The sequence below is a fragment of the Lycium ferocissimum genome, chromosome 11 (assembly GCF_029784015.1).
Source record: "Lycium ferocissimum isolate CSIRO_LF1 chromosome 11, AGI_CSIRO_Lferr_CH_V1, whole genome shotgun sequence".
NCBI lineage: Eukaryota > Viridiplantae > Streptophyta > Magnoliopsida > Solanales > Solanaceae > Lycium > Lycium ferocissimum.
Window position 1 is genome coordinate 36,423,765 of NC_081352.1, and position 70,682 is coordinate 36,494,446.

Consider the following 70,682-nt stretch of genomic DNA (forward strand, 5'->3'; position numbering starts at 1 on the left):
AAGAGATTTCTAGTTTTTTGTTGATCAGGCCACACTCGGATTTAGATTAAATCGGATATTGCATAGATTAAGAAAACTATATATAAAAAGAGATAATAAGGTGCATACATGTATAAGCATATTGTTTGTACATACGCAGTATATTCTCTCTTTCCCGGTACTTTCTTTTCATTAATTTGCTGAAAGCAAAAAAGAAAAGATAACATTTTGTTGGAATTGAATTTGAATAAAAAATTGTAGTAGATGGAATAACTGAAATCTGGTTTGTCTTTGCTGCATGGATTATCTGAACAAGAACTCTTAATCATAGTAATTAGTTAGCAATCAATTCACGATGAAAAAGAACTGGATCTCCCTCAAATAGGCCCATGGAAGCAGGGGCGTATGTAGCACATTGGGTGGGGGTTGATGAAATATAAATTTATGTGATCAAAATTGCAATAATAATGAACCCCATAACTTTTCAGAATGTTAAAAGGTTGGCCACTTTAAAAAGTTTAAATCACATGGAAGATGACTATTGTATGATCAAGCATACCATGAGAATAAAAGGCACATATGTTAGTCTAGAGACTCATCGATTGCATATTCGTATGGCTCATTTTTTTAAAATCAAGTGTTCCAACAAAAAACGGAGAAGCATATATCTTGTGGCAAATGGTCTCGTTAAATTAAAATTAGTCTGCGTTTAATTCTGTTCTTATACAGTGAGTCTAGTAAATACCTGCAGGGTGGAAATCTCTTGGTAATTCGTATACACACAGTTACATTTAGTACATGTAGTAGTTTATTACTACTATGAAGTCAAATCGAATATAGATAAACAAGCGCCGCAACCCCATGTTGCCCTTCAGCTTTCGTCATTACCTTCCAATTTGTTGCAGCTAGAACTAATCCTCCATGAACTGTCTTCAACCTCGTTCTGATATCACTCGTTGAGATCGAAAATAACGAAATGACATGTGAAAGCTAACAAATCAAAACTTAAACGACTATAAATCAGACAACAAATAAAATATGCTAAAAGATGCATAATCTTTAATATGGTGTGGTCAATTCAGCTACATATGAAAAAAGGTAATATTAAAGGAAGTGTAAAGACTGATATTGTTGTATGAAGGAAAGATGCTTGAAATAATGAAAAGGAACTATCAACTATAGATTCTTACCACAGATTCATGAACATTAGTTTCAAAACTTGCAATCACCTTAAATTTTAAAAAAAATAAAGCATATGCATGCACCTGCTAGACTGAGAGCTAAGAAAAGGCAAACGATTACTACTATGTTATTAATTCCCTCACTTCTTCCTCTTGATCACTTCATACTCCCTCAACCCAAATTGACGTAAGGACTGGATGGCTTCAGAAGGAATGAACCGACATGAAAAGGTTTATGAAGAAAAGTTTCTCGTGTATTGTATATGCCTTAAAACACTACTTTGAAATCTTGGACATATGTTCGAGATTTCATACATATAGCAGTGCTTGAAACACATATGTCAATTTCCTAACATGTAAGATCAATTTCAATAGTCCACTCGGGTAAGATCATATTTGAATTATAGCTAAAGAAATCCAAATAAATTTAGAACGAAAAGAAGATGAAGATCAGAAGTACGAAAAATAGAAAAAGGAACATGTCCATTCTTCATATATTACATTGCAAATATCATAGACCATTTGGGACGGAAAGCAAAGGTTCACTGGGCTCCTTACAAGAGTTCCCTCCAAATAAACCCATTGTTATAAGCAGAGTAATAATGCTACTCAAGGACAATTAAAAAGAGACTACCAAAGTGACAGAGCAGATAGATACATCTGATGCCACTTTCGGAAGGGAATGCAGAAAGAAAATAAGAGGAAAAAAGCAACCTTTGCGCGGTATTAAGCTTTTTTTTTTTGGTTGAATCTCTTATAAGCCTATGTATTTCTACTATCTACTGACTGACTGTTAGTGACAACAGTCACATAATTTTTACATCTGTACATCAAGAATTAATCAATATTTAGCACTCAGAATAGCAGAAGGCATAGGATGATGCAGCAGAAAAAAAAGATGGATAATCTGTTAAGAGACTTTTCCACCTGCCTCATTCTTGAACTGCCACTGCCTGGAACGGCGTAAGTGCTTGGATGAGGATAGGGAAATAAACTCGTGTCTGAGTTCCCGAACATCCTTGCCAAAAACATTTCTCCAAATACACCAACTGTCGGGCTGGATAAACTGATTGCTGGAGTACCCCCGAAGCTGGATGGAGCCAAAGCAGCATAGGTACCAAAGGCAGAGGGGAAAGATCGCCTGTGATGAAGTTGCTGACTCACGTGAGAAGTTGGAGACGATGAATTAACCAGAGTTGTTATCCCAATGGCTTGAGGCCTGCGCGGTACAACAACATCCAGTTGAGACTTCTTGGATTCAGATTCTGTTGATGATGTTCCACGGCCATAGAGAGGTACCAGCGATGAGTTTGAGATGTGAGCCTTACAGACTGGACATTTACAGTTCTCTTCTGATCCCGGAGTAGAGCTCTCAACCTGGAGCCACTTGTAAATGCAAGGCCAGCAGTAGAGGTGACCGCAGAGGGTGACTACAGGCTCATGTGCTGAGTCAAGACATATATTACAATCATAACCTCCTGTTATACTGTCAGAACTTGATGTTGGAACTGGAACTGCACTTTTCTTCTTAAGGGAAACATCTTCTTCAGATACAAAACTGAATATATCTTCACCAACAAAATTTTGTTCCAAAGCCATGAGATCTGTTAAAGGACATTAGCAAATAAATCAGTCACCTCATAAAGTTTATTCAGACACTACGAAAAAAACCATAGGAAGTAAATGGCTGTCGATAGAAACTTAACCTGAAAATCTACAAGGACGGGATCTATGATAATAGTTTAAAACGAGAAATAGAAATGAACCGTACAAATGAAAACATACATGATGAACCGTACAAATGAAAACATACATGTTTATCAACACTGCAACATGATAGGATGAAATCCAGATTTTCAAAAGACGATTCTACATAATTAGTCCGTTTTTGATGAATTGACCATTTGGAAAGCAAAATGAAGACGACAACTTAACAAAGCAATCTTCATATTTCCTTTCTTTTAGAACATAAAATAGAAGCTTGGCCTATAGGGAGTATGCATGTGAGGAGCAAGAGTCAGAAACAAATCCATAGTCCCAAGTAAACACGCTATATTCAAGCACTAAATACTAAACCATATAATTGCATCTATTAGCTTGAACCCGTTTTCTTCTAAACAAAGGTAGTGAACAAATTACCCATCAGCTAGAATCTATTTATACACAAGTGTTAGCTCCTGAAAAATTGAAATAGATCATAAAGCTAGAATGTGGCTAAAACTGGATTCCAATTCTTTTAGATTGAAAATACATTTGTTTGTCAAACTGCAAACTACATCTCCCAGTCACTTTCAATATCCAAAGGCCAAAAAACACATTAAAACACCGTCATAAAGGCAAACGTTATATACCAATAGGAGTTATCAAATTCTATCCTTTGTAGTCCCACAAAAGTAACGAACGATGAAGAATGCAATCACTAATGGCACAGGATGACATATAACCAAACTTAACCAGACCGGTTTCCATTCTTGTCACTTGTCTATTTCACAAATGCAAAAAAATGGAAGTTTCCCTATTTAACTTTTGGGATGAAACAGGCAGGAACTTGCTAAACTTTTCTGAAACCGAAATCATTAAGAATTTTTCTTTTATAAGTCTGAATCCATCAAAATAATATAGAAGTAGCAGTTCAACGAATGTAAAGACATCTTTTTTCACGAAAATAATTAACACCATTCTATCAACCATAACCAGAAACAATTGAAATAAATGAGATTTTCCAATAAAAGTATGTGGACCCAATTTATTTACAATGTCAAAAGATCAAAATTTTAAGAGTTTTTAATCTGAAGCTCCAATTGAAGATTTAACCTGAAATTCAAGGAGCAAATTGCAAATTTGCAATTCCAAAGAAGGTACAAACATGATCACAAAACTTGGTCTCAGATAATTAACAAAGAAAACAAACAAACATAGGTTACAATGAACAGAAATATTATGTACACATACGTGAAAATAAAGATCTCAAAAACATTAAGGTAAAAACAAGCAGAAAGATGAAGAATCAAGAACGTACCAATAGATGAAAACGTAAGGAAGATGTTGAATTGTGAATTGTAAAAATGAAAGGGTAATAAGAGGTAATGAGAAAAAGATGGTTGTGAATGAAATTGAATGGAGGAGGATAACGGGTAGGTTTCGATATTTAAGGGGGTTGTTTTTGTATTTATAGCAACTTCAGTTCTCTATTTTCAATTCTTTATTTATATGGGCTACGGAGAAAAACCACTCGTTTAATTCTCAACCGCGTAATTTGAGAAAAGATAGGGAAGGTGCGTGTGACCAACCTTTTTCTTTTTTTGTTTAGATAACTTTTTTTTTTAATTCGATGTTAAGTACTCCCTCTGTCCCAATTTGTTTCAAGGTTGATCAATTTGGAGTCAAATAATTTTTAATTTGACTTAATTTTAAATATATATTCTTCAAATATTTTATAATAAAATTTACATAATTGAAAACTACATAAAAATTATAAGTGTGCATAATCAATAATTCAAAATATATAAAAATAGTTGGAGAAAATCGTAGTAAAAAAAAAAAAAAAAGCTATTTGACTCCCAAACTGGTCAGCCTTCAAACAAATTGGGACGGAGGAAGTACCTATTTTGGGGTCGGATAAATTCAAGTTCTCGTCGAAAAGTTTCAGTTTGAGAGTTAAATGCTTCTCATTAGAGGCGACTTCATATCTAGACTCAACAAATCCAAATTTCTCATTATAGATGAAAAAATAGTTATTACATCACCATAACCTCTGATGGTTTCCTTTTCTACTAGTGCTTAGATCAATTTTTTCCTCTATTCACATTTTACTTTTGATATCATATATTTATTAATACGATTGATTTAGATTAGTGTCATCATAAGAATCATTAAAGAGAAAACCTTCCTACTAGATGCTTGCCTATTCCTCATGCTCAAACTTGAAATTTCTGGATAAAATGAAGGAATCTTGTTCATTTCGCTGCATGATTACTAATCGCATTTGATGCGTACTTGTTCATGTGATTAATTATTTTATATTATATTTTAATTATCATTTAATCATAATTAATTAATATAGAATTTGAGTCTGAGTAAGATTCTTTTCATTACTTTTTGCAAGTTCTATGAACTAATTTATCAATAACAATAACAACATATCCAGTATAGTCTCAAAAGGTGGGGTCTGCGGAGAGTAGAGTGCGGACCTTATCCCTATGTGGGAGGGAGGTAGGAAGGCTATTTCCGATAAACCTTGGCTCAAAAAACAAACAAAAAAAATGCTTCGAACGACATTATGTTGGGAGGAAAAGGAACAAAGTAATCCGTTATGGACTATTTCTTATGTTTGTCTCTAAGAACTTTTAAAAGTCATGCTTCTGCAGTAAGCAGGGTGGATAAAGCACTCATCTTTCTTCATTCGTCATTCTTCAATTCAACTACCCAAAAAAAAGGGAAATAGTGTTGGTGCAATTTCGACATCACTATACTATTAAAAGATAATCATATTTATCCAAAATTGAGGTGTGATTGGCACGTAGTCACATAATTTTCCGCCTGATTATAATGCTTAATTAGTTTGATTAGTTATACCATCTTTGAAAGGAGGGATGATAACTTTTTCAAATTAAATTAGTGCCTGCTTAAAATTGATGAGTAGTACTTAACGTATTAGTAAGTTCTTATGACAATGACTACAAACAATATATGTTTATTAAATATTTCATTTGATATATATAATTAATCTTAGTCGAAAGTAATTTATGCTTCCAAATAGGGTGTCAAAAAATGCAATTGTATAAAATATCGAAAATCTGGCATGTTTGGACAAACACATAACTAAAAGGAAAAAGGGAAGTTGTTAAAGCATCTAGAAGTCAAGAATGATCAACTAGTTCAAGGCAAGAGCAAGAAGATATTTCGAAAAGAGAGAAGCATGAAAAGCAATATATTCTAGAAAACACAATGTTTTATAACAGCTTGAGCAAACCCATGTAAGACAGAAAAATTCCTTTCTTTTTTGGTTAACGATTTGAAATTCAAAATTTATTGATCCGATGAAGAAAATTTATTATTAGTGATGACAAAAAAAATTCTTCAAATCTGTCGCAAAATAATTTTGAAGTTGACTTGAGGATGTTGATTTATGTATCACATTCTATAAGACTTATATAGAGCCTCTTTGGAACTTATTTTAGGTTCATTTAAGTATTTTTGTAGTGTTTTTAAAAATATTTTTAAGCATTTGTTTTGAAGTCAAAATAACAAAAATAAGCTAAAAACCATAAGTTAAAATAAACAAGCCAATAGTCACATTTATTAAAGTTATTACAAAAATCTTATTTTTTTTTAAACCCAAATGGGTATTAATGTTAAATTTAAATTCGCATAGTCTTCTTTGTGCCATAAATTGACAAATCCTTGTGGGAAAACGCATTTATTTACCAACAACTTTTCCATTTTTAAATATAACTAAAAAATATGAGCTTGCGATTTCTAAGAAAGTATGCCTCGGATCGAGCTTGCATTTTAATCTTCTTAATATTGTTCTCTTAATCTCGGTTTCAAATTATTACTAGTATAGTGATGACAAAAATTCTAGATTTTTTGAATCAGCTATTAAATTTCAAATCCATGACGGTGGTTTGTGGTAATTAAGTTATATCCCAAAGAAATTAACAAATCAAATAATTTTGAAGTATATATACTTCAAAACCTAAGATATCGGAATTAAGCGAATAGTAGTTAGTATCTCACGTTAATGACAATGGGTTCGTGCCTCTGTGGTGAAATTAGTTGGAATGACAAATACATATATATTTATGTAGTTTGATAATTCGTTAACAAATTTTGGATGGGGCACTTTAATAGACAAACTTGTCTTTAATAACTGAACATTCTATAAGACTTATATAGAGCCTCTTTGGATTGGCTTATTTTAGGTTCATTTAAGTATTTTTGTAGTGTTTGATAAAATAAAAATATGTTCTTAAGCATTTGTTTTTAAGTCAAAATAACAAAAATAAGTTACGTGTGGATCTTAGTATATAAAAACCTAACAATAAATTGTTAGAATAAAACAAGCCAATAGTCACATTAACCGCAAAACTCCTCTGTTCTTTCTTGAGAATAAGATTATTGTGCAAAGTCAATAGTCACATTAACTACAAAACTCCTCTGTTCTTTCCTGAGAATAAGATTATTGTGCAAAGTCAAAGTTGGTCTATCTAATTTTCTTTTCCAATCCATGGATTTTCACTTACGTGGTCCATAGATCCAATCGCTGCAAATTTGTAGGTCGTTTAATTAGTGGATTAGTCATTCAGAAACTAAAGTAACTTTACAGCTAAGAGTAAATTCAAATTAAAACTCCTTTAACCTACTCCTCTGTTCTTTCTTGAGACTAGCAAAGTCAAAACGTTTTTGTTTCCTGAGAATAAGATTATTTGAAGTCAAAGTTGGTCTATCTAATTTTCTTTTCCAAAGATTTTCACTTACGTGGTCCATAGATCCATCTTCTAGTAGTTTTAATTAGTGGATTTTTAACCATCTTATACTTATGTTCATTAAACTTTAAAATTACTCCTTCGTTCTTTTTATGTTTTAACCATCTTATACTTATGTTCATTAAACTTTAAAATTACTCCTTCGTTCTTTTTATGTTTTAGTGTAACTGAACACGAAATCTTGCGGCCCCAAATTATATATGTGTCTAACATAGCGAAAATATCATTTGAATTTTTTGGTGTTAAATTTGTCATGTATTCTGCTAAGGCAGTAGGTAAAATGACAATTTAAGATTAAGAACTCACCAAATAAATAATAAAATAAATGACTTATATCTTTTGAACCTAATCTTACTCAATACCATAAGAAGGAAAAAAGTAAGCTGTTGGAGATGCTTGAAAATTCACTTCTGTGTTGCAATTAGATTACATCTAGAAGCGGATATATAGACTATGGAAAGAAAAGTAAGAATTTCTGGTTAAAAAGTTGGCCTTTACTTGCACCAGATATTTACATCAATTCAATAAATACATAGCACATGTCTTGATAAACATGGTTATCACTAAATCATAGCTAACTATAATACACATTCACACCTTAATTTATCATTTAATTATACGTGTAAATCGTTTTGCGTGCATTTTATTGAACGATTAACAAAAAAACACATGCAACAACCTTCCAATTTTCAGTAGGTATCAAAGAGAGGCCAGGTCTTTGTGCAAATTGTCAAATACTACGTGGGCTTTGGGTAGAACTTATCCATCCGACTCTATCAACAATATGCTCGACCAGAATCTTACAGCCTGTGTAGGTCCATTATACAGAGACATAAGTGGTGCACTTTTGCCCTTTTTCTTGTAGATCGTTTAACATATTGTCAATGCTACGACAGCTGAGAATTTAGCATCCACGTCTCTGAATAAATCAATGTTTCATCCATGTATTATCTCATAATTTCGCTGAAAAAAAAATGGATAATTTTAATTTAAAAATTAACGTTTGTGGAAGGAGTGATATATTTATCCAAAATTTAACGTTAAGAATAACTGGGGTCCAATAAGTAGAAGAAAGGCAAATCTAAACCATTTTCAATAAGTTAAAGAGCAAATTTTACTCTATACCTTATTTTGAGCACAACCTCCAAGCCTGTGCCTCTATATTTTTGTTTTTTATTTGGTCTAATCCTAGGCCTTTTATTTTAACATTGTCTTGTAGTTGTATACTATTAGACTCAAATGAATAAAATGGAATAACATGAATAGTGAAGATTCATAATCAAGGAGGATTGTTGATGTCATCGCAGACCTCTTTAACCTTTCCAATGTAATGTGCTACGACCTTTGAATGACCCCAAAATTTGTGAGCCATTGGCTTTAGCTCTTTTCATCCTGCTATGAATTGATTGTTCTTGTACTATGGGTCTACCAAAATCGGCCTTATTCAAGAGGTGGGGTCTTATAATTAATTGTTCTTATATACCACCGAAATTAGCCTCTGATGAGGGGGTAAAATCTATAGCATCTGTAGATACCAATACATTCTCTGCTTTCAGGCGCATTTGTGAGATTTTATTTTGGGTATATTGTTGTAGCCATTAGCTCCAGCTCTACATATTTTTGAAGGTTTTTGTTGTACTAGAGCCTGAGCCCAAGACCCCACAGCATTAAGCGAGGCTCTGAGATCTGATACGTGGACAGCTAAAATCACAGGTTCAGATAGATTACCAACTTGTGAAGGCACCACCAACGAGTTACACTGAGGACAGAGTAAAAATGTCTCTGCTGTAATTGACCTTGGTATCAAATGTGTATTATCCAAATGGAGTTTCCTACTATGAAAAGTTTTTGATTCCTTAGAGATTAACAGTCAATTATGGTAATTTTAATCTTGTTTCTGTAAACAGAATATATCCTGATTTACTCTGATCTGCTTTCTCCTGTAATAACGAACTTTAATTAAGCTAAAAACTAACCAAATCCACACAAGGAAACAAAAGTAGCAAAAAATCAAACTAGCATCTTGGCAATGGCTCAATCTAACTTAAATCCTTGTTCGTGCAACACCACATTATTCTCTCCATATAGATGGTGATGACAATACAGGAACATAAAACAGGCAAGTTAATACATCAAGGAACACATTTGCTGCCATGAACTGCAGCTCTGGTAAACACATTCGCTCTCACCAGTCGGAAGGTATAAAACAGCCCAGAAAACCTCAGTACTGAGAACTGATAAACATAGAAGCTGCTCTTTGCCTTGATAGTTTTGATGCTACGGGAACCGAACAAGAGAAGAAATATGCAAGTTTCACTCAAAACATGCCTAGGATGATGCTTTCTTAAAGCATTTATAGACGCGACTGAATTTCTAAGCATGAGAAATATTCAACTACCAACAATCAACATAACACTGAAGTAAGGGGAAACATAATGCAACCCAACTATACAGGAGCATTTCAGGTTTACATAATTAATTGCCGCACGAGAGGCTAAAAGGGAATATATGAGTAAATTCCCATTAAATATATCTATATATGCATCATTTTACAAGAATTTTTCTATGCAGGTGGTTAGCGTTGATTTAGGAACTGCACCAATGACTGCATCTTTCTTCTCTCCATTCTTGAATATCATCACAGTTGGGATGCTTCGGATTCCAAATTCGGTTGCTGTCGATGGACTTTCATCTGTGTTCAGCTTGTAGAATTTAAGCTTGCCAGCATATTCCTTTGCTAGTTCATCAACGACGGGGTGGATCATTCGGCACGGACCACACCAGGGAGCCCAAAATTCAACCAGAACAGGTACATCAGACTCAACTACAAGTGACTTCCATGTTTTATCATTAACAGCACCAACTGCAATTACCGGGAACTGTTTAAACCAGCAAAAGATACTGACAATGATGGGAATTCTACAAAAGCAATGCTTTCTAGACGAGAGATATTTTGCACCAGGCTAGTAACACAGAAACAGAAGACAGAGAAACACTTCATAATCTACCAGACAAGGAAGCTCATGTATCATATCTTTTTAGAACATACCCAGTGTAATCCCACAAGTGGGGTCTGGGGAGGGTGGTGTATATGCAGCCTTACCCCTACCTTGTGAAGGTAGAGAGGTTGTTTCTGATAGATTCTCGACTCAAGTAAAGCATGTCATATCTTTTTACACTACATATTAAGTCCACTAAAGAGCAAATTTGACAACATAGAATCCCATTTTCCGAACTAAGCATGATTAATATAATTGGTGCAACATCAATTATGAAGCTTAAGCCCCGGTGAAAAATGAAGCTTCTGCAAGGCGAAAGGAAGTACTGACATACCAAACTATGTCTATTCCCTAAGATCTGAAGTAGCTTCACGAGTAACTCATCAGTATCTAACAGGTGTAGTTCAAGTTGGTAGCACTAAATTTAGTAAAGAGTGCCTCATCACGAGCAACCAATATTCAATGAATTCATAGCAGCCTTCTTTTTTTTTTGATAAAGCAAGATTTAACAATGAATTCTTAGCAGCTAAGTGAAACTGTGAAAGTAGCAAAGCTTTCTGGGAATTATATACCATGGAGGCCCTATGATATCTTTTACCACTTAATTGGGCTCATTATCTTGACATACTAGTTCCTTTTATAAAGTTATTAAGGACCACATGCCAACGTTTTTTTTTTTTTTTTTTTTTTTTTTTAAACAGAAAATCCGAGAGCTAGTGGCGCACGGTTTGGAACTTAAAGGATAATAGGCCCTCTCTTTCAGCCTTCTCCACTTAAATACCAGGCTTTTGTCTGCGGAAGGGTTCGAACCCATGACGTGTGCCTAACATAGTATTTACGAGCTAGGGGTTATGGAAAAGACCGAGGGCAAGAGCATAGCGCGGGGACCATTGCAGGGTATCTTGTGAGATATATCTGGTGGTTGTGAAAGGTGAAGGAGCACATGAAAGATGTTCCCAATTTTTTTGCATGAAGGATCTTTCAAACTTTTTTCTATGTTTTGCATTCTCGTGTCCTTTCTTTTCTTTATGCAGAGCATCACAACATTATTCTTGCCGCTAAGACTCCTATAGGACATCTAACACGAATAATTGGCATTTTACTGGTGGTTGTCCTGGACAAGTTCCAGTTTTATTAAGAAAAATTAAATCAGTACATCTGAGAACTAATCCATAGTTTATTAGCTATGTCTCTGTGTAGAAATAAAATAGAAAACATACTCTGCTCTCAAATTTGCCAATGATCTCCACTACCAACTCTCCCATACTATATAAAGCTACTTCAACTAACTAGGACATTAGTTAAACAAAGTAACCAACACAAAAATACCACAACTCACAAGCAACCTACAAGGAAAGATATGTTGTTCACGTTTCCATTTCCAATTCCAAGTAATATATCTTGAATACGAAATATAATTCTAGTTACTTCTACTACCATGAGAACTCAAAATCGGTTTACTAGGTGAAAAAAAAAACTAAAAAGTCGTTTGAGTGAATACATTGTTGGGAATGCAGTTGAATTTCCTAAACCGTTCATCAATAAGTTAGGCTTAAACGAGCACAGAGAATCTCAACATAAAAATAATTAGTGAAACAGATATAAAATACTCCCTCCGTCCATTTTTACTTGTCCTTAAAAATATATGTCCATTTTTACTTTTCCAGTTTGGAAAACCAAGAAATATTTACCATTTCATACCAGTTTTTACCTTTATTATTAATTACTGGGTTGGAAACTTGAAGGAATTGTTAATGGCTACATAACTTTTAAAGTATGTTTGATTGATTTCAATCACGAGAGCTCATATTCATTTAGATATAGTTAAAAAAAAAAAAAAAAAAAAAGAACAATTAAAAATGGACAAAACTTCCGTTGGTAATACAGTTGAATTTCCTGGAACTGAGTTTTCATCAAAAGTGTATACGCTTAAACAAGCACGGAGAATCTAATAATTAGTTTTTTTTTTTTTTTTATAAGGAATCTAATAATTGGTGAAGAAGAAGAAGAAGAGAGAGATAAAATACCTTCAAGGGCGGTATTTTGAGCTTCGGAAACGATTCGTCTGCCACGTGGAATGATTTTAGAGGATGAAGTAACAGATAGGGATGAGGGAGTTGGTTGGATCTTAAGGCCACTGAATTGAGAGAATCTAACTGATGAACGAAGAGGACCGGAGAAAGAAGAACATGTTACTGGAGCCAGTGACGGCGAGTGGAGTACAGAGGAGGCGCGTGGGATTGTAATGGTTTCCACCACACCAGCCATGTGAGGGGAAGAGATAAGAGTATGTATGTGTGGAGGGAGAGAAAGGGAGTTTGGATATTATTTACAGACAGAGATAGTGAGGTCTGTGGTTGAGGTGAGTTTTGGAGTTTGGTTTTTGAGAATTGAGTGAGAAGATTAGTGGATGAATGGATCCCTCAAGAGTTTGGTACATGCACGAAATTATCCCGGTATTATAATTCTAAAATTAATTTATCTCATTTAAAAAGTGAGATAAAATAATTCTAAGGTTAATGAGATGAGGTGAGATATTTCATCTTTAATTATGGGCTTCATTTTATACTTTATTTGGTAGAAAATATAAATTTATCCTGGGATAATTTTAGACTTTCTGCTAAATATGATATAAAATTAATCTCAAAGTTAGTGCTGAGATATTTCATCTTATACCGTGTACCAACCGACCCCTAAGGGGTAAGGGGTCGTTTAGTATGCGAACTAAATTATTCCAGTATTATAATCCTGGAATTATAATCCTGGGACTAATTTATCCCATTTGAAAGGTGGGATAAAATAATCCCAACTATAATGGGATAAGGTGGGATATCCCAGGATTAGTTTTATTTTATAATCTGTTTGATGGAAGGTATAAAATTATCCAGGCATAAATTTAAGCCTTATATCAAATATGGTATAAAAAATTAGTCTTTGGAATATTCCAGGATATCATGCACCAAACGACCCCTTAAGTGTTTATGTCATCCACGTGCTTCTCACTCATCTCTTGCACATTTTATTGATTTCATTTGGGCTACTTCATCCTTGGGCTGACCACAGTGCTCTTTTCAGGCCCATCTTGAACCTACAGAGATTTTCTTTGGAAAAGTTACATTTGCTGCTTGACCAAAAATATTTATAGCAGCTAGTCAATATACATATATCATACACTAGTTTCATAGTATATATTACATATTTGCCAGTTTGTTTTATTGGATGAGTGGCTATTTAAGGTAAGTTTCTGCCCCCGTACTTTGAAAATTTATTAATTTTATCTTTTGTTAAATTTATGGTATAATTTTATCTACATCATTAAGAAAAGTCTTGTTTTTGCCCTTGACCTTTAATGGAACTCCAACCTGAGAATAATTTTAAGTCACATTCAAAAGTTGTGGTGTATATTTGGACTTTTTTTATCGAATTGCTTGGAGACGTGAAGTCGACACATTTATCTCTAGAGTTCCGTTGATAAAAATAACAAATATGGGATAATTTGCTAACGCAAGTACATATATGGATGGACAAGATCATTTCTATTCCAAGACGGGGACTTTGATTTTTCCCATCGACCTATTTGCAGAATTCAATTAAAAAAGAAAAAAAAAATCTATATTTCCATATCTTTTGCCCTTAACCCAATAGATAAAATTGCTTAATGAAATTTTGTATCACTAACGAGATGGATGTTTGTTGTCCCAATCATTCCTTTAGTCCCAAGCCCGCTAAAGAAAGGACTGGCTTAGAACAAAGTATTCGTGTAAAAGTATAAATGGCAAATTTTGAATAGTACATAGGCAAATTTATACCTTTGTCCTATTCTATTTTGTTTAGAAAAAGGAGGTGGTTTCCTTGATTAGGAGAAAAAACTCTTGGTCATACCTGAACTATATTATTTGAGTGCATGGTAAGTTACAAAGGTCTATAACTCTAATCTCAAAGAATTTGTTTCCACATATTTCTTTCCAACATCTTTCTTCACCTGTTACTCTTGGGTTTGGGAAATAATAAAATAAATCAAGTTGTCTTATATTTTATGAGCCTTGTGACGCATTCTCCACGATGAGTTATTCCAAAGTTTATAAAACGCAAGGCCATACTCTTGTTGACATATAACGGAGAATTCTTTTTTTCCTAGTGTAAAATGGTTTAATCGTTTGATTCAGTCTCATCAATCACACTTGAAATATTGACTACAGGAAAACCATTGGGATATAGAACAAATAAAAAAATTGGTCGGTGAAAGCTTAAATTTAGAATTGATACTTCAAGTAATTTTAGTCCTCACAAATTCATTGACCTTGATGGATTATCAAATACTGAAAAATGAGAAACAACAACATTACTATTCAAAACATATATGAAAAAAATTGTCCGTAGTAAAAGTGCGAACAAATGATAAATATGTTTGACAGTAGGAATGACAAAATTAATATGTTGGAAACAAGAGGGTTGCAATAAAATGTTTTCTTAGCAAAATATTTGGAAAAAACCACCCACAATAACAGCAATATTAGTGTCATGACTTATGATAACGCATATTGACAAAGAAAATAACCATCAAAGATTATGGTGACGGTAAGTACCCTTCTCAATTTCAATCAATGATTTCGAGTTTGAGTCGTAAAAATGAAATTGACTTTCGATAGAAAATGCTTTACTCCCAAAGTAAGCTTTTTTGATGCAGATTTTGAATTAGTCAAGCTCTAAAATGAGTATCAAATACGAGATAGAACCAAAACTAGACAAAAAAGAAGAAGGTGTTATTGAATTGGTAGAAGAGGAGACCAAATGTGAAAAACTAGTGGGAAGCACAATATTTGGGAATCTCCCATGCCATGCTCGTGTAGTCAGAGCATGAAAAACCCCCACCCAACATGCCCATTATTACTCACCTTTGTCATTTCCCTGCCTCTACCCTCCGCCTTTTCTCCCTATTTTAAGTATCGCCATTTCCACGCCAACCACAACGGCACCAATTAATACTCCTCTCATTTTATATACTGCTAGTACTATTATCAATTAAAGTAAATAAATATTAGCATGATTTATACATTCCTGGATATAATTCCTCTGCATATTGTATTTCACAAAAATAAAATAAAATATCCTCTAATTCAATTTGTCCGAATCTCGATATTTTTCGGAAAGAAGTATTTAAAAAAAGGCCTGGCTGGACTTGTCACTTACGTGCTACATATAGAAAATTAATTTGTGATGCTGCAAAATATAATGGAATAATTTAACTTTAAAAAAGACAGCATTTTACTACGACAAAAACAGTAACAACGTACCCGTAGTTTACATTAACTCAATAAATGCATGATATAAGAATTCAAATAAATACTTTTTTATCACTAAATTATACTCCCTCCATCCCAATTTATATGAGGATGTTTACCGCGCATGAAGTTTAAGAAAAAAAAAAGGACTTTTGAATTCTAAAACAAGCGAAAGAAATTTTTGTGCCTAGAAATCATTTCATTAAATATAAAATGAGAATTAAATTGTTGCTAAATATAAAAATGTGTCATTTTTTTCGTGACTGACTAAAAAAAAAGAGTATCATATAAATTGGGACATAATAGTAGTAGAGTATACAGTATTCGGGCCTACGATAATAAATTAATATGATTTAATATAAATATTGTGACATACATAATATTTTTACTGGGTAGCGTAGAGTATCTAGATATTTCGGCGGGAACTCTCAACTCTCACGCGTCGGCCAGTCTAATCCCACTTTGCAATTTCTTCCCCATTTTCCCCTTCCTGATAATCTGATAAAAAATAAAAAAATATATATTTTAATAGTACTATAATAGTATAGTTGGTAATTGGTCAAATAGAACTTCAAAACGTACCAGCCCTCACCCTGTAGTTGGGTCAGTCTGTTTCTCTGAATGGTCAAAAATTTCAGCTCACCTTCCTTTTGTGATGACTACCAGACAATTCAACCCAAATCAATATTGGAAACAGTAGCTAGCAGCAACTCCCTCCACAAAAACTCCTGAAAAATGCCCATGCACTCTTCTTCTTCCCTTTCTCGGCACCAAAGGCCTAATAATAACAACAAAAACAATGGCAAATCCATGTCAACTGAAGAAGAAGTGAAGCTTGCTGCTCTGGCAATTAGCCTCAACGTACAGCTCAGATCAGCAGATATGCCTTTTGCCATGCAAGAACACGCCCTTCGTTACGCTAGAAGTCTACTCCTCCAACCTGGAATTCACCGCCCTAACCCAACCTTCCTTGCTCGCTCCCTCAAAAAGGTGAGTTTGGTTCCTCTCAGCTTTAAAAAAAGAGTTAATTGGTCACTGATTATTGGGGTGTGTAACTCGTGAAAAAATAATAGCTCAGGTGTGTTTTAACCATTCTTTCTGAAAAATGATTCTAAGTTTCAAATTTGAGTTCAATTTTTTTGAAAATTTAGTGACTGAAACTTTTGTGGATTTTAGGAGTTTGATTCGATGTACGGACCAGCGTGGCACTGTGTGGTGGGGAAGAGTTTCGGATCGTTTGTGACTCACTCGCCAGGTGGATTTGTGTATTTTTCGCTTGATTCGTTTTCCTTCCTTCTGTTCAAAACGGAGGTTCAGTTGATCACGGAATCAGGCTGATTCATTTTCTGCTTGCTGCTGTCGGTGGTTAGTTTCGTAATCCACAGTTACAACAGATCATATACTGGCTGCTAACTTCTTTTGGAGTTTTTTTACAAGCTATTAGTGTACATGATAATATTGATATTTCTCTAAGAAAAGAATTACATGTAGCACACTGTCACCTGTTTTTTCTCACTTCTATAGTCTAGACTCCATGGTGAATGGAAATCTTCTGTTTGTTTCTCCAGATTCTACTTAGTTCAAATTTACCCTCCCTTATCTGTATGTTGAATCGATAATTTAACTTCCACCAATTATGGGACATTTTCAATGCCCATCTCCCACTTTTTTTTTTTTTTTTAATAACCGTGGCGTTGGACTAACTTGTACATCGACTAATTTCATGGGTAACTACTAACTCCCACCAACACAGGTACTGTGTCACTCTATCCCCAAGGTATGGGAAGAAATTATTAAGTGTTTTTGCCTCCAATGGATCTTTGAACACTAGACTTCATGTGTCTCAACCCACTAATGCCTTTCTTACCCACTAATGCCTTTCTTGTACAATAATAATTATTACTTCCTCTGTCCCAATTTATGTGATGCTGCAAAATATAATGGAATAATTTAACTTTAAAAAAAAAGATTTTACAAAGACAAAAACAAGAACAATGTACCCGAAGTTTACATTAACTCAATAAATGCATGATATAAGTCTTCAAATAAGTACTTTTTTATCACTAAATCATACTCCTTCCATCCCAATTTATATGAGGACAATTACTGCGCACAAAGTTTAAGAAAGAAAAAAAGAAAGACTTTTGAATTCTAAAACAAGCGAAAGGAATTTTTGTAGCTAGAAATCATTTCCATTCAACGATAACATGAGAATTAAATTGTTGCTAAATATAAAAATGTCATTTTTTTTTTTAATAGATCAAATAAATCGTGACGCTATATACAAAGATTCGGCCTATGATAATAAATTAATATGATTTAATATAAATAATGTGACATACATAATATTTCAATACTGAGGATTCAAGAAATGTTTCTATTGACTATCTCAACCCTCAATCTCAAATTGTAATCTGTTCCCCATTTTCCTTTTTTCTACCAATATGTAAAATTAAAAAAAATATATATATATTTTAATAGTAGTAGCAATATACCGGGTGGTTGGTCAAATAGAACTTCAAAACGTACCAGCCCTCGCCCTGTGGTTGGGTCAGTCTGTTTCTGTGAATGGTCAAAAGTTTCAACTGACCTTCCTTTTGTGGTGACTACCAGACAATTCAACCCAAATCAATATTGGAAACAGTAGCTAGCAGCAACTTCCTCCACAAAAACTCCTGAAAAATGCCCATGCACTCTTCTTCTTCCCTTTCCCGGCACCAAGGGCCTAATAACAACAACAAAGGCAATGGCAAATCCATGTCAACTGAAGAAGAAGTGAAGCTTGCTGCTCTGGCAATTAGCCTCAACGTACGGCTCAGATCAGCAGATATGCCTTTTACCATGCAAGAACACGCCCTTCGTTACGCTAGAAGTCTACTCCTCCAACCTGGAATTCACCGCCCTAACCCAACCTTCCTTGCTCGCTCCCTCAAAAAGGTGAGTTTGGTTCCTCTCAGCTTTAAAAAGAGTTAATTGGTCAAAAACACACCCAACTATCAGTCGTTCCCTTTTCTTCACACCATCAATATATTAAAACACTCCTTAACTATCAACTGTTTCATTTTCCTACCTGACAATATTTGAGTTTTTCAGGTAGGAAAATGGAACAATTGATAAGGTGTGTTTTAATATATAGATGTGATGGTTCAAATAGTAAAAAGGAACACCTGATTATTGAGGGGCGTGAAACTCGCGAAAAAATAATAGTTCGGGTGTGTTTTTAACCATTCTTTCTGAAAAATGATTCTAAGTTTCAAATTTGAGTTGAATTTTTTGAAAATTTAGTGAATGAAACTTTTGCGGATTTTAGGAGTTTGATTCGATATACGGACCAGCGTGGCACTGTGTGGTGGGGAAGAGTTTTGGATCGTTTGTGACTCACTCGCCAGGTGGATTTGTGTATTTTTCGCTTGATTCGTTTTCCTTCCTTCTGTTCAAAACGGAGGTTCAGTTGATCACCGAATCAGGCTGATTCATTTTCTGCTTCCTGCTGTCGGTGGTTAGTTTCGTAATCCGCAGTTACAACAAATATACTAGCTGCTAACTTCTTTTGGAGTTTTTTCACAAGCTATTAGTGTACATGATAATATTGATATTTCTCTAAGAAAAGAATTACATGTAGCACACTGTTTCTTACTTTTCTCTCTTATATTCTCGAGTTTAGGCTCCATAGTGAGTAGTATTTTCAGTCTTTTCCAGATTCTACTTCACCCTTATCTGTCATGATGATGATTCGATCAATTTATCTTCCACCAATTATGGGACATTTTCAATGGCCATCTCCTTTTTTTTATTTATTATTATTTTTTTTTAAATAACCGTGGCGTTGGACTGACTTGCACATACATCGACTAATTTCATGGATAACTGCTACCCCCACCGACACAGGTACCGTGTTACTCTATCCACCAAGGTATGGGAAGAAATTATTAAGTGTTTTTGCCTCCAATGGATCTTTGAACATGAGACTTCACGTATCTCAACTCACTAATGCCTTTCTTGTACAATAATTCACATACATCGACTAATTTCATGGATAAACTCGCTACCCCACCTTAGTACCGTGTTACTCTATCCACCAAGGTATGGGAAGAAATTATTAAGTGTTTTTGCCTCCAATGGATCTTTGAACATGAGACTTCACGTATCTCAACTCACTAATGCCTTTCTTGTACAATAATAATTATTAGTATGGTATTGCTAGTAGCACTTACATGTTCTGGTTTCTTATAGATTGATAAACTTATACCAACTTATTACCCATTAAAATGGCAGCACTGGTATGCAGTTCCATTCCAAGAGTCAAACTAGTCAAGAAGCTATCCACCTGCAACCATGTACAACCCAATGTCCGACCACCATTACCAATATAATTTGTTGAACTTTAGAAATTGGCACAATATGACTTCAAAGAAAATCAAAATCAGACTCAGATGCTACCAATACAGAACAGAACATCTTTATTCACACTCTAGGAAAAATCTACAGTCAACAGTCAGCTTGCCCTCTAAAGCACATTTGTTAAGCACAGACAGAGGGCTGCCATGTAGAAATAACCCAAATTCCAGAATTCGATGGAAATAACAAGCCTTAACAAGGTTGAAGACAACATACATCACAAACACCAAAATTTGAACTATTCGCGGGATTGTTACAACTTCATCCTATTTCAAGTTCTTTCATTCAAGAATTCAGCAACATCAATGGTGCACTGATTCTGATTGAGAATGGCTTCCAGGAAGCTCAACACGTATAGCTCTAGACAACACCAAAGTCATCCAATAGAAACTTATTCTGCTCTAAGACAAGTTTCTCTCTCGCATGAACTGTTCTATCTTGTCTACATCTTCCGGGGTGTCAACACCATGAGTTTCATGGTCAACTTTAATCACCTGCATACAGGACGAGATCCATCCACTATAAAAGCACTCTAATATATAATCAGAACAAGAGGCAAATAGGAAATGAAGATGAGCAAATAAATGAAAGGCTGCAATAAGGCAGACTTCAATGGAAACTGATTAACCTTATCGACAATTCTTAGTTTCTCTCTCTTTTTTTTTTCCCCTTCATAATTACATCTAAAAGATTATAATTTTCCTGTCTACATATGGTAAATACTTACTCAAACCCGGTGTTCACACAACCAATTTACCAATTTAACTTTAGCAATTATTAAAAATTAAAGTGAGAATCAATATCACTTTTTCATCATTATTAAGTGAGACGTGTATACGAAAGACACATGTCTTGCATTCAATGATTTGGTGTACACACCAGGTGCGGGCAAGTTTTTACCGTCAAAGTTTTTCATATAATTGAAGGAGAAAAACTTTTCTTCTGCGTTTAAACTGTTTTCTCCACAATATTCAGACACAACCAATTAGCATACAAAGTTAACTTGACGAGTCTCCAATTTTATAACCCGAGCAGGCGAGCACAAGTAAAATGAATAAGTCAAGCATGCAGATTTGGTACCTTCATCTTGTATCCATTCTCAAGGACCTTCAACTGTTCAAGATCTTCTTCAAGTTGCAATGGTGTCGGTTCCAATTCTGGATATATTTTCAGGAACTTAGAATCATAGCTCTGGATATGAAATAAGAGAGAGACAATTGCTCAGTCATACAATATTTTGTTAGATAAACTAATGATAATTGCACTATATATGTACCATCCAATACCTGAATTCCAAGGTGCAGCAAGTAAGGAAAATGAGGATTAACCTTGCCAGACCTGAAAGTTTGCACAAAGTGATAAGGTTTTATCACACGGTAGATAAGAAATACTACTGCATTAGAGTTTTCAGAGAATCATGACTAACTTGTTATAAGGGATCAATCCTCGTGAAAAATAGATTGCATAACCACGATTATCAACCACACATTTAACACGATTTGGATCAAATGCATCCTCAGGTTTCAAAGACGTCACAGCAGTGCTAAAAACCGCGTCTGGCGCAGCCTGCATAAATACAGAGTAGTATATTATGACGAAGTTAAACTACTGGCAATATAGAGGCTGAAAGAAAGTTGTGAGGAGATGAAATTACATTAGAAATCTTGTAAATCTGAACTCTTCTTCATACGTTTACAATAGAAATATGATATGACTACATATAATGCAGGTTTTGTGGCAACTGACAACCCATCATCCCAAGAGATGATATCACGAAATCATTGTCTCAAACATAGATATTCAGCGAGTTCCTTGCATTTTGCACCCCTAATATGTGCTATCTTTTTCGATTTGCACCTTATCCTATTATTTTTAATGATTTGCACCCTAATCTCTTCCTTTTCTTGCAAAACAACAAAGACTCTTTTTCTTGAATTATTTCATGGCTGTTAAAGGTGAATCATTCAAAAATATAAACCAGGGAATAAGTGGACAGCCTTTTGTCAAGAAAAAGAACGAAGAAACTTTACCTGCAGGGCTTTGACAATGCCATCTATTATCTCTGGTTCAATAAGAGGTTCATCTCCTTGTATGTTAACGACAATGTCATACTTCTTTCCAAGCTTTTGAAGAGCTTCATTACAACGCTCGGTTCCTCCAATTTAACAGCTGAGCATTAGCAATGTCACAAACTGAAATTACCAGAAGTAGTGCAAACTTTATGATTAAGAAAACAAGCGCATGTTCTATTTACCATTTCTACATGATTCAGAGGTCATTATTACTTCAGCACCAAAACCTTGGCAGCACTCAGCTATCTTTTCATCATCTGTTGCCACAACTGTTAAACAATACGAACATATCCGCAAATTTTAGAACTACTACTTCTCTTTTTATTCTCTCTTTTCTTTCCTCTTTATCTTTGTCAGGGTTTGTGGTTGAGGTTACAAAAAATAGTCAAATTAGGTGAAATGGAGACATACCAACGTGATCCAATGTAGCAGCAAGTTTTGCCCTTTCCCATGTTCTCTGCAATTAAGAATTTGAATCTGGTGAGGGTGTCACCTCCTTTGGAAATGATGACTATGATAGTGCATCCTGATTAAAGCTACATTAGAGGTAAAGAATTTCAAACGAAGAGATTGCACTACGAATATTGTATGCAGTTTCCAAAAAATTCAGTAATTACATTCTTCTCTTAAATTGAATGTTAGTTGAGATCGGTGGCTTGTTAATATTTAAAGAAAACTTAGAATTACTCAGGATGTAGACACTTGTTAAGTATTCGAAAATTGATATTTTGTCATCTAAACCCAGTAGTTTCGACGCAGAGCATAATTTATGTATGAAATCCACTAAATTTGCAACAAATAGTAGATATGATTCCATAACTTCAAAAATATAATGGGTTCAAATTCAATACTAAGAACGTTAAAGGTTGAACCCATAGAGCTTGAATACTGAATTCTCCTCTAGCGAGTAGTATCCATTTTGTAATCTGTGCTCCATTTGACCAATTCTCTTCACAATTGACAAAATCATGCAATTTACAACGGGTCATTTGCACTTTTACCCCTATTTTGTGCTGGCCTTTAATTTTTGCCCGTCAAGGCAAACAACTGTTTTATATATTCGCATCATAATATCCTACAAGTTATGTCCGCACCTTTAAAAAATGATTTTGAAGGGAAAAAGTTAAAGACCAGCCCATTTGAAGGGCAAAAATTAAAGACCAGCCCATTTGAAGGGCAAAAATTAAAGACCAGCCCATTTGAAGGGCAAATCGTGCAATTTCCTGTTATAGAAATACCTGAATCATGGGTTTGCCGAGGATATGAACAAGGGGTTTACCCTGGAAGCGAGTGGAAGCAAAACGGGCGGGTATAATTCCAATGACCCGGCTCCGAAACCTGCCGGATCGGATAAGGTAGGCCCGAGCCCCGAAAGCTGCAGCCATTGCAGCACCTACAGCTAGACCATTAAGGATCCATGATTTTGAAGAGCTAGATGATGATGAACTAAATATCGGCATTTGGTTTTCTTGTTAACTGATAAACAATTGGAGAAATTGGCAAATGTCGAGTTGAGTGTTGAGGCAAATATCACTTATAATGCTTAAGCTAAATTTAGCTGAATGCAGATCAAATCTACGTCTGCCAAATAGAAGGTGTAAAGAAAAGGAAAGGAAACGTTTTTTCTTTCTTTTATCCCTCTTGTAAAAACAAATACGGAAAAGGGCCGAATGTACCCCTCTACTGTCAGAAAAGGGTCAAATATACCCCTCTTTTTCAAATAAACCCCCATCGTTATATTATAGGTTTAAATATACTCCTTCTCCTTTAAGTTTGTCCAAGTTGAACATCCAACCCTACATTGCATGCCACCTCAGTGCCCCTAACCCATTTTACCACTCACTTCTCTTTATTCTTCCACCACTGAAATTTTCTTACCCTCCACCACTCTTGCCACCATTACCGTCATATAATTAGAGCTCCGAAAAAATGTTCTTCCAATGGACTGTTCTTACTCGTAGTGTTTTTCAAGAACTCGGGAACCTGCCCCTCAGCTGATACATTACCTACTCGTACTGTTCTTTCCTCCTAAAAGTACATAAATTACACAGCCAAAAAAGAAAAAAGTTAACAATTATTCAATTTGCAGTGAGAAAAAAGAAGAAAATTCAAAATCCCGCCATGAAAATGGAGAACTGACCTGCATTTTGTTTATAAAATCTTTTTGGACTATGGAACCTGTCTTAATCGAAATGGTGGCAATGGTGGCGGAAGGGAAGAACACTTTAATGGTGGAAGAACAAATAGAGGGGAAGGTAAAATGGATTAGGGGACTGAGGCGGCATGCCACGTGGCATCCACCTCATTAAATGTCATTGTCACATAGGACTGGATGTCTAACTTGGACAAACTTAACGGATGAGGGGTATGTGTGAACCCATAGTATAACTGCAGGGGTATATTTGAACCTAAATTATAACGAGGGGTATATTTGACCCTTTTCCAATAATACAGGGGTATATTTGGCCCTTTTCCGAAACAAATATGTCACTTCGTCCTGTCAAATCGTGTTTAAATAACACGAAGATTTTTAAAATTTGTGATTTAAAATATATTATAAATATTTGGATGACTGTTAAAGATAAAATGAGAAGTTTAAACTGAAATTATTACTAGATATAAGAAGATGTCACATATAATTGATTAAAAGAAAAAAGTGTCACATAAGTTAAATTTATATATATTATAATTGCATAAACAAACCGCTTACGCGTACACTCTCTAAATCCCAGGAGATATCAGAAACTCATTTATCTTTTTCCTCAATTTTTTAAGTTTTTCCCCTACTTTTCCCAATTTATGCTATTTTTAAAAACCCAATAATTACTTCTAACTGCAAAACAACCGTTCGAATAATCAAAGTCAGTTTGAGAAACCCAACAGCACTTCAATTCTAAATCAACGATTTTTTTAATTCACTAAAACGATTTTTTTAATTCTTCTCATCTACGTTTTAATTGGAAAACGTTAAAAACTCCAATTCCAATCTATGAAGGTGGCAACAGTGATAACAAAGGACATGTACGCTGCCCGATTCTCCCATACTCATTTGAGATTGCATAATTATAATAAAATGGGTTTTAATTGGAAAATCTTTTCTCTCATCTCTTCATACCTATTAAATAATAACTTTGCAAATGGAAGGGTGAAAAGTTATTACTTATTAATCAAGATGTCTTTTCCATTAGTCGTTTTTGATATGAAGCTGAAACAATGGCTGTGGTAAGAAGAAGAGATGTGAAGAGAACAGTAATGATAACAAAGAAAATATTAAATGAACAAGATAAAGAAAGAAAATAAAGATTAAATTCAGTTTGTATTAGCGTGCTTTTAAAGTTAACATTCCTTTTTTTTTTTTTACTGCTAATTTTTTGTGAAAAATGGGATATAGAAGTCTGTTTCAAAGCCTAAAAAATTACATGAATCTTTAAAATATTGTGTTGCCTTTTTAGTTTTTATATCTAAGGAAATTTTAAATTTTATGGCGAGATTCGTTCCCTGCAAAATTATTATGCACGATTGGACTCGCAAAAATATATATGTGTCTTTATTGGTATATATATCCTGACATTCTATGAGCATTTCCATTGATACATATCCTGACATTCTATTAGCATTTCTTTCATTGTTTACTCCTTACCTTTGGAACAAAAAATTTAATCCCATGACAATATTGAAGAATAAAAACTATATTGAGATAACTTTAATTTTCGCGCAAAAAGCCATTGGTTTTTGTCCATATATTTTTCCCAATATTTTGGTAGTGAGAGGCAGAAATATGTCATTTTACGAAGTTCAGTGCATACATCTTATGGATTAATAGAGTTTTTTTAATCGAGGAGCAACTCCATCCGCTATACCACATCCTTCAACAAACTATATGTAGTTTGTTGGGAAAATTGACACATCATGATTTCTCCATTCTTATTTTTTTGACACGTTAAAACATGACAGCTTTAAAATAAAAATATTTAACCTTTTAATGAAACAATTAACTATGTATTTAATTAAATTAAAGAATATTATGTATGCCAACAAGTGTACTTGCTGACACTATTAATTTGTTTTGTTAAAGCATTAATTGTATGAGGAATTAAAATATAATATTTAGAAGATAACATGCAGTTTTAACAATTATGTAGAAGATTGAAATAAAATGAAAAAATATTTTTGTAATTTTTCTCAAAACAATAGAAATTACTGATAGTATATTTACAACTAAAGCTCTCATAAATTTTGTTAAAAGTATTTGAATACATTAAAACTATACAATTGAGCAGAGAACAAGTGACAAATATTTGAATACATCAAAAATAGACAATTGTGAAGAGAACGGGTCAAAAATGAGTTTTTCACTTAGTATTCAAGTTTAAATAAAAATGTCATTTTATAAGTTTGATGAGGTTGTAATAACCATGCGAAGCGCGGATCAATTTACTAGTGTAGGATAGAAACGGGCAATTTGCAGGTTTGTCCTTCGCTTGGGGTGGTCTTTAATTTTTGCCCTCTGCCTTTACAAATTCTGTCTTAAGTCAGAATTTGTAAAAGCAAAAGACAAAATTTAAAGATCACCAATTTGAGGCGCATAACTTAAAGACCATCAATTTAAAGGGAAAAAATTCTAGACCACCCCAACTGAAGGGTAATCCGCGCCAAAAAAAAAAGGATAGATACACTAAACTCGTACTATGCGGAATTTAAAGGAGGACAGCATTAGCCTGCATTGACGGAGTCAGGGCCGGGAACCAGTAAAAGTGCATACGTCTCAATCGTTGTTAGCTTATGATTTGTGTGATTAGTTTTAGTTTGAGTCTATTAATCTTGAAAATATATTACTCCATTTTAGTCTTTAGCAGTACATGGCTAAGGAGAGCGCATAAATTTTACACCATTATTCATCACTGAAAGATGTGCTTAAAGTAAAGGTTTGAATAGAGAATGAACCTGTTTTTCTATCTTTTACCAGCTTATGAGATACCTATGCTTACATTCAGGCAGATCCAGGATTTCAAGACGGCGAGAGCACTATTATTTTAACATACACGGCAACAAATTTTTTAATGACAACTGAGGGATAATACCGTATTAAATCGGTCACTAATAGCGTAACAGTGGCGAAAATACAAATATATAGGTGAAAAAAATTGTGTTGGAACCGAAATTTGATCTCGGATGGTGACCAATGAGCACTCAGGGGCACTCCTACTAACTAAATTACTTTTGCAATTATGTTTGAGGAATCTTTTTAAAATATATCATAGTTTTTCAAGATATATATATATATATATAGGATTTTTTTTCAAAGTTTGGGGGGCACGTGTCCCCCACCCAACACATTGGGTCCGCCCCTGCTTACATGGCCAAAATTGGCCCAATTTTCAATTAAGGTATACAAATTTACCTCAAAATTGGTTCATGAACGAATTATTTTCAATCCAAGTACACAACTGTGCCCAAAATTGAACGGCTTGTGCGAAGTCTCCGTCAAATTTGATGGCCTAATTTTGTATTGCTAGCTTTGTCAATCAGAGCAAGGAACAACTGTAAAATTACGCGATAATATAGAACCAAGATAAAATTAGCATGGAGTGATACGTACTCATTATCAGAGGTTGGATTTTAAAATTAACTTTATTAGGTAGCACTTTCTGTTTATAGTGCAACTTCCCAACATGATTCTGAACGAGAAATCAAAAAAAAAAAAAAAAACTCAGTTATTCAACACGTGTTTTTGCAGAGGGAAACGGTTAGAAAAAAGCACAAACTCACAGGTAAGACCAAACAATTTCATTGCTCAGCAAAGCAAAATAAACTGATACTATTAGTAGCATATAACAATGACAAAATGGGCAAATCGGACTTGGTCCAAATTTCACACTGTATAAGCACCACCAACACGGGAACCACCACCACGACGGCCATTGTTGTCGTCATCATCATCATCACTACTTCCACTTCCATACACATCATCAACATCATCATCATCATCATCATCAAAATCATCATCATCATCATCTTCAATATCTTCATCCAAATCAGGTCGGTTCTTACTACTACTCGAACGGCTGCCACGTAGCTCCATCATAGACAAATCAAAGGTACGCAAATTCAGAACAAATTCATTAGCATTTGAATTCAACTTATTATTATCAGAAAAATGTCCAGCCAAACACGACTTTACATTTTGTGAATCAAAATGTATCAACGGTTGAGATTCAGGGAAAATGTTAAATGGATGTGGGGTGGCCACGTGGCGGAGGAGATGACGGTGAATGAGATTTTGGAGTGAAGTGTTGTTTGTTAAGCTTTGAAGCCTAGATAGAGTAGCCATAGTTGGAAATAGTGGCGTTCATGTCACTGCTGAATAAGGAAGGGCTTTTAAAAGGGAGATCTCTAGGGTTTTTTGGGGGTTCTAGAGAGATCTATAGAAGGATTAAATATTTTTAACCTCGTCTTGCGGACTGCGGGCGAATTTGATTTTAGTAAGGCGTTTGACCATGAAAACTATATTTTTCACTTTATTTGGAATTTTAAAGTTGGAGTTGTGTTTGGTTATAGTTTTTGTAAAGAATATTTGATTGTTTGAGTATACTGAAGTGAAAAAAAAAAAAAAGTGAATACAGGTTTCAGGTGATTTTTAAATTTTAAATGCTGATTTTCATCAACAACAACAACCCAGTGAAATTCCACAACGTGGGGTCTGGAGAGGGTAGAGTGTACGCAGACCTTACTCCTACCAAGGTAGGATGGCTGTTTCCAAAAGACCCTCGGCTTAATAAAAGCATAAAAAGAGGTCAGATAAGGCTAAGAGATTCAAAGCGATTAAAAAAGTAAAAAAAAAAAAGCTCAATAAATGCTGATTTTCATATAAAGTAAAAAAAAAATGAGGAAAAAAGTAAAAAATTCTCATGGCCAAATGGGTATTTACATAATTTTTCATTTTTTGGGGGTAAAGTTTTTTCATTATTTTCATGAATCAATTTTATTTCGACTATTGAGTTATGTTTAGCTTTCCTTGGTCTATGAACGGGAAGAATCAAGGCGAGCTGAGACGGCGTCAGGAATTAATGTTTATGTGTTTGATTTTAATATTTTAAAATTATTGAGTTTTAAATTAATAATTTGTACATATTAGAATTTGACCTAAAACTACTAGATCCGTCCGAACCCATACGAAAGGGCTAGTTCCACCCGTACGAAAGGGCTAGTTTGTATGCTAATTCCTCACCGCAAATCGGCCCTTTATTTAAGTGTTCTTTTTTTCTTTTCTTTTGTCAAAGAATGAATAATTGGGAGCAAATTCATACTAGGAATATTAAAAGTATTGTACGTCCAATAAGATAAAAAGTGTTGCGTCAGAAGATGGAATGTCTAATATTATTTTATCCAGAAAACTTATTGATTGTTACGAGCAAAATATATGGGACGCTCTTTGAATTGTCTGTTGCCGAACTGTCTCATTAGAAATAACAAGAGCGTCTCTCAATCTTCAAAATTTCATCTCTTCCATCACTTCTTTTATCTTTGTTCTAGCAGAGCTTGAAGAAGTTATTAGAGCTCAATTTGTACTTGAAGTTATACTAGTAGTCTTCTCTGAATCTTACTATGCAAAGTCAAAACATCGAATAGTTGTTAGACTAGGATGCGACAGCTTCTAATCTTTGTCACTTTTCATGTGTTCTGTGCCATTTTCCAAAATATTTATCATCATTTCGGTACTATTTCTTCAGTTTATTAAATGAGAAAACGAAATAAATTTTTTTAAACAAAAAACAAAGAGAAATCAAGAAAGGCATGAAAAGATATGAAGAAAAGAAAATTCAGCGAAGGGCTTCTGTTTTCTTGTATCACCGGCTTTAAAGTTCGGCTAACTTAAATTCACGCCAAGTTTCACTTTAGGAGTAAAACACTCCCCTTCAAAAGACGATTCTATTCTCGGACCTCAAATCTGAGACTTTTCTTTAATACCAAAGGACTACTTACCACTCTACTACAATCTTCAGCGAAGACTTTTGTTTCTATTGACTTCTCACCCTCTTGTCTCACATTTAAAATTTATTTCGTTTGTTCTTCCATTTAAGTGGAAGAAAAGATATTTGGGGGCAAATAATGATTGATATAAATCATAATATTTGAAGAATTGGTAGAGAAGAAGGCACAGAGAATGTCAAAGAAGGCTTGGGTGTTAGCAATAAGCCAATGACTCACCTATTGATTTAAATCTCTGAGCCAAACACTTTCTGCATTCTCTGGGCCATGCTTAAAAGCAGATGAAAAAGGAAATGGAAGAAACATGTGAAAAGATTAAAAGACGAGGTATATATAATAAAGGAAATGCACAGATAAAAGGAAAAGCACAAATCTACATAATCTTCAAAGTCTATTGGGACGTCCACTTTCCAAGTTCTCTCAACAAAAGGGAAGCCAAAACATTTGTTCTATTTCCTGCCCAGAAAGCAATTGTTTCTGAAAAACTATCCCCTGCTTTATTCTGAATACGCTTAAAAAAAATGTTTGGTACAAATAATCTGTAAGAATGTAGCTAACTGGTTTTTGTAATGTTAACACAAAGCGGACATTCTACATAAGTATAGAAGCTTTCATCTTTTTTTGGAGAATTAGTTCTATAACCAATTTCAGACGTTGAAGCCTTCAGCTCGAAGGCATTGCCGATGAGCCTCAATCCATTTCTCACAAGTGGATTCACCATGTTCCACGATGCATTCATCCCTTACCTTCTTAGTCTCTGGGCAAGCACAACAAATCTTCTTCTTTGGCTTTGAATCTGCAGGGACCGTAGCGGGAGCTGATGAACATGTGGCTGTTGAAGTGCTCTCCTTGGGTAGTTCACCCCCCTGTGGCGATGAAGATATAGCTGTTGAAGTGCTCTCCTTTGATAGTCCGCCCGGCAGTTGCGTCGAAGATACGGCTGACCCCATTTTCAAAGCAGGCTGCAAGATTTAGGAAACAAAAGATTGATGATGGCTATCAGATTAGCATTACTCACAAATCAGCCACCAGAAGGACAAAAGATATATATATATATATATATACACCAAAGTATTTTAATTGAACCAGCCTTCCAAAAGACAAAACCCCCAGCAAAGATAACTATCTTTTTTTCTATACGTAATGAAAAATATTTTAGATGGTAAACATGTACTGAGCAGTGCTACGAAAAGAAATGACATATTACACGACTCCTCTATCGTGTCTAACATTGCATGCACATTATTTACAAGAGACAAGTTGCACCACAAGAACTAGTAAAACAGTACATCTGCGTTTAAGGCTACGTATGTCTGTCCTTTTGCCTTGAAAATTTCTACTGTTTCATTCCAGCCAAATAGTCCACCAGATGATGTGTGGCATAGTGTTCCGAGTCTTCTTGTTCAGCCCCTTTCTTTCCAGCAATACAGTAAATAATGGTAACTATCTAAAGTCCTGATTATCTTCAAAATTCAAATTATAACTTTGTCAAAAAAATTAGCTGCCCGACAAAAAATGTTAACCCTACCAATTATCATTTCAAATTAGACTTTCCAGTATCACACTTTAAAATGATCAACTTCTAACGGCTCGCAATCAATTGACAACAAAAAATGCTACGGAAATCTGATTCAAATACCTAGCCACCATGGCACCACCCATAAGAAGAGAACATATAAGAGAGGAGAATAAAAGGCCACTACAAGAATTTAGCATATTCTGTAAATTTTCTCTTTTTACTTTCCACAAAGGGCTCTAGAGTCTAGAATACCTTAGCCATATCCCACTTCATTCAGCTCATCTTTTACTTATACAAAGGAAAAGGAAAAACACCAAGTATTATTATTTTTAGATCAAGGGAAAATACCGTACTATGTTACCTCCACAGAGTACATCCAGCCCTAGTTATAATTTCACTCTCTGGCATTCTAAAGTGCCACCTCTTCTTCTTATTTTCCCCTTATTGGAAATCTATTCCAGCTATCGGAACTAGAGAAAAATTCTCAATATCAATACGCGCTCCAAAAGTTCCAAGCAATTTCAATATACAAAGCTCTCTTATGAAAGACATCTTCTTTCTACCCCCTCCTTATTTAGCACCCTTCCCAGCTAACATCTTTAAGACAGAAAGATAAGGACACTAATCTATGTCTGTGTATAAATATCTTTTAATCCTTCTACACGTAAAATGATAGGATAGCTAAGTCCCCTCCTCCCCCTGCCCCCCTCCCCTCTTTCCCATTCCTTCGTGTAAACCCCAGCAAACAAAATGTATGGACTAATGCTAATTCCTCAAACAATATAAGTTCTTCCGTTAGATATGTTACTTCTTATTGCAAGATGTAATGTATGTCTGTCCAGGTCCGCAGGATGCATTATAGATGTCTTTATCAAGTGAAATCTCAATAAATGTAAATAGATATGCGTTCTATTTCTAGCACAAAGAACTTAATTCTGACAAGACCTGTAAGTTTAGTAAAGAGTATATCAACATAAGGTTGGTGGTGCGAGGTACCAAGGGATAGCCTGTGTTCAATACTACCCTCTACGTCCAACCACGAGGTTGCGGGTTCAAGACACTAATGGGCCGTTCCGTCAAGGGAATAGGCGGGTTATCTCGGCTTAAATTTTGGGATTAAAGCTTAAATTTTGGGATTAAACTTATCTCATGTTTGGTTGGAGGTACTAGTAAAAGCAGTATTATTTTTATAACAAAACCTTGGTATAACTTATCCCATAGAGAAATTGGGATAAGTTATCTAAGTTATAGTCTTGGTTTTAATCCTGAGATTATAATCCTGGACTATCCCGGTTTTGAACTAAACGACCCCCAAGGGACCAAGCCCCTTAGTTTTGGGGTGGGATTTATCATATCAAATAACTAATAAAGAAGAACACAAGCTAAATTATTCTATGTAAGATATGACAAACTCACTAACAATACAATGCCAATTCCACATGTATCACTTCTCTAGTCAATTAATTATCATTAACCCAAGCAAAACAGGTAAAAGTGCATACATGACAAACGATTAACATAAACAAAGCCTATCGCCTTTATTACAGAAAATGATCTGAATTCAGAAATGCTGAATATTTCAATGGAACCTTTACACAAATAGCCGGCTGGATTCACTATTTACTTTTCCTAGCCAGTATACATAAATTACACACATATTATCTATCCGCCAGCTATTTTCAGTTTCCGTGATTGGGTGGGCAGCTATTTAGATTAATTCTTCTATTTCAATTGCCACAAAGTACCTCAGATAAGAATTCAGAACACAAAAAACAAAAAAAATCAGTAAAAAAAGATTTTACCATAGTAATCCTATAACTTGTGAAACTCAAATAAGCATCTATAACATCAGTTCTTTGATCTCAACAAACACATAAAACCCTAATATCAAAAGAGGCGATGCACACACACAAAAAAAAAAAAAAAAATTAAAAAAAAAAATCAAGGGTTAATTAATCGTGTGGCCAAAGAAAATTAATTAAAAAAACACACCATGGAAAGCAGATTTTGTTGAAAGTTGAAATCGCGAAAATAAAGTGAAAATTCAGATTGTAACGTACCTTTGGTTCGTTTATTCTTCTTGCCAAGACAGGGTTTTTGTGAGGTTTATGTGGACAAATTCCTGTCTACGTTTTCCAACAATGGCTGCTTATTGGCATTGACTTTCTATGAAATGTCAAAGCAGCCCCTAAAGGATCCATTTAGACGAATTTACCCCTACTTCTCTTTTTTCTTTTTATATCTGTTTTTGTTTTTATTTTTTGGTTTGATAGATATATTTTCTTTTCATTGGCATAATACCTCTTGTTTTTTTAACATCTGAATTCTTTTTTGTTCTAATTACCTTGCTGAATTGCTAAATGGCAAAAACCATCGATACCTCTCTTTTAGGCACGTGAGAGTGAAGAAATATTGAATAATCAACTTTCAAATAGGGTATATTTTGACTGTTATTTGTCACATAGTCATATACGACTGTGTATTTCTTCTTAATATACCACACATATTTGGATATTCAATTAGTTATTGGATACAAGCTTGTACAAAAGAAAAACATTTTAGGATATTTATAAATCAATTTTAATTTCAGACATATGTTTTCTTTTTAATCCATAATAATTTCAAACATCATAATTTCTTTTTGGGGTCTTCAAACATATGTTTTTCTTAAATCCATATTAATCTCACAGTATATATGATGAAAAATTTAACATTTGAACTTGCTTGGAGCATCAACCACATACATGCTCTTTTCAACAATACGTGGGAGAGAATTCAAGGCTCTAATCACAAGTTTAAACTTATATCCAACTGGTGCAATATGAATGTCTGCGTCACTTACAAATGACCCTCTCATTCATTTGCGTGTAGCATATATAACTTCATTGTTGTAGAGTTACTAGCAGAAAATATGACATCTATTGAAACAAGAATGGACCAACCTATTATTTCAATTAGTGATATCTACAATGTTAATTGAATTGATATTCACAACCTCAAACAAAAGTAAAACTAATTTCTTTCTTCGCCCATTTGAGAAGTACCTATCAAAATTGTCCTAACCTTGCTGAATAATAGTAAGGAACAAATAGGTTGAAAAAATGGATTCTCTTCTTTTGGCAGCCAAAAAAGGAAGGGGAGAAAAGGGGGAGGACAAGAAAATCAAAAAGTTGCACTGCTTCCCTTATTTCCAGCCCCAGCTTTCCGATGTCGCCTTGAATTAGACTTCCTTTCACCTCTTCCACGCTTTGGAGGTCTCCTTACAGGAGATTTACTGGATGAACTATCACGAACCAAAGCAGGTGGAGGATGACTTCTTCTCACAACTTGCATGTGAGCCCTTTGCTCCAGTAAATCTCTATGGTATGCCTGCATAGATTTGGTATAGACACTCTTATGCTATGAGAAAGTATCGGATTGTAATGCGCAGCAAACTTTAAGGAAAATAACTAGCTAACCGTAAAAGTGGAAACGTACACGTAATATCCAACTTTTCCCAATTTAAGAATCAAAATACATTTTAGTGGTATCTTGGCTAATTATAGGTTTTGGGTGGAATAAGGGAGGTTTTCTTTTGGGGATACCTGTATCACAAAATTCCGCCTCTCACAATCCAAAAACATGTTGACGTTCCAGCTAACTTTTGCCATCAATTTGTCCCTAACAGTGGAAAAACTCAACTGGTCTCTTGAGGTAAAACGATCAACTTCATTGAACCACAGACAGGTGAAGAGATTTGTTATGGGAATATGCTCCTTTATAATAACACATCCTTCAGGAACATCTGCAGAAAATTTGCTAAGCTAAGTAAATTTTGTGAGCGAGTGGTTAAATAAACACAAAATGAAACTATGGACCCACCACTAGTAATAGGAAGCTTAGCCTCCGAATATGCAGTTAAACCTTCTTTCTTGTAGAAGTCAATTTGGTGGTCAATGGATACATTATCATACTTCCCTGCAGCTTTATTAGCTTCAGCTTCTTCAAAGACGTCAAAACGTCTATAATGTCTTGAAATAGCAAAAGTAGCATTCTGGCGCCACAAGAATCTGACAGAATAGAAAAGAAGAAACTCAGAAAGTTAAAGTAGAGGTGAGATATCGCAACTAGAAGGTATAGACCTACAAAAAGAATGAATCATTTGTTCAGGAGGTACACGCCTGCCGCCACTACAACAAATAAAATATGGTCATGTCGAAAAGAAAATATACAGCAATAGGAAAAAAATATGAGAATAAACTATCAATCTGTTGCTTCTGTCAAGGTAATCATCAATAACTCATTGACCATTGTCCGAGGGGTGGCATCATAGGAAAGCCCTAGGGCTGCAGTATCCTACCTAATAAAGTCTTACTATAGCACCCATACAAAACACATTCAAGGTACAATCCACAAATAGAATATGGATACCGTTATGCATTATGGCCATTGACCATTCATCATTCTATACTTCCACTATTACAATCATTTGATCAATACCTAAAATGAGCAGATACAAGTATGTAAGTTATCTTTTCTTAACAAAAGTATGTATATTATCTTTCCTTGGAAAATCAACTCATTAATGATAATTACTACACAGCATTAACACTTTGGAGTTTGCACGGAGAAGCCAGGAAACTTAAAAAAATCAGCAACAACAATCTGGTTTTAGATGATGCAGTTCTTCATCGGCTCCAAGCCTCCAAACCCCAGTCATAACCCATGATATATCAGCTTCACCCCACAGCTATCGGCTTAGCACTGGTTCTATCATATGCGTGGAAAAATGATATGCATAAAATATGATAAGTAATAAAGGGAAGCTTAAACAAAAATGAATTAGATCTATTGCCAAATCAAAACCATGTACAGTAGCTAGCCATCATTAAAAACCATTTTCCCTTATCACCAATAATTAGCCATTGCTAGAACTTTATTGTAGAATCTCTTCAAGTATAAGGTATTTCAACCGGGCATACAAGGACACAAGAGGCAGTAAAACCAAATGTACCTCTCGAGGATCTGGTAGGGATCAACAACGAGCTGAAGCTTTCCATCTATCCAAATTGAATAGCGGACATTAGGAAAGAGCCTATGCAGTAGGAGCTTAGGTACCTGCCACAGATACATCTCTTTCAAGCAAATCCATATTCATATGTTCTACTTTTAATCAGCACTTAACATACGAAAGAGATTCTGAAATTATACTCCACGAAAGAAAGATATAACAAAATAAATTCACATTGATGTCAGATGAATGACAACAGAACCTCTACAAAAAAAAGAGAAGAGAAGAAGAAGAAGAAGACATCGCATATATTCTATTACCTCTTGGAGTGTTGGTTTGTTCTCATCACCATTTGTGAAGAAAAATCTAGACTATTACATTGCCATAGGGATTTGGTCTAGTGGTTAGAGTGCAGCAAGTGATATGTGGTTTAGGCACATGTCAGGGGTTCAAACCCTGTCGTAGACAAAAAACTGGGTATTTAAGTGGAGAAGGATAGAGGGGTGGCCCATTACCCACCGAGTTTCGAAACCCTCAGGGATTTCTCGGTAATCAAAAAAGGAAAGTTTAGAATATTATGCCAACATGGCATGAATCAAAAGATAGGATCCCTCAATCTGCTAACACTAATTTCCAGTTAGACGTGTAAAAGACTAACTTAACAGTGATTACGGTGCTATATTACAATGTTCCACAATAGATACTTATATTACTAAAAGGCAAAAGCAACATATGACTACGAAAGTTCATTGCTTTTCGTTTCTTTTCTTTTTTTTTGGTTCCTACGACCAGCATGCTCAGAATTTAGTGTGTTTTCATACCCAGATGCCACATCAAGCACTTGCGTGACCTCAACCCCTTAGAAGAAAGCAGATCAGGGATCAGGTTTAATATTTGAGAGAAACTTTGATTGAGATGGGAGGATTTGGAAGAACACCAGGAAAACAAACCTTCCCATTGCGTCTCGCATCAGAATAAGGCACATTGCGAACAAGAATGATCCTCCATAAACCAACCCTATTTCTGCTGTCCAAGAGGCTAGAATTCTTCAAGGATGCTTCTGTTTCTTCATCAACAAACATATAAAAGGGAACATTTTCAAGTGCAATTTTACCCGAGTTCTTTGGCTGTTGAATTACATCATAATTTCCTGTAGAGCATTTGTGTAGATAGAGGTAAGGGATAAATAATCTCATTGCTGCCTGATACAAATGCCACAATACTAATTCTCCAACTTCTAGAGAAGCCACAAGAGATAAATATCAAGTCTTAAAGGCAAACTTATCTAATCCAATTCAAAAATATTACAGAAAAAAAATTCCGCTCCATTTAGTATTAGGCATTGTATCCGTTTCTAGGCGCATAGATAAGATAAGCAAATAAAATTCTATAATTGAACAGCCACTTAAAAACAAAACTAAACTCTTTTAGCGCTGGCAAAAAGACAAACATTACCAGATTCAAAAAAAGACAATACCAGCTAGTCATTTTAGTTAAGCTAATTTATTGTAACCAATACCAAAATGATCATCTTTTCTCTAATTCAGACTAATATTTTACACTATTGTTCAACTTAATAAATAAAAATACAACTTTGCCCTATTATTCATATATTATCTTTTGCATAGCTCTGGAAAATTCAAATATCAAAATCATACTTTTTAAATTTTTTTGCTAATGACTGTATCATGCACAATCAGGATGGGGAGGATGTTATACACTTATGAAAATTTTGCTTAACCAATCATGGATTTTGAAAGGATCAAAATAAGCAGTGCACGAAAGCAAACTTGTTTCTTAAGACGTAGCTAGGTGGCACTGATGGGTGACAGCTAATAAGTGCCTGATTATCTCTCATGCATCAGTGTAGTACAGTGCTATAGATTGATGAAAGTTCTTAAGGTTTTGACACTAGCCACTTCTAGCTTGGCTACATTTTCTGATCCTCTTGCACCTTATACTGCTAGATTTATTTAAGAAACATAAAAAAATTAAAAAGATGAAAACATGGAGCATAGCTATAGAGTACCAAATATGGCTGATGCAACAATGACGTCATGGAATTGCTCCATCTCCTTTAGAACAGCCGCATCTATGTCAAACCCCGTTTGATCACCAGGTCTACAACCTTTGACAAATCTGACCCAAAAATATTAGGGATGGGCAAAGAGCAAATACTCTGGAAGAAGGACAAAACACTAAAGCCAACAACAATAAGACAAGTGACTGTGTCAAGATGACAAGTGCAACTTACCCGCAATGCACAGTCATTGACTCTTTTATGTCAAAAGAAGCATTCCTATCCACCCACGAAGGGTACCCACCAAATGCAGAACCCCTGTGAGGTTCAGTCTTCATGGGAATTTGCTCATGGAAATAAGTTAAATGCTGAAGCCCGGGTGACGCTGACGGGACTCTAGGCATACGAGCTATTGCTTGCTCCACAGGAACGTAGCATACAGGACATGCTGAATTTTTTTTTTTATCAAGCAAAATATTTATAAATACAAGACATGCTGAATGAAAATGAAAGAGAGTATAACCAAGATTATAACATTCCATGAAGTGTTGATCAAAGCAAAGGATAGAATACAAATTTGTGAGATCAGCTAAGAAATAAGATCAGGTTGGAAACAAGTGAGTTTTACACTTACGTCGAGGCCCAATTCGCCTGCTATCACCAGGTGGAGGAGGGGAAAATGCAAAATTTCGGCAAGGATCGGGAAAAGTAGTTGAATCTTTAGCCTCTGTCATAGCCAAAGCATGGGGAGGAGGCAGCTGAGCATTATTCTCACCGCATACCATAACCTTCCTGGGTAATAATGCAGATAAATGATATGTGCTGTTTTCAAACCAATCCTTGAAGTCCAATTCGGAGCTCCTTGATGCATCATCTGATAATGGCAAAAATCTTGTACGAAAATCAGGAAATCCATCTCATTACAAACTACAAAAGCAACTTCAATACCAAATAAAATGCAGTATACAGGTGATGATGGTTTTGCCACTTCTCACAAAAAAAAAGAGGCAAGCACCACACCTACCATAAATTCCTTTTTCTCTTTTTTGGACATGAAATAGATCGATACTCCAACGATGCTCAGAAGAAGAAAGACATTAAGAGTAAACTAACAAATTCACTATAAATCTATGACTGCAGTAGTGAGACAAATTACTATGACTTTACTTAGTGCATTTCACAGATCAACACAGGATAGATACCTACTTCATTCGCTGCCACACCACGCCCGAAGGAAAATAAAATATGAAATGTTTTTAATTTATTATCAAATCATTAATCCAATTAACAGGTGAAGAACTTTTAGCTTATGACTTCCAAATACGACCCTAGCAGAGAAGCCGCTCTAATTTAACTATTTAATTAGTAAGAACTAGAATTATCCCTGTCTCTCCATATTTATTTTATTTTATTGTTTCACTAAATGTCACATTGATAAGAGGTTACACCAATAAAGCTGGAAGTCAAGAACAAAACTTCACGCTTTTCTTCAATAGAGTAGAAGTTACAAGGCCAGAAGCCAACATACAGTAAAACTTCACTGCTCTCAGAATACAGTCTAGAAAATGACATAAACTTTATTCTATTCCTTGCAATTACTCAAACTTGTGACTCTAATTCCTTCTCAGTGGCTGTATCCTATGTCTCTTGTGCAGGTGTGTTAAAACCAACACTTTCATTTCAATTGGTCGTTTCCTTCACCTATCCACAATATGTATTTGGTCCAACTAAGAAAAAGTATTAGAGCGAGCGAATAAAGCTACTAAAGTTAAAAACATAAATAGATCCCCATTCTAAAACAAAAAAACCAAACAGACTTTAGGAAACGGACCTTTATTAACCATGGAAAATCCTGCAACAAAAGCCAAGAGTGCAAATGCAACCAAAATCAGCATTCCAACCTGCCTTCGCACCAAAAACCTGCAAATAGAGGGAAGAAGTCTTTCCTTCTCTCTGGAACCAGAAAGTGATGTCTTTGAAGGTTTACGCAAGACAAACGAATTCTGAGAGTGCAAAACTCCATTTTGTGCCAGTTGCTGCAACGACCCATCGCTTCCAGTCCGAAGACCCAATGACCACCCAGTCATTGTTCCTCCAACCACACAATAACAACAACAGTCATCTCTTTCTTCCCTCTGAAAACCCTTTCATTCACTATACTCCACAAGTACTCTTCACAATGTAAAAGTTCTTCAAGGTACAACTTCTTAATGCCGTCTCATCTCTGCATCGGTGTGAGATCCGTAATGTTGCAGCGAGGAAACCTTTACGACGTACTGAACCAGTATAAATTATCCTTCTTCTACACAGCAAATGCTATCCTACAGATCCTCTTTTCTGCCTTTCGCAGAGCCAAATCAATCGGAAAGCGAATTCACTACCTACACTATAACCAAAGAACACATCATGAACTAAGTCCAACTCCAAATAAATAACGGTTCTGGAAAAAGAAGTAACAAATTCTCAATGTCGTGATCTCAATGCATGTATGTGATTGGTTTTGAAGTCTACTTAATCAACCTTTTAGTTAGTTATTCATAAGAGAAAAATTGCCCTGATTTCATTAGTAAAAAAAAAATAAGAAAAGAAATTCCAACAATATACTATACTCCCCAACTCTTCACAATGTAAAAAGTTGTTCAAGGTACAACTCCTAATCATTGTTTCGTCTCCGCATCGCTGTGAGTTTCCCAATGTTGTGGCTTACAAAGCCTTCACACCATACCGAATCAGTATAAATATCCTTCTCCTTACACAGCCAATGCTTTCCTACAGAGCCAAATCAATCTGAAAGGCAAATTCACTATATACCTATACTATAACCACATAACACATCACAAACTAAGTCCAAAGTGCAATTAAATAATGCTTCCGAAAAATGTACTCCCTCCGTTCCAATCTATGTGATACTTTTCACGTTACGAGATTCAATTTACTTTGAAGCTAAATTGGATTTGATTAACTCTATTTTAATAATAGATTTACATATTGAAAAACTACATGAAAAGTAGTATAAGTTGTAACTTTTCTCATATCAATTTGGTGAAAAATACATCTAAAAATGTTGGTCAAAGTTCATGCAGTTTGAATCTCGGGAGGTGAAAAGTATCACATAGATTGGAACAAAGGAAGTAACAAATTCTCAATGTCGTGATCTCAAAAACAGAACCGAATAACTAACTAAAACGGTGATTCAGTAAACTTCTAAACCAATCACATACATCCATACGCGATAAATCGCCTGATTTTCATTTAAAAAACGCAACAACAGATATTCCAACAATATACTACTGATACGGCATGAATAATGCAGTGCAGAATTCAAATCTGGACCAAAAAACACATCACATACTAAAAAGTAGTAACAAATTATCAATGTTGTGATCTCAAAACAGAACCGAATAACTCACTAAAAGCTTGATTCAGTATAACTTCAAATTCAATCACACACATCCATACGCGAAAAAATTGCCTAATTTCATTTTTTTTAAAATAACAAAAAAATATTTCAACAATATAATAACTGACACGTCATGAATAATGCAGTACAGAATTCAAATCTGGATCAATTTAAACGAACAAAAAAGAGGTTTAATGATTAACGATTTGGCTTACCTTAATCAGACCGTAATTATTCGAAATTGTGTGAGTGTGTTGTAAGAATCCAATAGGGCTTGAAATTGCGCGTTTCCTCTTTGGGGCCCTGCTTTGATAATTCTCTCTCTACGACTCTTTCCCCCTCAGCCTTTTTTTATTTTTCAATTCCCTTTTGGTTTTATTATTCTTTGCTAAGTTTGATGTAGAGTGATAACCTTATTTTTGTTGTATGTACTATGATAAAATCGTATGGATGTCTCTATTATTTTTTGGGGGAAAAAAATGAGATCTACCCCTTTATCTTTTCCATTTTTCCACGTAAATTTTCAAAAAGTTTAGCATTTATATCAAATTTATTACTAATAAGTATGACATGTATTTAATATTTACACTTAAATATCTTCACTTAATCATGATCAATTAATGCAGAATTTCACTTTATTAAATTAATTAATCATAATAAGTTGATTTAATTTAATATAAACATCGAGTGTCAGTATGAATTTTTGGAAAGTTTCTCTTTTTTAATGCAAACTCGATAAATTGAAATGAGAATAATTTGAAGAAATATTTGTTGTTATTATTATGTGATCGTACAAGAAAATAATAATTTTTTTTGTTAATTAAAAACTTATTGCATTCCTAACGTCACATACAATGAGCTATGAGGTTCTTTAGTTAATTTAAAAGGTCAAACTATAAATAAAGGGAACAACGAAGTCTTTTAAAGTTAATTATAATTATAATTTTATCCAACATGAAATGCAAAAAGTAATCCAGTCTGGCAATACTTCAAAGAGGATTTTGCTTTTATAATAATATAGATTATTGCCAAATAAGCGAAGTAAGGAAACAAACTGCTCCTTAATTCAACTTGTAAAATTGTAATTTGAACTAAAATATTTTGACTGTTGGACTTCCTATTTGGGGAGAAATCTTCCCTATGATAACTCACTACTGAATTCAACTCGTAAAACTGCAATTTGAATTAAAATCTTTTGATTGTTGGACTTTCCTTATGGGGATAAATCCGCCCGCCGCCCCGTATTAACTTAGTACTAAATTCAACTCTTAAAATTATAATTCTGTTATGAATAGTTATCTATATGTTGTGGATGTCTATCTTTAGGAGAAATATTAGGGTTAGTGACTTTGGGATCAAGTCAGTTTTCCCCTATTAATATAGAGGTTCTCCTTCATTGTAAAGACATCCCTAACAAGAGAAATAAAGATATCTCCTTTATTCTCTCTTTCACCACAATATTCTTCTTGCTTGCTTTATTATTTTATAACACGTTATCAGCACGAGTCTCTAATTTTTTCAAAGTTAAAGTTTGATTAAACAACTTTTGGATTTGCTTTACCATCAATTGAAGTAAATCATGTAATCTGTTCCAATACTGCTTTGTTTTTATATTTGCAAGCTCTCTAGTTGTTCTCTTTTACACGTTAAGATCTATTGTTAGTTACATTATTCAAAGGGATAAGGCATCATTACCCCCTCGCCTAGTATTGCCATACGACACCTTACCTAATGTTTGGTCCTATCACCCCCTAAACTATTTAAAACCGTAATATTTTACCCCTAAATGCCTCTGAGAGTGTGTTTCACTCTTTGAGAGAGTGAGAAACATAAAAAATAAAAACTTAATTTTTTCTTAAAAATTTGTATTTTCTTAAAATATGAGTATAAATATAGTTTTTCACATTTTTAAAAAATAATTAATTTTTTCAAAATTTTATAAAAAATCAGTTTTTTTTCAAATTTTGACAAGAAAAACACTTTTTTCGATTTTATTTGAAAAATAAAAAGTGTCCTAAGAAAATGAAATCATGAAAATCAAGATCTTTTAAGACATTTTAAAAAAAATAATCAAGTTTTCCATATTATTAACAAATCCATTTTTCCATATTTTTGCTTTTTAATTCGCATTTTTTTTTTTTTTTTTTAAACGGGTTTTAAAAATGAATTTTTTAAAAGAAAAAAATCAGTTTTTAATTCGACTTTTCAGTTTTTTTTTTTTTTAAAACGGGTTTAAAAATAAATTTTTTAAAAGAAAAACAGCTTTTTTAATTCGCGTTTTCAGCTTTTTTTTTTTTTTTTTAAAAATGTGTTTTAAAAATAAATTTTTTAAAAGAAAAATCAGTTTTTTAATTCACTTTTTTTTAAAAAACGGGTTTTAAAAATAAATTTTGTAAAAGAAAAATCAGTTTTTTATTTTTTTATTCTTAAAAATTCGACACGAATATTAAAAAAATAAAAATAAATGCACATGTGGCTATGTCACTCTCCCATATGAGAGCGCATCAAGCAGTTACTATTTTTAAATAGTTTGCTGTGGGTGATAGGACCAAACATTCAGAAAAAAAAAGACGCTTTATCCCTTATTCAAAGGCTAACTTGGGAACAATTTTGCTAAGAGAAAACATAAAATATTGATCAAATCTTGCTTCTTTAGAAGTAGTGACATATTGGAGTGAAAGTTTTCTTTAAAGCTTCTATCACGAAAAGGAATTTACTAGCGATTAAAATATAATTTTGTTTCTCCTCACTTATTACCGTGTTCATTAATTATTAACAATATCCAAATTGATCCCAAAAGGAGAAATACATATATGTATATATCTGATTATCCCACTTATGTGAACATGATCTTCCTTTGGGTATTATGATATCAATATATGATGTGAAGGATTCGTTACAATGATCTAGTACTTACTGAATACCCTAATTAATATGATGAAAGTTTTATTTGATATTAGCAAGTCATCTGTTGTCCATTGCCGTAAATATACTATTTTCGTTATTATGACACTAATTTCATGGTCCGCGTGAACTCCGACAGAGTTCATAATAATTATACAATCACCAGAAGTGATAATAATTTTACAGGCTTATAGTATATGTATGCCTCGATTTGCTCCTAAAGTAGCGAATATCTTAAAAGAGATTATAAGCTATCATAATTTGATATGCCCGTAACACGAGAGATGATTCGTTACATTCCTCAAGAATGAGAACTTTTGATAAATGTTACAAATACAGATCCATTCCCCGTATGAATGTGATGATATTCATTAAAGATTATTAATAAGGACGTGCGATTGGTCGTGATATCACGAATCACCTCCTAAGAGGTAGAATAATTGAAAGAAAAAATATTTTGAATATTCTATGCTTTACTCCCGAAGTAGTAAACTCTGAAATTTGCTCATGAAGTAGCAAACTTGAACTCTATTTCCGAAATAGTAAACTTTGAGCTGTACTCCCGAAGTAGTAAGACTATGATCCTACTCCCGAAGTAGTAGGACCCCAAATCTACTCCGAAAAAAGTTTACTTCTGAAGTAGTAAATATTCGAAATCTACTCATGAAATAGTAGAACTTTGAAATTTACTTTTGATGTATTAAGACCTTGAAATTTACTTTTGAAGTGGTAAACCTTTAAACTTTAGTCCTGAAGTAGTAAAACTCTGTAACTTTACTCCTGAAGCAGAAAGAATTGGTAGTATATCTGAGACATTATTTGAAGAAATATTTTCTTGTACTTGAGAAAAATGATGAGCTATTATAAAGTGCATCTAAATGACCAGACTTGAATCCCCGAAGTGAATGAAAGAAATACCACAACTTATCTCCTGCAGAGATGGAATAATAAAGGATGTATATACTATTCTTATGGTATAAAAGTTATTGCAACACGTGCCTGTAGTACGTAAAAGCATATTGGTTATTTTTTTATTTTATATTAAGCATCATTCTAAGGCAAATTGAAACATATCTTGTAGAATGTTTGAATATTAGTGTTAGTTTACTTATTTACTAAATAAAAGAGTAAAGTTGCTCACGTTTTGAGCATAAAACCACCATATGCATGGTTAAAATACTAATTAAAATGATGAAAACTTTTCTAAGGCAGATGATGCATTTTATAACCAAAGATATGGGTACCCACTGGAATATTTTAGTTTAACCTGATCTTATCATTTAATAGCAAATTACATATATACTTGATGATCATATATGGCGTTGTGTTCCATTATTTGTAATTAGTTTTTGCATTAATTATGGTTACAGTTGTTATTTGATCCTTCTATATTATCTGGACTTGTCACATTCTGATCACATTCATATTGTAGATGGTTAAGTTTTATTTAGCACAATGCATATACATAATCATATTATGCATATACATAATCATATTGTACACTTTATCATTATATGTTATTAAATTATCATATTGACCCAATAAGTCACTAAGTAAATTGTTGTATCCTAATAGGACTTATCAATTTAGTGTCAATATTTATTAAGACAGATAAAGTGAGTTGTTATACTGCCAGGACTCATCAAAACTAATCAGTTTTAAATATATGACGGAGTTTGTTATATACTTAGTTTTCACTTTGTATTTTCTAACAATACTAATCATGACACAGTGAATGTTCAATTTATAATTCCTTTTTATGACACCCATAAAGTATCTAAATAATGTTTACAAAGTTAATGAGCATGGCTTTAGAAGAGCTAACTATTTCTCTAGAAGATCATGACACTAGTGGTGTCAAAACAATGTGATTACGGAGAATAAATTAAAGGCTCCCGAAGAGCTTATAAAGTATTATGTCATTTGTTCTAGTGAGTGTAATATAGGAAGGTGTATGATCGAAACACGAGTCGTAGTAAACCCGAAGTTTACTAAAAAGTAAATGGCTATCATATTAAAGGTATAAATGATTGGAGAATTAAATATCTTCAAAACCATATTGGGTAAGAAATATGTATGTGAATGGTTACCCTCTTTATTCTCCAAATTATACTACACAAATATTAGCATGATGAAATCACATGTCACAAGAAACTTTAAGTTTATTGGTACAAAAAAAAAAATTCATGCCATAGTAAACCAGAAGTTTACCAAAACAAATACACATTGCATGGTAAACTTGAAGTTTACTAGTATAAATAATTTTATTAGTCGGTATGAGCGGTTTGGCCATCCCGATTCAAATATGATGTGTAGATTGAGTATTTTGACATATATTGAAGAACTAGAAGATTCTTCAAGAATTTATTTTTGTTGTTTGTTCTCATGATAAGTTGATTATACTGGCTAATGTTGGGATTGAATTTCCTAAATTCTGAAAAAATATAAAAGGTGAATATGGGCCAGTTCACCTGTTATGTGATGTCTTAAATAGATGCATCAATGAGATGATCACGTGCGTTTATTGTCAACCTCAGCTTTGACATTTACAAAATTACTTGCTCAAAATAATTAATTAAGAGCACAATTTTCAGATTATGTAATCAAGACAATCCATCTTGAAAATGCTAGTTTATATCCAAGCTGGTTTGGCATTAAATGCTTCCACTAAATAGCTAAACCATTGCTTATGAGAACAAAGCTTCAGGTGTCAACCGAGATATGATATATTGTATACAACATCACTTGTATGCTTCAGTATCAATAAATTATGATAAATTCTCCCTCACAATTCGTCTGTGGTTAGGAACCTTATATTTCCATCCAACAAGCTTTTTTATGTGTAGTATATGATTAATTAATCTACCATGATAAACAAAGATGGATTCCCCCAAAGTTAAGATGGGATATATGTTAGTTTTTCTAACATAAGGGGGAGAGAATAACGGTGAGAATATGTTATGAATTATCATTAGTATGATCCTCATTCAAAAGATAATTCAACTCAATGTTGAAGCATTTGCCGACCCAAAATTAATTTCTAATTTTAGTCAGTAAATGCTCCTATTAAATTCATGTCCTCGAAGGACATAGTCTACAGATGCATGAAAGCGCGATAGACTAATCGGTTTAAAACGTAATAATCATTGAAAAGAAAGAGGAGCAAATGATCAATGATCATTATAAGAAGGCAATGTGCTCTTGAAGAGCCTACGACATAATACTACGTGAAACGTCTTAGAGGTTTAGGTACCTAAAAAATAATGGACGTGATGAGATCTCAATAAGTTATGTCACCTTGCAAACCGATACAAATGATATATCATCGACGATATCTTTGGTACAATATAGCGCAACATTGTAAAAGATTGTGAGGATCTAAATTCTACATCTATTAAAGCATGCTAGCGTAGAAATTATTATTAAGTGAAATGACGCATCTTGGTAAGCATAAAGCTTATTGGATCTGCTGTTCAGACACCAGAAGATGAGAAATAGATGTTGTCACAGCCTATATGAATTACTTGACAAAATTATATAAAAATTCCTGAAGAATTTTAAATGCTTCGAAGCATATATGAGGTTAAATTTGTTCATAATTCTTATATGAATTAAGTTAAGCAAGGTGAACGCGACTTTATCACCTTAATGAATATTTACTGACTAAGGGCACAAATGACTCCATTTATCCTTACGTCTTTGTGAAAATCAAAAATCATTCATATTGTTGGTGCAAGTTGATTACTTGAATATTATTGAAACTCTTGAAGAGTTCTCAAAAGCAATATATTATCTCGTTGAAATGAGAAACTTCATGTAATTTTTTAGTCCCGAAGTGTCATATCTTTACGCAATTAATGCATTTATATATTTTTATGATCATGTAGGATTATAGTCATACGATGTTATTCTACATGACGATAATAAATCATATAAAGATAACATCTGTTTAAAAAGCAAGTCAAGAATGCACTTGGAGTGATTTCAATAATATTATATACCAATGCAACTCTATCCAAAGACTGAAGATGCAGCATTATACATAGTCCAACTAAAGAGAGGATTCATAAAAGCACAAGGCATGTTTCACCAAAGTTGTTCTTCACACACGAGCTCCAGGTGAATGGTGATATCAACGTGCAAGAGATTTGTTCGAGCGATAATATGACTGATTTATTCCCCAAGTCTCTACCAACTGCAACTTTCGAGAAGATGGTGCACAAGATTGAGATGTGAAGATTCAAGTTTTTGGATTGAAGCTCTCATCGTGGGAGTTAATACGCGTTGTACTCTTTTTCCCTTTCAAGGTTTTTGTCCTAATCGGGTTTTTCCTGTAAGGTTTAATGAGAACCAAATGGCGTATTATTAGAAATGCGTACTCTTTTTCCTTCACTAGAATTTTTCCCACTGGGTTTTTTCTAGTAAGGTTTTAACGAGGCACATCATCTATCAAATAGACATCCAAGGGGGAGTGTTATAAATAGTTATCTATATGTTGTGGATGCCTATCTTTAAGAGAAATATTAGAAGTAGTGGTTTGGGGATCGTTCGCTTTTCCCTATAAATATGGGGATTCTCCTTCGTTGTCAAAGAGATAAATAAAGATATCTCCTCTCTCTCTTCGCACCACAATATTCTTCTTTCGCTTTATTATTTTATAACAAATTCGAATTAAAATATCTTGATTGTTGGACTTTCCCTGCGAGGATAGATCTACCATCTCTAGTGACTTCAAATTCAAGAGCAATTGATCAATGTTTTATTTATTTATCTATTTATAGATACAATAAAAATAACGAATAAAAAGACATGGAAGGGTAGTTTTAAAATCACTTAAACTTAAACCTTTTTAAAATTTAAAAGTTGTGAATATAACATATACTGATATCCACATTCTTCATAGGAATTATCTTTCTTGACACTAATTTGTGTCATACTTGAATTGTATGCTTCAATCCTAATATATCATGAACTTCAAACTCCTCTTTTAAAAGATAAAATGTTTAGATCCTACAAGAAGTCAAATACGACCCTCAAAAGTTGGTGGGAGGGTAAATATCCTTTCATTAAATTAAAGATTTTGGATTTAAGCTCTGTGGGTAAAGTTACCTTTAATAATAAACACTTTACCTCAAAGTGAAATTTTTATTCGAATTCGGATTATTCAAAACCCTAAGCGAATATCGAATACCGGATAAAGAAATTTAAGTCATACACAACACCCCGTCCACACAAAGTCACTCTTAATTACACACCTTGACATATACATGTTGTGAAAGAAATCTCCTCGTGTATATCCATGGGACATGCACAAGGATCTCTGATTGGGCGTCAACAAAGCTAATGCCATATTCGATTTTGCAAGGAAATTTTTTGTTGGTATGATCAAGAAATTTGTCTGCAACTAATTCTTAAAATAAATCATAGTCTTCGAAACTCGGAATAATGAGCTCTCTGTCTTTTTCCACTTAAACACCCAACTTAGTTCACATGCGAGCCGTAATGAATGAGAATTTCCGTAGGCTCAAAATATAAAAAAATAAACATACGAAGAAGCCTAAGGAGGTTCAACATCTATATATATATACATAAAAAATAATTTTAACTCTCAGTAAAAACAGTTTTTTTTTTTCACCGGGGAGTTCGGATGAACACTCGGCGTAGTGTGGCTCCGCCACTGTGCCGAGCATCTCGGATCTAAGTCACAAGTCCTTCGACCTTTGCCACTTGAACCAAAGGCCCGGGACACCTTTCAATTTACCCATTAACAACCAGATAGCATATCTAAATCCAAATCACTACCAAATCTGAAATACTACTTCTCAGAGCAGAGTTTTTAATAGCACAATTCAATCGGTTATTCCAAAAAAGTTCAGCCATACTAATTTTTCGCGTAATCTGTTGTATATAACCAAAAAAAAAAAAATGCTTTGCACAAAAATACATCTCGAAAAGTATTTTGGATTAATGAAATGAAAATTATGGTCTTCCCCTTAAAGAAAAATTGAAAACTACCTAAACAACAACATCACTGTTTACTCAACACTCTGGGAACTTTAATGTAAGGTTCCTGAAAACTTGGAACAGCATAAATCCATGCTCCTATATTCTCAAACTTCTCAGGTACATCTCCACGCAAATTATCTCCTTCAGTGGCTAATAGCTGGCTCAATGCTCTGCAAATCAACATCTTGAAGTTGTCCAAAACAATCTATAACTTGTCGAATTTTGGGAGCGAATTCTTTAACTTCTTGTGGTGTGATAGAAATTCCAGAAGTTTCGGATAAATGTGGAACATCAGGAGATTCTAGAACACTCGATTTCACAGCGTAGCTTCGAAAAGCCACTGGTAATGGGAAAAGGCGATCTACCCCTCTCCTTTTTCCATTTTTCCTAGTAGAGTTTTAAAATATTTATGACCCGTTTGGCCATGAGAACTTTTCACTTTTTTCGGAATGTTTTTTCACTTTATTTAAAAATCAGCGTTTGGCTATGAAACAAACATGGCATCAATGAAACACTGTCTTTTTCTCCTTCAATATATTCAAATAGGCAAACACTGCAACAACTATACTAGTATAGTATTATATTAATGAATGTAATGTTTGAATAGACTGTATCGTTTGTTATGATTTAATAACATTTTTACCGTAACCACGCAAAAACCATTAAATTTGTAATTACAAAAATTGAGCTTTTTCATGATTATATAACAAAGAGTTGCAACTTGTTTACAACACCTTACAATATAATTTTAAATACAACGAAACAAACATGATCACTGAAAACAATACAATATGAGACGGGAAACAACCATCCAAACCCTAAAAATGAAAATTACATAAACAACAACGTCACTGTCTACTCAATATACTTTGGGAACTTTAATGTAAGGTTCCTGAAAACCTGGAACAGCAGAAATCAATGCTTCTATATTCTCAAACTTTTCAGGTACATCTCCACGCAAATTATCTCCTTCAGTATCTGCTCTAATTGCTGGCTTAATACTCTGTAGATCAACATTTTGAAGTTGTCCAAACCAATCTATAACTTGTCGAATTTTAGGAGCAAAGTCTTCAATTTCTTGTGGTGTGAGTGAAATTCGAGCAGTTTCGGATAAACGTGGAACATTAGGAGGTTCTAGAAGACTCGATTTCATAACGTAGCTTCGAAGAGTCAGTGGTAATGGGAAAATGCCATTTTTAGTGAAATTTGGTTTGAGTAAATGTAAAGTTCTGATGCTTCCCATTGATGGAGTTTGATGAATGACGACGATGAGCAAAAATATGAAGGAACTATGGAACAGTGTAGTATTAGAATGGAATTGTAGGATTACTACCAGATTTAGTAACAAAGGGTTTGGGCTTTAGAGTTCAGTCTTTATGGATTTGGGCCATTGGTTTATGGGCTAGAGGCTGGAACCAACCGAGGCGGGCCCTTATTTGGGGATGATGCCCCGAGGTTCTGAGTTCGAATCCCGACTCAATCAAAAAAAAATTTCAAGACAGAGTTTCGTAGCAAAGTAGGCCTATTAACAAAAAAAAAAAAAAATCTGCCTTAAGGTAGACTTTTGCCCGAATAGACCTACTTTGCTACGAAACTTTGTCTTGCGATTTTTTTTTTTTTCCTAAGTGGGGGTTCGAACTCATAACCTCGAGGTTTTTTTGGTCACTTTTTTAAGCGAAGGACAAAAATTAAAGACCAGTAATTTAAGGGATAAAAATTAAAGACCAGTGTCTTTGAAGGCCAATCCGCGCAAAAAAATTCAACGAGGCTTGGGACAAGTGCACAAATAGCTGCTTAGAGGACCTCAAAATCAAAGAATTTCAAGCCTAACTTCAGGCTCAAATGTCTGAAGTTGGCATATTGTACGTGCAGTTCGAACTTCAGACCTTTGAGTTTAAAATTAAGCTTGAAAGGCCCCAACAACTTTTAGCCCAAAAAGTCTGAAATTGAGAACTAGTTTAGGATAACTTCATAAGTAAATGTCTGAAGCTCAACCTCTTTGTTTCCACTCATCGGCTACTCAATTCCTGCTTTATCTATTATCAATAGAAGAATGCCATTTCCTTCAATTTAAGTAAGTTGAAGTCTAATGGCTTTTATGTGATATAACAACAATTCAAATTTGTTTTTATCGACTTATTTGGAATTTCCTTTGTTTTTGTACCTTTTTACAGTAATCCATAAAATGCTTAGTTCACTTTAGATTTTTCAATTGGAATTTTACAACAACAACAACATACCTGGGTTAATCCCACAATGTGGGGTGCGGGAGGGTAAAGCGTAGCGTCATCTTACCCCAACCTTGGAATTTTACAACAATTAGTGCAAAATGACAACATCTTGTGTCCAGACTTTCGTGTATTTCATGTATAGGATTTCTGAGAAAAGAGCAATTCTTGCTAAAAAGATGAATTTAAATATTTAAAAATTGGATTAAATTTTAAGTATCATATGTAGAAGCAGATATCTGGTGTAATTCCCACCCGAAGTTAGGCTTGAAAACCGTAAACATAGCAATAGGTGGTCGCTCCTCCTCCTCCAGATTTTCAGCTGAAGTTTTAAAACCTAACTTCAGGCCTTTTTGAACGGTGAAAGTAAAACTTAAGAACCTAATTTCCTCTTGAAAGTTCGAAATTTTAAACTGTGTTCAAACTCCAGACCTCACGAGGTCTAAAGTGAAGTTATGCTAATTAAAAATTCTGACTCGAATTTTAAACTTCATATTTGAGTTTGAAATCGAAGGTCCGAAGGTGAATTCTGAGATGGTTACATTTTGAAAACTTTGTAAACTTCGGCTATTTTTTACGTAGCAATCCTGAAAATGACTATTTGTTCACTTCACTCAAAACCTTTTTAAAACTTTAATTGAAAACGACACATTGAAATCGATTACCAAACTGAAAATTGACTTTTTAAAAAGCATTTGTGAATTGACCCAATAAATCGAAAAACTAAAAATGTTAATCGGATCAATTTTTCGATTTTATTTTCAAACCGAGTAGGGCCAAAACCACAGATAAAACTAAAGTCTTTGATGTAGCTGGTCCTACTCACCCGTTGCATTGTCTGAAAAACACAAGGCATTGCCGTCAATTTCATGCATGCATTATTACTTGCATTACTGTTCATTATTAAATGTCATATGGAGGATATGATCATGTGCTTCTCTTCTCCGTTGACCTTAACCTTATTCGTCTTTGGTATTTTTGTCTCCTAATACTTCATTCATTATAAAGTAAGATAATTTAGGCATATATCACATAATAATAGACGTGACAATATTTACATTCAGACAATAAAACTTTACCCACATGTAGGGCTGGGCATAAATACGAAAATCGAAAAACTTAGGATCAACCGAATCAACTTTCAAAACCAAACAAAAGAACCGAACCGAACTAGTTTGGTTCGGTGTTGATGTCACCTTCAAAAAACATAAATCGAAATAGCAGAACCGAAGTTTGATAAAACCGAACCGAAGAACCGAACACCAACCGTAATTTATTCTCTTCTTGACAAGTATATTCTCTCACATTTGGTGAGAGCTTGGAGAAAGTAGGAGCTATATTGATGTAAAGGCTACTCGAACTAATTTTTTCTTAGTAGTTTCAATTATTTTGTCATTACTTGATAGGACCATATTTTGTGAAATCAACGTAGGGTTGAGATACTCTTAGGTTGATTATAACTTTTTACTCTTGCAAAGCGTAGTTATTCATTTTTAATTGATTTCGTTATTTTCATTATTAGGGTTATGATTTTCTGTTCTTGTGTATCTTGTTCGTTTGATTTTGATTTCAATTTATCAATTTATGTTTTATTGCTTTTAAGAATATGAATTAGTGTAAATGGAATCACTTCTAATATTATATCAAAAAAACCGAACCGAACTGAACTTCAAAGAACCAAACCGAACTAGTTGAGTTCGGTGTCTACCTTCAAAAAATCGAAACCGAAATAGCCGAATCGAAATTTGATAAAACCGAACCGAAAAACCGAATGGCAAACGCCCACCCCTACTCACATGATTGAACTTTTATCAACTAAGTAAATGCAAGGGCAGAGTCAGCAATGTGAATTGTGATTGCAGGTTTGGCGTAACTCAATAGCTTGACTCAAATTCTGTATTTATATTGAAAATTTTATTTAATATGTATAAATAACTATTCAGAACCCAATAAGTAAATAAAAAGATATAATTTAGAACCCATAAATTAAAAATATTGGCTATGCTTCTGAACAAATCCATGACATTTGTTTCACTATCTTGTATATAGAATTTTATTTTTCTTTAATAGCCATTATGGTTGATTAGCGGATCTTGCTTTCAATTATTGACTTGACTCTTGACGTAACATAGGTTTTTTTTTTTTTTTTTGTGCTGAACGACGTAACAGAGGTTGCGAGTAATCTTTTCCTTCTTAAAAATGACATGACACGGAGTCTGCTTTATTTCTTCATGTATTGACTTAAAAAAATTAGTTAATAATGGGTTGAACCTATGCAATCAGCATCAACTAATCAAGGGAAAAGAGTTAATTAAGGAGTCAATTCTTGACCATATTATAAAGCTAAAATAGGTCAGCTTATGTGAGAATTTGATGATGAAGGGCCACTAATCTTAGCTAGTTTCAAGTTTCAACTATATCGAATTTGGATTTGCCTAGAACATTAATACTTTCTTAAATTCCTAAATTAAATAGTTTAATAATGAATAGAGTACGCAGAATCCCTAAACCACATGAATAATGTGGATAAAATGCCTTAAATAAACTCTTAAAAGCTTTCTTATTTCATCATAACTCATTACAATTATTTTTAGAAAAATTGAGTCGAATTAGTTAAGAGATTTTCATGAATTCGGTCAACATTTTTTCATCCCGAAGTATGCATGTGTTGAACAGTTGTTAATCTGGCCCGCACTCATTAAGGATGTGCATTATATGAATTAAAAAAAAATAAAAATACTACTCTATAAATCAATTTTGATTATTTGATTTGGTTTTTAAGTTTGATTTGGAACCGGTAATTTTTTTTTTTTATGTTGGTTTCATACATTAAAAACTCACCTTCACGAAATAATAATGACGCTATCTATTATATTTTACATTGACTGATTAAAATTATTACATTTGCATACTATATTGAAGATCCATAATGCAATGAATACTTCATATGTCTACCAAGGCCAAGATGAATTTAGACCTGTCTAATATATCAATTACTACTGTACTCCCTCCGGCATCAAAAAAAGTGTCCACTTAACCTTCTTTTTTTTGGTTAAAAAGAGTGTTACTTATCAAATCAAGAAATAATTAACCTTATTTTTTCAGATTTGTCCCTATTAAGTGTTATGTGATCAAATCCCAATACCTATTTAATTAGAGGCAGTTTAGTCTAATTATCTATTTTTGTTTAGAAATTAGTATTTCTTACCGAGTGTGCAAATGGTTAAGTGGACACTCTTTTTTATCCAAAGGGAATATTATTTAGTCTTTATTACTTATAGGCCAAAGTCATAGATAGACCCTCAAACTTGTCCATATTTTTCACTTGGACCCCTCAACTGAGCAGCGTACCATCTGAACCCTCCAAGACAACGTTTACTGTGCCATTTAAACACAAAATAAATATGCAACAACACACAAATGGTGCGTGTAATTCACACGCAAAAATAACAAATAAGATAGAGCCACGTGGATTTTAGCTTTAAAAAAAAAGGATTTTACAAAAAAAAAAAAAAAAAAAAAAAAGTAAAGTAAAAACAAAAATAGTCATCTTCTTCAGCCCCCCCCCCCCCGACCGACCCCTCTCTCTTCTTCAAACCCCACCACCCCTCTCCTCTTCTTCAAACCCCGACCGCAAAATTTTCTAAAAAATAAAATGAGAACAAACCTGTAAAAATCAACGGATTTGATCTTAGACGTGGACACCATGATTATTGAGGTTCTACAAAAATGCTAAAGCTAATGCTCAATCAACAGATCTGCAAAATCTTCGAAAAAGAACACTAGAAAAAAAAGGAATTTAGAAATGTGATTTGATTAATTGTGAGTATAGAATAGATAGATGTCTCGAGAATTGTGAGGAATTAGTTGTCTCTGCGGGAAAGTGTGTGTGTGTGTGTGGGTGGATAGTTCCGGGCGTTTCGAGCGAGACGGTCACAATCTCGGTACGACCACTATGTGTATGTGTGTTGCATTTTTTTTAATTTATTGGGACCTTTTTTATATTTTGTGACTTAGCTGAATCTAACCAAATTGACTAAAATAAGTAAAGGGGTGTGTTTGGATGAAGTTTTTTTTTTTTGTATGTTTATTTCAAAGGACTATTGATTTTTTTGGTCCATCAATGGAGAAATCATGGACATTTTCTGTTGGAGAAGATGAAGGGGAGAGAGAGAAAAAGTATAATATTCTCATGCCTTTTTCTGTTGACACTTGTCAACTGGGATCCACATTAATAGCATTTGAAATGCTTCTCACGCTCCTTAAAAAAAGTGGGCAACACGCACAGTGATATGTGTCTATATGGTACAAGAACGTTGTCTTGGAAGGTTCAAATGGTACGCTGCTCAGTTGAGGGGTCCAAATGAAAAATATGGACAAGTTTGAGGGTCTATCTATGACTTTGGCCTTACTTATAAGACTAAAATTTACTTTTTCATCCATAAATTGTCTTGTAGCTTCCCATATTTCACACATCGAGACACTTTTAATAGAATTGACCTGATTTAACATTTAAGAGTAAAACATAATGATATTTTTAATGAAATGTAGCATGACAAAATACAACAAAATACCCGGCCTAGTCCTACAACATGGGGTTTAGGGAAGATAGCCTTTCGTAGGATAGCAAGCCAAAATACTTTCATTTTAATTTGTTTGCCAAATCCTTCACTTTTTAACTAAAGATTTTGGGTTGATCTCCGCATATATTTCTGTTTGGGGCCACCATTTAGGTTATGTAAACCCGTCAACCGGTTTGAACCGGACCCCGGGACAAGAACCGATTAACAAATCGGTCGATTTCCGATTAAAAACGGAAAATCGGCCACCGGTTCCGTTTGCAAGTTCAAACCCAAACCGGAATCGGTCCGGTTCAAACACGTCCAAAACCCCTTTTTTTTTGTATAGTATATATATATATTATAGTATTTATTAGTATATTGTAGGTATATTTACATATGTTATATAAGTTTATAAGTAAAGTTTATATATTTACTGACTAACAGGCTAACAGCAAGTCAGCATATACGTGTATATATATATTTATATTAAGTTATATGCTTAAGTTATACTACATGTTGACACCCGATTTTGTCCCGTCTTCCCTAAATATTTATTTACATTTCTACTATTTTTGGTAATTTAAGAAATAATTATTTATATTTTTACTATAACTATTAGCTTTTATTAATACTGGCGTTCATTATCCTGTTGCAGTCACTATTACTATTTTATTACTGTTACTAATATTACTATTATCATTATTACTATTATTATTACTATTTTTACCGGTATTATTATTATCATCATTATTGTTATTATTGTTATTTTTATTACCAGTATTATTATCCATATTATAATCATTTTAGCATTTTACCAGTTTATGCACACACATCGCATTTACCTCCGCGTATTTTAATAATAGCATTTACTTACTGTTGAATTTTAAATATATATTATCGCACGACCATTACAACGTCATTTTATTTTCATCTGAGTATTAATAAATACATACTTTTATATTAGGGGATATTTTAGCACACTTAGTATATAATTTATTAAAATGGGTCTTTTATTTAAAAATTTAGAAAGCCAAGTCATTTTAATTCATCATCCCAACCATTTTAATTCACCCCAAAACTTATACTTTTGGAATTCATTAATGACCGGCCCATATTTAATCCCTAAATTCGGCGACCCCACATTTAGTCCGACCCAACATTTACCCATCGGTTATTTTGACCCGACCCGCGTGTTTCAACTAAATGAAACACTAGGGTTCCCTTTTTCTCCTTCGGCCGCCCATCTCTCCTTTCCCTTCTCTCTCTCTCTCCATCTCCTTTCTTCGACAAAAATGGCAAAAAGCTTAGCCTCCCTTTAGTCGTGGACAGAGTTGTCCATCCCCATTTCCGTGCAAAGCTTGTTTGTTTTCGAACCCTAACAGTCGCGCCCTTTTTCTCCTTCCTCTCTCTCTTCGACGAACTTAGCAAATCACATCGCTTTTCGATTACTTCCCATGCATGGCCATCCGAGGAAAGAAATTAATAATCTCGGGAATTTCTGTTGAGAGGTGTGTTTTTGTTTTCTTCCTCCCTCTTGCTTTAGACGAAACCATTTTAATGGGTTTCGTCAATTTGTGAGTTCAAATCGTTTTCCTTATCGGTTCCTTTTCATTTTTTTGAAACCTAGTTTTAATGGATTTTGTCCATTCTCTTACAGTCGGGTGGATGAAATACCCACAAAATCCGAATATTTGAACCAAAAATCCCTAAAATTTCAATTTTTCAAACCACTAAAAGCAAACCCTAATTGATGGTTACCCCTCATAAATATGGGCTTGGAGTTTTTGATGAAGCGGTTTCGAGGTAGATTGGAGCACACAAAAATTACCCCTAAAAAAAGAGGGTTTCGGTACCGCTCCAAAAATCACAAGCCATATTAGTTCATCGGTCTCATATTTACCGAATATGAGTCAAAATATTAAGTCATTGCTTTGGTTTCATTTGTTTTGGTATCGCTTCAACGAGCATCGCAAACTCGGAGATTTGAAGTGTTCGAGTTTGTATCGAAACCTTCGTCTCACTTCGCAGTTGCACATAGTCCGAAGAAGGTTGAAATCTAATTGTGCTTGGGCCATAGTTTTGGATAAAATGTGACAAATCTTTAACAATATTTGATTGTTTTGTGTGTTATGTTAAGCCCTTTCTTTCTCTTATATTAGTTGGTAAAACATGGTGAGTTTTCTATGATCTGTTTGAAATTTTATCTTTCACGTTGCAAATATGCCAAAACTAATGATCGCGCACTAACTCCTTTTCCTTTCATTTTACATGTGTTGCGTTTATACGGGTCCGTCTATAGGGGACTCGTCCATCGAACGCTAAGTTTGTTTGTCAAGAAATGTCAAAATCTCTCTTGTGTCAACCCATGGTTAGCCGTGTATTTAAAAGTTTTGTGGGCTAGCCAAAATGTTTTAATAAGACAAAACCGTTATTGTGGACTTTAATCGGGCCCGAGCCGGTAATTGAATTGAGTGTACCATCTCCTTTAAAAATAGGATTGTTACTATTTAAATTATCCATTCTCTATTTTTTTAATTTGCCTTGGATGACTAACATTTTACTTTGTTTCATTTTTCTTAGCTTAGATGAATTCTAGTAAAATTTAGTGGGTTAACTTTAGTAATGGGTAGTTAGTTTAAGGAAGATTAAAATTGATTCCATAAGTTTTACTCTCTCCTTTTCATGATAAAAATGTCTAATATTTATTTATAGAATAACTGATTTTTAAAAATAGTATGACCATATATGTTGAATTAAGGAAATCATATTTTATTCTTATTACCTTAAAATTTCAAAACATCATTAATACGAAATATTAATCCAAACGTGTTTTATAAATATGTTTAGATTGATCCAATTATACACATTTTTAAATATAGTTAAATAAAAGAAAGAAGTTCACTTATAAGAAATAGGGAATTTAGTTTCATCTATCCTAGCTATTTAGTAAAAAATTTTCTAAAAATTTACTATTTATATGCAAACTATTACATTTTTCGAATTTGCTTTCAATAGTATTTAAAGTTTCTTTTGCACAAGTCATTATTTTTTTGTTATTTATATATTTATTTCAAATAATATTATTTAAGCATTAGCCATTTATAAGATATTATTTTAAATAGCAACGTTTATGAGTTTATATATTTTAAATAGTATTTAAAATTTCTTTTATATAAATTATCAATTTTCCACAAATCTTATTTTAAATAGTATTTTGTATTCAAAGTCTTAAAATTATATAAGTTTTATTTTTCTAAAAGCATTTAAAGTCTTATTCATGCAAATTAAGATATTTCTCTAAATTCTAAAATTAGTTGAAATGGCGTTATTATTTTCTTCTTAGTAATATGTACAAGTTATTTTTCTTAAAATTTAAGCACCTTATTTAACCTTAATTAAATAACCTAAGTTTGGTCGGTAACCGTAAGTTAACGGATTCTAGAGGATGCCTAATCCCTTCCCTTTAGGATAATTAGAACTCTTACCTAGAATTAAGATTTAAGCAGACCATTAACGGAGGTTTAGTTAGGCTTTACCTTAGTTAATAATTAGGTGCCCTAATTCACCTTAAAATCAATTAGGTGGCGACTCCTTAAAATAAGCAAAATAGGAATCACCAATATGTTGTACCTAGTTTAACCCGGTTAAAATGGGGTATAACAGCTTGGCGACTCTGCTGGGGAGAATTAGGTTCTAAACCACAACAGACTTAGGTTAATTAATAATTGGTTGGATGTTTTGTTTGCTTTTTCTTTATTTTGCCTTATATGTTTAAATGTTTTATTATTTTGTACTTTATTTGTTTTGCCATGTAATATGTATATTTTACTTGTATTTAAAATTGGCATTCCGCTCATACTTCTTCCACTCCTGGAAAATTCACACAATTCACACACTTAAAGCGGTTTCGCGGTTCGCGGCCGTGCACTACTAAATTACCCCTTTAGTTGGATCGATCTTGTGGATTTAGTCGATCGGCGGTGCGATCGGCGACCACGGACTTTCCACTCCCAAGTTGTCGCTTGGGGGAACCTTGCGTTATAGGAAACCCGCTCTAGTCGGCCTAAGATAGAGCTAAAACAAAACCCTCATTAGGAGCATGCACGAGCCTAGGAGGCTTAATACCCGCAGGCGTATTAAGTCCATTAGTCAAACTCGCCCAAATGTCCGAGTGGGTCCATGACCCCGAGTGACGATCATCATATTATGTGCATTAGTTTGAAGGATAAACGTGTGTTATGTGGACTATGTGCTATTTAGGTAGAACTAACCATTTGTGGACGCAGGTAGTCATGAGTCAACACAACACGTACCCGAGATTTAGCATGGTTTTGGGTGTTCCTCCTCAATCGAAAGCATGGTGGAATGATTTGGGTGATTATGGACGGCGTATGGTACGAGGGCGTTGGGGCACTTACCGTCTTTAATGGACATCCGGCCGTGTAAGGACATCATCGAGGCAGCAGCTATGTTTTGGGATGAGAAGAGAGCCGTGTTCAGATTCGGCAACATTGAGATGACTCCGTTGTTAGAGGAAATAGGAGGTTATATAGAAAATGTGGCTTTACTACATAAGAAGAAAAAATGGCAAAATTGTGGCATGATTATTCCAAAGGAACCTCTACCAAAAGAATTTGTCGACAGCCTTGGATTCAAAAAGGGTAAAGGTGTGGAATGTTTACAAAGATCCACGATACCATTTGAGTATTTGTATCGTAGATTCGGATATCAACAAAGTTTCACTGATTATCAAGACGAGTTTTTCTCATATGATTCTTGGAAACAAAAACGATGTTTTGCTTTCGCAGTATGCTTTTTGGGAACAATGGTATTCCCTAAAGGAACAACAAGAGATATTCATACCCGTCTCATTACTGTGACCGAAGCTTTATTTGGTGGCATTGACGGGAAATACTACACCGTGGTCCCTATGGTCGTGGCGGATATCTATCGGGCGTTAGAACGTTGCAAGCATGGGTACAAACATTTCGAGGGTGCAACTTGCTTTTACTGATTTGGTTGATGGAACATCTTCAAAAGGTCGACAGAGGTCTCGCATTTAGAAAGCCGACAGGAGAAAATCACATTCTTGGACATGTTGCAGGAGCTATTTTGGCCAATAGACCTTTTGGAAAGCCAAATGGTGTAGAAGAATGGGTAAGACTTCTCAGCCGCTTGAATGGTGACTCGATTCAATGGATGTTCGGTTGGTTTCCATCGGAGGGTTTGGTGTTTCGTACGAAGATCGTGCCATTTTTGGTTTTGATGGGGCTCCGAGGCTTGCAACCCTATGCTCCGCTAAGAGTTTTAAGACAATCTGGAAGGAAACAAACTATACCTTTAGTGGCAGACATGGATCATTACCGAGCTGACTATAAAGAAGGAAAAATTCCTTTTGCGAAAGAGGTTCTAAGCATGTGGAAATCGAGGGAGACCATGAAAGCAGAGTCGATTGAGCCAAACAGATACCAAGCTGGATGCGATGATAACTATCTGGAGTGGTTGACCGCTAACTTGGAAGGATCAATCAGACCCGGGGTTAGTTTGAAAGGACGAGTTAAAGATGGAGAAGCAGAAGCGCATATCCTACTTCGGCAACTGCGTAAGAAAGGCCTTGCCTCTGAAGCTGAATACCATGCACAACTTGAGGAAAAGGAAAGGGAGGCAGAAAAATGGAAGCAACAAGCACTTAGTTACGAGCAAAACATGCAAGAATTGGATACACTTCTAGCTCAACAGGGAGAAATTTGCATCAAAGAAGACCTTAAGACAGGAGGGGTTCTAGCTATGTCATACCTTGTCCAGAATCGCCGAAAGATTGATCAAGCAATTCAAGCAACCAAGAGGCTCAAGAGCGATGAAGGGCCATCTTTATTTTTAAATTAGTTCATTAAAGTCAAGTTTTGTTGTAATGATTTCCTTTATTATTCTGTATTAAGGATCTAATTCTCGAACAATGTATGTTTTGAGGTCTTCAATTAATGGCACGTCGGGATGATATATAATTACATGTTTTATCCTTCAAACTTTCGCTAGGCCTACCTCTGGCACAAAGAGGTCCCGTGCATAATAGGTCGCGTTGTGTGTGCTCTATCTCATTTTAATATTTGATTCGTTGCCATGCGATATGTGTTTTGTTTGCTATGTGCAATATGTGTTTCTTGCATCGTTGTTTGCTCAATATTCGCATTATTTTCAGCAGTAATCATTCACACTATACTAACGCAATTTTCTTCATTTTGAAGGTTTTCTTTTGTTTTGTTTATTCCCCAAAGGTTGATTCGTGTTGACTGCGACCTGGCGGATCACCCGTACTTCACGAGATCCAAAGCACGAGCATCCGACAGCATGACCGATTCAGGAGCATCCGAACAAAATGGTTTGGGACTTGTCGCTCTTCCGAGAGACGAACCCGAAGCTTCAGGAGGAGGAAATGACGAACTCATCGCCCAGTTATTACAACAAATGGCCAATATGCATCGAAATTGAGCGACTGCGAAATCTCACCAACCTATCTATTACCCTGAACACTCCTCACCCTGAACAAAGAGCCAACACAACTATCCCACCATCCTTTTCTCCTGTCGATTCGCCTGCTCCTCAAACCTTCCCTTCGAACCCTCCGTCTCACACAGTCAATCTAAATACTACCAATTCACCCTCTGTCCCCCAACAAACTAACTCGCAACAAACCACCTCACAACAATCCAATCCACAGCAAGCCACCCCACCACCGATCAACTCACAACAGGCCATCCCGCAACAAACCAGCCTACAACAAACTATCCCGCCGCAAAATGACCCGCAACAAGCTAACCCACAACAAGTCAACTTCCAACAAACCAATCCGCCTCCTTTTACTGCTCCCTATATCCCTCAGCCCCCAGTTATCCAAACCACCCCATTTACCCAAAACTACCAAGCGACCCAACACATACCATTGGCGCACACTGCTAGCCATAACACGCAATATGTGCCACCAGTATATGTAGCAGAAGCTCAACCTTTCACCACCCAGTTGCAGGCCGTACAACATCCAGAGGTTGACCCTTATGAAGAAATGGAAAGGGAAGCCAGAGCGAGAGCAGACGAGAATGTAGCAAAAGAGCTTCGCAGTCTAAGGGAAGCAGTTAGGAACATCCAGACCAACAAAGGATGCGAGGGACTGGAATACGAGGATCTTTGCATTCATCCTGACATCGAGTTACCTGCTGGATATAAAGTCCCGAAGTTTGACATGTTTGACGGAAAGGAAATCCTAGGGCTCACTTGAGATCTTATTGCGATAAGCTTGTCGGAGTGGGAAAAGATCAGGCTATTCGGATGAAACTATTCATAAGGAGCCTGACAGGAGAAGCGTTGGATTGGTACACGTGCCAAGACCCGCAGAAGTGGCACAGTTGGGGAGAAATGGCCCAAGAATTCATGGACAGGTTTAGGTTCAACACCGAGACTGTCCCGGACCGATTCTACTTGATGAAGCTAGAAAAGAAGTCGACGGAGACTTTTCGAGAGTATGCTATGCGCTGGAGAGCGGAGGCTGCGAAGGTCCGAATTTCAGCCCCCAATGGCAGAGAGCGAAATGACAATGCTTTTTGTACAGTCTTTAAAGGATGCCACTTACTATGAAAGACTGTTAAGCGTCATCGGACAAAAGTTTTCGGAAGTCATCAGAATGGGGGATTTCATAGAAGAGGGCATTAAAACAGGAAGAGTGACAAATCTGGCAGCCTTGCAAGCAACGAGTAGGGCAATTCAATCGGATCCAGCGAAAAAGAAAAGGGACGGAGTGTCCGCAGTCATGACCATCCAGGAGCGGAGACCAAACCAAATGCTTGCTTACCAATACCCTTCACCCGCCCCGCCCACACGCTACGACAATACACTCAAACCCCTCAGCCTTATTACCAATCTCCACCTACTCCCCATCCTGTTTACCATACCCAACCAACATATCACTCACCTCGAGCACCAGCCCATCAAAGTCCGTCACAATACCAGCCGACCTACTCACCTCAACCCCAGTATCAATCACCAAACCGCCCGCAAAATACACCCAGACCTCGTCCAAACTTCGAAAGAAAGCCCACCAAAACTTATACACCATTGGCCGAACCATTATCCCAATTGTATGAGAGACTGAGAACCGCGGGGATACTACAACCAATCCAAGGAAGAATTCCTAATCCCTACTATGGATGGTATGACGGGAACAAACGCTGCGCGTATCATTCAGGAGTCACTGGACATGATACAGAAAATTGTCTCTCTCTCAAGGATAAGATTGAAGCATTGATCAAAGAAGGGGTCATCCAGCTCAAAGAAGCTCCCCCGAACATAAACAACAATCCGTTGCCCAATCATGGTGATGCAAATGTAAACATGATAGCCATTGATGAGGATTGCAATTTGGAAGGGACTATCGTACCGGTTAAGGAAGAGGAGAAGGTCGAATCATCGGCCCACGTTGCTCCGGTAATCACAGTCCAGAGAAGAGCCCCATTTGAAGTAGAAGTACTCGCTCCAAAGCCTAGAATTACGGCCTTAGTTGCTCAAGCACCTTCTGGCAATGCCAAAACAGTGCCCTGGAGTTATCGGTCTGATGAAAGGAGCAAAGCAAAGGGAAAATTGGTGGTAGAAACTGTTGCGGCCGGAATGACTAGATCTGGGCGATGTTATGCCCCTGAGGAGATAGCGCGAGGAGTACAAAGCAAAGAAAATAGTCAAAAGAAAAGGTTGTGGCGAGGCGGAGAGGTTGAAGAATTCTGGAGAAAGATGCCAACCAAAGAATATTCTGTTGTGGAACAATTGAAGAAAACGCCCGCCCAAATCTCTTTATTGGCATTATTGATGAGTTCTGAAGCTCACAGGAGCGCTCTAGCAAAGGTCTTGAATGAAGCCTATGTCTACCGAGACTTCCGGCGAGAAACGCGTCGGCCATGGTTGGAGAAATCCTTGAAGCCCACGAGTTTCTTTTCATAATGACGAATTGCCACGAAGGTTTAGGACACAACAAAGCATTAAACATCACCATTAGATGCGGGGACAAATTCATTTCCAAGGTGTTGATTGATGGAGGTTCGGCGGTGAATATATGTCCGTCACTACTCTACAAGCCTTAGGGATTGGCGTCGGGAAACTCCGCGACGGCCGCCGGTGAGAGTCAAAGGTTTTGACGGATCCCAAAGAGGTGTTGTGGGAGAGATTGACTTAACTTTGGAGATCGGGCTGTGGAGTTCGCGGTGGAATTCCAAGTAATGGATATATCGCTAGCTATAACCTGTGATAGGAAGGCCATGGATCCACATGGCTGGTGCAGTTCCCTCTACCCTGCATCAGAGCTTGAAATTTGTCTGGAACCAGCAAGAAGTAGTAATCCATGGAGAAGGCAGCAATTCAATCTATCCTGAAAGCCCAGTTCCTGTTATCGAAAGCGTAGAAAGATTGGATGGGTCTGTCTTCCATATCAAGGAAACTATGTGTCTTTGCTCGAGCAGGAAAGGTAAAATTGCCACGGTGCTTATGATGGTGGCATGGGAAATCTTGAAGAATGGCTTCCAACCTGGTCGGGGCCTTGGTTTAAACTTGGACGGCATCGTGGAACCAATTCAATTACCCGGACAGAAGGACACTTTCGGTCTCGGATACGAGCCCACGCCTGAAGAGATTGCATTGGCTAGTTTCAAAAGAAGAAGTGACAGTCCCTTGCCTAAGCCTGTTCCCCTCCTGAATCAGTCATTTTGCAAAGCATCCGCCACCCAAGCATCAGACGGAGCTGCTAAAGACGACCTCGTGGAAGCTCTCAAGAACTTATTCATTGCCGAGGAAGAAGCTGAATGCAATGTGGTTTTGGAGGAATGCCTCGAAACTCCGGGCATCTGGGATGCTGAGCCTGGAATCACTCTAAACAATTGGACTTGTACCCCGCCCCCGGTTCGCCGGGAGTCTTGGTAGAAAATTTGTATTAAGCATTTGATGAAAGAACACGATTCAAAATTGAGGCCTGAATCGTGTCTATACTTTTGTTATTTTCGCCTCCAAACTTTTGAAAGCTCAAATGCCAAACCAAAATTTTATTATTTATCTTTACTTAATTTTTGGTCTTCATTTAATTTTTTTTATTTTTATTTTTCGACAATCAAACTAGTAAATGCAATTTGCAAATCTTTGCGAATGTGACACGTAATGAAACAAGCGAGCCCATGCTAAATGCCGAACGAGACTCCGAAGAATCCGAAGAAGACATGCAACCTGAAGAGTTAACTAAGGATTTTGAACATTTTGAGAATAAGCCAAAACCGAATTTGGATGAAACAGAAACCATAAATCTGGGAGACTCAGAAATTGCGAGAGAAACCAGGATTAGCGTCCATTTGATTCTGTCACAAAGGGAGAAATTGATCAGCCTTTTGAAACAATACATAGACGTGTTCGCATGGCACTATGATGATACACCGTGTGTCGAGCACGGAGCGAGAATGGCTAGAGCTTTTAACAAGAAGAAACGGATGGCAAATTGTAGGCGAAAACTATCGATGTGTGTGGATGCCATCCGAAATATCACATTTAGGAGCTATCTTTTGTTTTATATGTAATATTCTGCAATGTCTTTTTATGTAATGAAATTACGTTCCCTCGGCGGGACACGTAAAAAACCTATATCAGGTTTGGTCTTTGAGATGAAATTGCTAAAACATGCCATTTTGCTTGTAATATGAACTACGCCTGACCTGATTCTGATGAGTTTCCTTGGTGAAGGGGGGGGATACGTAGGCGGCCTACATAGGCCTCGGTCACATTATTAGAAATTTTAATTTCATTTTCCTTGTAATATGAACTACCGATTCCCATGGGGATAACATAGGCCTCGGTCACATCATTAGAAAATTTTAATTTTATTTTCTTTTATGTCTATGAACTACGCCTGACCTGATTCCCATGGGGGATACGTAGGCGGCCTACATAGGCCTCGGTCACATTATTAGAAAATTTTAATTTTATTTTCTTTTATGTCTTGAACTACGCCTGGCATCCCGATTTTAAAACGTGGTGGGATACGTAGCTTGGCCTATATAAGGCTCGGTTTCGTCATTGTAAAAGCTCAACATTCCCCTCTCCCGTGCACCAATATGGCGGGGCAAGTTTTAAGGGCGTCATTGTAAAAGCTCAGAATCCTCCTATGCCAGAAACTGGGACAAATTTTTAAAGGCATCATCGCAAAACATATCCTCCTACACCAGAAACTGGGACAGATTTTTTAAGGGCGTCATCGCAAAGCAACATCAAGAGACTTGAGAAATGAGGTCAATTTAAGTGGAGAAACCCGACGGACGGATCGAAAAAGAGTTTAGAGAAAGGACGTTCGCTTTGTTTCACAACGTGTCACGAGTTTTTTTCCGGTGTTCGGCGATTTGATTCGAGAGAAATCATTTCTCACTAATATACATATTTTATGCATATTTCCTTTAAAGTAATATGATTTTCACTCAAATAGTTTTGCTAATTGACCAAGACTTAGAAATAGGCGGGAATTATAAGTCCGGGTCAAAGCCTCGGAAGCAAGTGAAGCATACGGAGGCCGGATCCGCGAGTCGACACGAATCAGCCTTTCCCCCCCCAAAACTTACAAACTTTCTTTGGACGCAGGTTCTTAAATTGAGGGAGTTAAAATATACAATATTTACAATCTTGCGAGGGTCCGCGTCGAACGGTTTGAGCTTTTATGACATCATTGCTTTGCGAATGCTCGCATCGACATTATTGTTTTCAAATGATTTATTGAACTACGTTGGCACGTTGTTCGCATATCGCGCGTATTAAAAATCGCATATTTTCGTTTTGTACTATGAACTACGGGAAGATTTTATTACCTCGGTGCGAAGAAAATTTTAATTTTATTTTCTTTTAATAGCTTTCCTCTTGCTGTCGCAAAATTAGGAAAATTTTTAATTTTTTCATATTGCTTTGCGAATGCCGCAAGCGGGACGCGGCCTCGCAAACCGCATCGGTCGCACTTTGAAAAAAAAAAAAAATTGCGTCATTTCTTTTACTATGAACGAATGCACGCAGAAAGCAACGTATGCCTGCATTGCATCATTGCTTTTTTAATTTTATTTTCTTTTATGCAAATTTGCCGCACCGCTATATGCATCGGTTTCGTTGTTTCCAAAAGCTTGCATTCCTAATTCGCGTTATCGTTGCTTTGTGAATGCTCGCAAACGCAGGGCGTCATGCACACAGACTTGCTTTGAAATGCTTTCGAATGCACGCGGACAAATTTGGAGAAAGGACGTTCGCTTTGTTTCCAATGTGCCCGTATTCGGCGAAATTATTTATCACTAATATTATTTTTGCATCATTGCTTTGCGAATGCTCGCAAACGCACGGGGGTTATAAGTCCGTCAAGTTTGCGCATTGCGAATGCACGCGAGTCAAAGCCTTCCCCACCGAAAACTTACAAACTTTCTTTGCATCTTGCTTTGCGTTAAAATGCTCGCAATCGCGCGAGCCGGTTTGAGCTTTTTGCGTCATTGCTTTGCGAATGCTCGCAAACGCACCGCGCCTGCATTGCGTCATTGCTTTGTGAATGCTCGCAAACGCACCGCACTTTGCGATTGCATCATTGCTTCGCGAATGCTCGAAAGCCGCACCTGCATTGCATCATT

At 35.1% G+C, this 70,682-nt stretch overlaps 8 protein-coding genes across 13 annotated transcripts; 2 read left to right on the plus strand and 6 right to left on the minus strand.

Annotated features, from left to right (window-relative positions):
- Window positions 1-1,622: 1,622 nt before the first annotated feature.
- LOC132036333 (E3 ubiquitin-protein ligase RMA3-like) lies at window positions 1,623-4,344 on the minus strand. Its single transcript, XM_059426655.1, has 2 exons — window positions 4,180-4,344; window positions 1,623-2,764 (listed from the first exon to the last, which is right to left on the minus strand). The coding sequence occupies exon 2, from the start codon at window positions 2,757-2,759 to the stop codon at window positions 2,016-2,018; it is 744 nt and encodes a 247-aa protein (XP_059282638.1). The 5' UTR covers window positions 2,760-2,764; window positions 4,180-4,344; the 3' UTR covers window positions 1,623-2,015.
- A 5,529-nt stretch (window positions 4,345-9,873) lies between these two features.
- LOC132038589 (uncharacterized) lies at window positions 9,874-13,007 on the minus strand. The gene is made up of 2 exons (XM_059429240.1): window positions 12,675-13,007; window positions 9,874-10,511 (listed from the first exon to the last, which is right to left on the minus strand). The coding sequence occupies exons 1-2, from the start codon at window positions 12,913-12,915 to the stop codon at window positions 10,198-10,200; spliced, it is 555 nt and encodes a 184-aa protein (XP_059285223.1). The 5' UTR covers window positions 12,916-13,007; the 3' UTR covers window positions 9,874-10,197.
- Window positions 13,008-16,511: 3,504 nt separating this feature from the next.
- On the plus strand, window positions 16,512-17,571 carry LOC132036382 (uncharacterized). The gene is made up of 2 exons (XM_059426711.1): window positions 16,512-16,919; window positions 17,106-17,571. Exons 1-2 carry the CDS (start codon window positions 16,665-16,667, stop codon window positions 17,265-17,267), a joined length of 417 nt encoding a protein of 138 aa, XP_059282694.1. The 5' UTR covers window positions 16,512-16,664; the 3' UTR covers window positions 17,268-17,571.
- An 878-nt stretch (window positions 17,572-18,449) lies between these two features.
- On the plus strand, window positions 18,450-19,565 carry LOC132036819 (uncharacterized). The gene is made up of 2 exons (XM_059427207.1): window positions 18,450-18,866; window positions 19,240-19,565. The coding sequence occupies exons 1-2, from the start codon at window positions 18,612-18,614 to the stop codon at window positions 19,399-19,401; spliced, it is 417 nt and encodes a 138-aa protein (XP_059283190.1). The 5' UTR covers window positions 18,450-18,611; the 3' UTR covers window positions 19,402-19,565.
- Window positions 19,566-20,366: 801 nt separating this feature from the next.
- Window positions 20,367-24,049, minus strand: LOC132036704 (3-deoxy-manno-octulosonate cytidylyltransferase, mitochondrial-like). 2 transcript variants are annotated; one of them, XM_059427083.1, is made up of 8 exons: window positions 23,638-24,049; window positions 22,811-22,856; window positions 22,582-22,656; window positions 22,358-22,482; window positions 21,754-21,893; window positions 21,614-21,665; window positions 21,408-21,518; window positions 20,367-20,821 (listed from the first exon to the last, which is right to left on the minus strand). In XM_059427083.1, exons 1-8 carry the CDS (start codon window positions 23,857-23,859, stop codon window positions 20,729-20,731), a joined length of 864 nt encoding a protein of 287 aa, XP_059283066.1. In that variant the 5' UTR covers window positions 23,860-24,049; the 3' UTR covers window positions 20,367-20,728. The 2 variants fall into 2 exon arrangements, with proteins under 2 accessions (XP_059283066.1, XP_059283065.1); XM_059427082.1 differs by having other exon boundaries at window positions 22,582-22,668; window positions 23,638-24,047.
- Window positions 24,050-30,744: 6,695 nt separating this feature from the next.
- Window positions 30,745-34,108, minus strand: LOC132037939 (cytochrome c oxidase copper chaperone 1). Of its 2 annotated transcripts, none has more exons than XM_059428607.1 (2): window positions 33,968-34,108; window positions 30,745-31,350 (listed from the first exon to the last, which is right to left on the minus strand). In XM_059428607.1, the coding sequence occupies exon 2, from the start codon at window positions 31,336-31,338 to the stop codon at window positions 31,036-31,038; it is 303 nt and encodes a 100-aa protein (XP_059284590.1). In that variant the 5' UTR covers window positions 31,339-31,350; window positions 33,968-34,108; the 3' UTR covers window positions 30,745-31,035. The 2 variants fall into 2 exon arrangements, with proteins under 2 accessions (XP_059284590.1, XP_059284591.1); XM_059428608.1 differs by lacking the exon at window positions 33,968-34,108 and adding an exon at window positions 31,678-32,593.
- Window positions 34,109-34,840: 732 nt separating this feature from the next.
- On the minus strand, window positions 34,841-42,623 carry LOC132037938 (probable hexosyltransferase MUCI70). 4 transcript variants are annotated; one of them, XM_059428606.1, is made up of 11 exons: window positions 42,533-42,600; window positions 41,522-41,686; window positions 40,749-41,298; window positions 39,552-39,791; window positions 39,152-39,365; window positions 38,927-39,036; window positions 37,848-38,047; window positions 36,901-37,004; window positions 35,769-35,956; window positions 35,492-35,691; window positions 34,841-35,276 (listed from the first exon to the last, which is right to left on the minus strand). In XM_059428606.1, exons 3-11 carry the CDS (start codon window positions 41,002-41,004, stop codon window positions 35,070-35,072), a joined length of 1,719 nt encoding a protein of 572 aa, XP_059284589.1. In that variant the 5' UTR covers window positions 41,005-41,298; window positions 41,522-41,686; window positions 42,533-42,600; the 3' UTR covers window positions 34,841-35,069. The 4 variants fall into 4 exon arrangements, with proteins under 4 accessions (XP_059284589.1, XP_059284588.1, XP_059284586.1 ...); XM_059428605.1 differs by having other exon boundaries at window positions 40,749-41,303; XM_059428603.1 differs by lacking the exon at window positions 41,522-41,686 and having other exon boundaries at window positions 42,533-42,623.
- A 9,397-nt stretch (window positions 42,624-52,020) lies between these two features.
- Window positions 52,021-52,540, minus strand: LOC132036307 (glutamyl-tRNA(Gln) amidotransferase subunit C, chloroplastic/mitochondrial-like). Its single transcript, XM_059426616.1, has one exon. It carries the CDS (start codon window positions 52,468-52,470, stop codon window positions 52,087-52,089), a length of 384 nt encoding a protein of 127 aa, XP_059282599.1. The 5' UTR covers window positions 52,471-52,540; the 3' UTR covers window positions 52,021-52,086.
- Between the last annotated feature and the right edge of the window lie 18,142 nt (window positions 52,541-70,682).

What these genes read in the sequence shown, in the direction of transcription:
- LOC132036333 (XM_059426655.1), bottom strand. Translation starts at nt 2,759, where the DNA reads ATGGCTTTGGAACAAAATTTTGTTGGTGAAGATATATTCAGTTTTGTA.
- LOC132038589 (XM_059429240.1), bottom strand. Translation starts at nt 12,915, where the DNA reads ATGGCTGGTGTGGTGGAAACCATTACAATCCCACGCGCCTCCTCTGTA. An exon ending in TCAAAATACCGCCCTTGAAG is followed by an intron (nt 10,512 to 12,674) that starts GTATTTTATCTC and finishes CGGTAATTGCAG; the next exon opens with TTGGTGCTGTTAATGATAAA.
- LOC132036382 (XM_059426711.1), top strand. Translation starts at nt 16,665, where the DNA reads ATGCCCATGCACTCTTCTTCTTCCCTTTCTCGGCACCAAAGGCCTAAT. An exon ending in TTGCTCGCTCCCTCAAAAAG is followed by an intron (nt 16,920 to 17,105) that starts GTGAGTTTGGTT and finishes TGTGGATTTTAG; the next exon opens with GAGTTTGATTCGATGTACGG.
- LOC132036819 (XM_059427207.1), top strand. Translation starts at nt 18,612, where the DNA reads ATGCCCATGCACTCTTCTTCTTCCCTTTCCCGGCACCAAGGGCCTAAT. An exon ending in TTGCTCGCTCCCTCAAAAAG is followed by an intron (nt 18,867 to 19,239) that starts GTGAGTTTGGTT and finishes TGCGGATTTTAG; the next exon opens with GAGTTTGATTCGATATACGG.
- LOC132036704 (XM_059427082.1), bottom strand. Translation starts at nt 23,859, where the DNA reads ATGCCGATATTTAGTTCATCATCATCTAGCTCTTCAAAATCATGGATC. An exon ending in TCGGCAAACCCATGATTCAG is followed by an intron (nt 22,857 to 23,637) that starts GTATTTCTATAA and finishes TCTTAATTGCAG; the next exon opens with AGAACATGGGAAAGGGCAAA. An exon ending in GCATTGTCAAAGCCCTGCAG is followed by an intron (nt 21,894 to 22,357) that starts GTAAAGTTTCTT and finishes GTATTTATGCAG; the next exon opens with GCTGCGCCAGACGCGGTTTT.
- LOC132037939 (XM_059428607.1), bottom strand. Translation starts at nt 31,338, where the DNA reads ATGGGGTCAGCCGTATCTTCGACGCAACTGCCGGGCGGACTATCAAAG.
- LOC132037938 (XM_059428603.1), bottom strand. Translation starts at nt 41,004, where the DNA reads ATGACTGGGTGGTCATTGGGTCTTCGGACTGGAAGCGATGGGTCGTTG. An exon ending in CCCTACCAGATCCTCGAGAG is followed by an intron (nt 35,957 to 36,900) that starts GTACATTTGGTT and finishes CTATTCTGTCAG; the next exon opens with ATTCTTGTGGCGCCAGAATG. An exon ending in GGCGGAATTTTGTGATACAG is followed by an intron (nt 35,277 to 35,491) that starts GTATCCCCAAAA and finishes AAATCTATGCAG; the next exon opens with GCATACCATAGAGATTTACT.
- LOC132036307 (XM_059426616.1), bottom strand. Translation starts at nt 52,470, where the DNA reads ATGGGAAGCATCAGAACTTTACATTTACTCAAACCAAATTTCACTAAA.